Here is a 72,089-nt window from a genome sequence, read left to right as displayed (position 1 = left end):
ATTTATTTATTACATATTAAAAGAAATTGAATTGAAACTATTTAAAATATGAAAACCGAATTGAAATTTTAGTACAAAATCCAAAAGTAAGTCGTGAGACATATTATTTTCATCAACTCAAGGGTAAGATATCTCTCTCCATTTTTCTAATTCATTCTTCATTTCAAAGAATTTGAAATTTGAATTAAAGAAACAAAATTTAAAGAAAGGTTTGAAATTTTTGTGACACAATCTTCTATTCTTACTTTCTTTCCGTATCGATTTGGCCTTTTTCTTGTAGATATCCATGAAATAATATTAGAGTGAATAATGCATTGGTAGCGTCAATAGATGCAGATTGGAGGAAGAACTTGTTCTTCTTCCTAAACACCAAAATGTCATTCAACGTGCAAAATGTGAGTTAACATATATTAATTTTAGAATTAAATATATTTTTTATTTTTGAACTTTTAATTTCATAATTTTCCACCATCGTCTAGGCTGAATTATATCAACTCTAACTTCATCGTCATTTTTCAACGCATTATTAATCCTTCTATTTTTCACACAACCACTTCATCCTCTTCAGCACTATGATGGTCTAATTCCAACTCTAAAGGTGGAAGTTTATAATCTAAAACATAGCCTTTAATTTTATATACAATGATTTGTGTATCATGGCTGTGTTGTTCTCACCTTGTTTGAAATATGCTTTGCGACCAATTATCCTTTCCCAATCTTTGTCATTTGTAACTTAATTCAGTCAGAAACATAATTATAATTTGTTCTCAATCTCTGTCCTTTGTGGCTAATTTATAATTTTTATTTAAATATTTGTTTCAAAAATTTAGTTTGACATATATGTTCATATGAGGAAGGTTGGGTTTGCAGTTAAGGTTGATTTAAATGCAATTATCCTTATTCAACTTGTGTTGTAGTCGTTTGTATCTTAAATCCAACATGAAAAATGTGATGTCCAAAGTTTCATAAATTACAAAATATAGTGGTTTTAAAGTTTTGTTTTTTGTAATTAACTTAAAATGATATTGTCTGGAAAAAAACACATGTATAGTAATAGTACAGGTCAATAATATATTGAATACTTTAAATCATTTGTACTAGGATGAAAAGCGAACTTGTTATCCTTTTGTATTATTTTATTTGTACTATCATAATTATCACATCTTCATAAAATAAAATGTGAAAATGATACATTTTATTTTGCATGAGAACAACCTTCATGAAATATATTTCAGTGATTGATAATTTTATTGCGTTTGAACAATTTTCTTTATGTTTTGATAATACTTATCTTAATTAATTATCACCCTTGTTACTTTGTTAAAATTAAATGTCTTGAAAATTTGTAAAATTTGAAGTTGTGAATTACCTATTAATTTATTTGTACATATTACTTACAAATATTACTTACGAACTAATTATACACAAATTTATCTATATGTAATCACTAATTTGTATATAATTATTTATAAATTTGTAAATCCATATGTAATGATTATCTATAATGAATTTACATATAGGTTTTTTTTGTCTTTGAAGATTACCTATGAATTTTGTGTTACTTGACATTTTTTAGTATAGTAGGTAAAATTGATTTTTCTTGTAGTGCTTTTGTTGTGCCGTGATGATTGATAAAGACTCTACCTTCATCCATTTAATAAAATAATTGATTGCTCAACTGTGTGAATATGTACACTGAAGAGTCAAAAAGTAACAATTTTATGTAATTCTTTGTTGAATAGATCACACTTCTAATATTCGTCGCATTTTTTAATAAATGTATAAGCATCTTTCTTATTTATGTTATTTATCTGACCGATGTGTTATTGTTTATTGGTAAAGAATCCCAAGTTTCAAAGGGAAATAGAAGGAAGATTTACTTGGATCAATATTAGAGTAATAATAGATGAGAAATATATCTATGATTAAATGTTGACCAAATATTTCCTTTAGTCAGATATTATATTTATACGTTCCATATATCATGAATAAATAAATATATTATACAAATTTTGTTATTTTAAAGATAATGAGATATTATATTATATCATAATATTTTAAAGATATTAGATAATTAATTATTATATCATAATATCTTTGAAATATATAATAAAATCTGATAATAAATTATTATTTTATAAGATATTATCTTTAAATATTTTAGAGATATTTTATAATATATTAAAATATGTAATATTATCATTTTTAAATAATTGCTAATTAAATTTTTACATAAAGATTGTAATTATATAAATACTATAAACAAATAAAATAATATCTGCTTATGTTTTCTGAAAAAGTATATTTATAAAAAAACTTTAGATCACTAATAATTAAAAGAAAGAAAATATTGCTATAAATTTAATTTCAAAATTACCTTATATACTACTAACGCACGGCTGAAATTGTCTATACACCCACGGAAACATGACAAGTACTCCAACCTTTGAAAGTCTCAAAACTGGTTCCTCCATAAAATAAAAACACAACTCCACTGTGTAATTATATAATAATTGTGTATGGTTGTTATTGTACGTAAAAAGTTATTCTTTTTGTAGGGATATTGGTACGGTTGAGATACGTATCTTTCTGACGTGATTTTGCTTTTCAATCTTTGTATCGTCTGTTTCGCTTACTTGTATTCTTGATTAGGAGAGGTACCTGCAAAAAGTATTCTGACATTTATATTAGGCGTAGTTTAGTTAATTGTTTATTACAATTGAGTATTTTGGGGTCTAGTAGAACGTATCTGGCTTTTGACCTTGATCTTATATTTATAAGTCATCCCATGGATTCTAAACTAACACAGATCCAATAAAATAAAAACAAACTTACCTTTAGATTCGGTTATTTACTCATAAACAACTTATCTTTAATTAATATCTTTTAATCATTCTATTATTATTTTACCATCTACTGGATTATTTGCCCAATAATAACTTAAACGTTGGCCCCATTATGGCCCAACATCAATAAAATCATTTAACCTGGTCGACCATTGTTGATGTAGCGGATAGACCGAACTGTCTTGAGACTTAACCGTTCGGTCTATACTATATACCATACATATGCCCCCCAAGTCCGAGTTAACCGTTTAGCTTTAGTCAAGGTTAACTATATGACTTATATGAGCTTGAGAGAGGTCGTAATGTGCTTTCAGTCATTGCTCTTCTTTGGTCCGAACGATGGACTCTAGGCCGAGTGGCTACTAATGCGAGTTCTTTTTAGAACTTTTCCCCATGTTGAGCAGTAGATGCTAAGATCCTGTTATCTAACTGAACCTTCCTGTGCGAGATATTTTTACTCACAAAAATATGCGTTAAATAAAGTAAACACTTTAATATTTTATAATTTATATTTTATAATTTATTTCTATAACGAAAAGTTATTGGAACCTAGCAAGGCTGAATCGAGCGGGGAGTGATAAAAGTTCTCTTGGAACTTATTCCTATGTTGAGCGGAGGCACTAGAAGTTCTCTTTGAAACTTTTTACTAGGCCGAGCGGTAAACCCTAGGATTCTGCTATCTGCACAAGCTAGTTTAAGCTATAAACTTGGATGACCAATCAAGCGAAACCGCTTGTTATTTGATTGGACGTTTGAAGCCCAAAATGAGATATTTATATTAAGAGGTGTCCCTGGTGAGCTATAACTGCTCTACTATCTTGTGAACTGCAAAATACTACATAAGAAGGTGATCGTAATAACATTCTAAGAAGGTTCCTCATTGGTCGGTTTTAGACTAGGAATTCATTGAAAATGATCCTTACGTTTCTTGGTCGAGAGCGAGAGTTCATTGAGAACGTTCCCCACTGCTCGGTTTAGGACTTGGAGTTTGTTGGACAAAATTCCCTGGGTTTTGTCGATGAGACGTTGCCACTCGATTTTAGACTAGGATTTTTTCAGATAACGTTCCTTAGGTTTGTATACGAGAGTGACAGTTCCCTAAGAACTTTTATCACCTCAGTTTGGACCAGGAGTTTTTCGGTAACGTTCCCTGGGTTTTCTGAATGAGACATTGTTGGTTTTAGACCAGGAGTTTTTCGGATAACGATCCCTGAGTTTTGTATACGAGAGTGATAGTTCGCTGAGAACTTTTATCACCTCGGTTTGGAACATGAGTTTTTCGGATAACATTCCCTGGGTTTTCTAGACGAGAGTGACAGTTCACTGAGAACTTTTATCACCTTGGTTTGGACCAGGAGTTTTTTTGGATAACATTCCCTAGGTTTTCTAGACGAGAGTGACAGTTCGCCAAGAACTTTTATCACCTCGGTTTGGACCAGGAGTTTTCCAGATAACATTCCCTGGGTTTTCTAAACGAGAGTGACAGTTCACTGAGAACTTTTATAACCTTGGTTTGGACTAGGATTTTTCGGATAACATTCCTTGGGTTTTGTGAGGTGGCCCGAACGATAAGCTCTCGATTGGCCAAGTGAGTTGTGTGCATGATCCTGTCATCTACACTGTGAGGCCAAATGGCTGAATGGTTGAATGGTTGAAGACTTAATGCCAGATTTGGCTAAAGTATCTAAGGTCATGGAAGGCCGAGTAATTGAGGCCGAATGGCCGAATACCTATGAGGCCGAGTGGCTAAATACCTATGAGGCCAAGTGGGCGAACACCTGTGAGGCCGAATGGCTGAATACTCTTAAGGCCGAATGGACGAATACCAGTGCTTGCATGTCTCTGATCACTTCTCTTGTGCTTTGTTGCTCCTCTATGTTTCTCGTGGTCACCATTGGGTTTCTTATGTTTCTCTCGATCGGCGCCAAAATGTTTCGGGAGGGATATTTTTACGGTTGAGAGACTACCTTTCTGATGTGACTTTCCTGCTTTCAAATACTTGAGTCACCTGCTCCGCTCGCTTGCACTCTTGACCAGGGGAAGATACCTGCAAAAGGTCTCAAGTTAGGCGTAGTTTAGTTAATTGTTTATCACAATTGAGTATTTGGGGTCTAGTAGAACGTACTTGACTTTTGACCTTGACCTTATATTTATAAGTCATCCCATAGATCCTAAACTAGTACAGATCCAATAAAATAAAAACAAACTTACCTTATATTCTGTTAGTTACTCATAAACAGCCTATCAATATTTTAATCAGATATCTTTAATTAATATCTTTTAATCATTATACTATTATTTTATTATCTGTTGGATTATTGGTCCAATAATATTTTTAACGTTGACCTCATTATGGTCCAACATCAATAAAATCATTTAACCTAGTCGACCATTTTTAATGTAGCAGATAAACTCAACAGTCTTAAATATTAATCATTTGGTCTATACTATATATCATACAATTATTATAATAACATTTTTAAGCTTAACAATTTATTAATAAGCTAACAAGATAAACAAATAATAAGTATATCTTATAAATAATATAAAAGTGTATAATTTTAATTATCATAATTTATTTGTTTTAACTGATAATCTGATTATATAATAAGTTAAAAATGAATTTTACCTTTTTTTTTGACAAAAACCAAGTAAAAAAAAACTTCTTTAATTCGACGTATTTCTAATCCGTGTTCTTCGTGACAAACTCTACCTATCTTCCGTGGTCAACAAATTTTTTGTGATGGGTATAGTCACTTAGTTGTAAAATTTTGAAAATTAGGTAGGTAACATCCATGTATGACTAGTACATAGATGCGTAAAATTATTTTTAAAATTAATTGAACAGGTTAAATATGATTTAATTAATAAATTCACAACTTTCTGTTGTTTTCGGATTTTTATTCACACAATATGTTTTTGAAAAATAACCATAAATAAATAAATATATAAGGAAAAACATAAGAATATTTTAGCGATTATAATTTTTAGTTAAGAATTATTTTAATTATGTAATATGTATTTGTTTTTATGTGATAAGATAAAATAATGAAATTATAATTTTTAAAATAAATATAATTGTTTTTACAATTTAATAATAGATAGTTTTTATTTATTTTGTAAATGACTTTTATTTATTTAGTAGATGATTTTTATTTGTTTAATTTATAAAAATAGTTAAATTTTAAAAAATCAATTAAATTTAAATATGTAACTTGAAAGATAAAAATGAAGAAAACAAAAGTGAACACCAAGAAGGAAATAATTTTATATATAGGTATAGATAAATAGAAAATATAGTACTATATATGTTCAATCCTTCAATTGAATAAAAATAAAATTGTTTTATTGAAAAATAACAGAAAGTAGATATAATTTGATATGAAAAAAGATATAAATGATTAAATTAGATTTTGATATGATATAATTTGCTATAACCATATTTGATTAGATAAAATACACTTATACTTGTTTTAAAATTGATTGAGACTTTGGGTTTTCATTCTCTATATATAAGAAGTTTCACTTCACATATGACACACTAGAAAATTGACAGAAGTAGTTTCCGAGTTTTTTTCCTCATCTCTTTACTATTTGCATAAACCCTTTCTGCTTTCTGTGTTCCTGAGGATTGAGAGTAATCGACACAGTTGATCATCCAAGATTCTCGTAATGGAAAACAATGATGAAGGTAATCCATCGATTCATATGTTTCGCAAAGTTTTTCTTCTTTTTGGTTCAAAAACATTCTAAATTATACCTTTAAATCAAAACAATACCACAGTATCTCTTTCTGATAACTGAAACAAATATGTTGTATTGTGTGAAGGTGTGTTGTGTGAAGATATGTTGCGGGAAATTCTGTCAAGGCTTCCAGTAAAATCTCTAATGCGATTCATGTGCGTGAGCAAGAGCTTTCAATCTCTCATATTGGATCCACGATTCGAGAGAATGCATCTTCAAAACTCGCGCAAAAGCACCAATTTCTTGTTAGGTTACGGAAATGGAGGTGAAACTTCCTATGTCGTTCCCGCACCGATCAGTTATTTGATTGAAGATTCAACATCCTTCTTTGATGGTGATATTATCAATGGATCTAAAGCTCATTGGAAAAAGGATCGGGTTCTTGGTTCATGCAATGGCTTGGTCTGTTTGGCTAAATGGAACGAAAATGGAATCATGTTTAACTTATGGAACCCCGCAACAAAAAAAGAATTTGGAAACCTAACACTTGCTGAGATAGACGAGCTTGTCATGTTAGGGTTCGGCTACGATAACTCAAGGCATAGCTACAAAGTGGTAGCAATAGTTGGCAATCTGAATACCGTAGATAATCTTCCTTATAGAACCTTAATTGGCAGCCCGAATGACGAACGTGGTTGGAGAGAAATTCAAGATTTTCCAACTGTATCTACTTCAGTGGAAGGTGATGCAGTATACCTAAACAACACTCTTAACTGGTTAGGGATACCAACTTATAATGACTCTGATGATGATATGGACGATTTTCTCACATTGAACGACGTGGTGATTGTTTCGCTTGATCTTGAGACAGAGACATACAGAGAGATGTTGCTTCCTCGAGAACTTAATAATGGTGTGTTCATAGGATATTTATGCTGTTTCTTTGAGCAGGTCCATTGCAATGAAGGTCCATTATTTGGGGTTTTGGGTGGTTGTTTAAGTGTTTTTGTTCATAACCGCGAGACAAAAGATTTCAGCATATGGCAGATGAAGGAGTTTGGGAATCGAAGATCTTGGACTCTTTTGCTGAACACATCTCTTGAAGATCTTGGAGTTAACATGGACGAACCATATAGCATCTTGCTGCCTCTGTGCATGGTTGAGAATGATCGTGACATCGTCATCATTCACAGTTCATTTCAAGAGTGCGTGAAGCAAACAATAGTTTATAATATGAGAGACAACACAGTACTGACTTCCAGAAATGTGACTCGCAACTTACTTTGGATCTATCCTTTTGATTATGTTGAAAGCTTGATTTCCCCTATTGCATAAATTACGCGTTCTTTAACAGTTTCTTAAGAACAATTGTTTTTTTTTTCTTACATTGTATCATTACTTTAATGCTATTTACGTGGTTGCTTTTCTGTTCAAATTCCAAAGACTGTTCATCTCATAACTTTCCTCCTAACTACGCCCACAATGTTAACATGTTACTTAAAATTTAAACTAATGATCTCATATATTATCAAACAAATACGTCACACACTCAAAAAAAATACACATATTAGGTGGTTTTTTAAATTTTTTAAATTTTTATTCTTTTGTAAAATTTGTTGTTCTTACGTATCTATATACATCTTTTTTATTCTTTTTTTCATTTGTATAAATGTTATAATGGTATTATTATATATTATTAGTTCATATTTTGTTACAATAATAAAACTAAGGCTTAATTCATTATTTGGCCCTAGTTTGGAGCTTTGTGTTCAAAGTCATCTACCTTTTAAAAAAAAGTCAATAGTGACTCATATTTCATAAAAAACGGTTCAAAATGATCTTTTTAGCTTACAAGGTTAAAAACATAACGATGAAATTGTCTCCGTGGCCTAAAGTGAATGATGTATACAATTTTTGCAATATGTGGCACATATTTGAAGGTGTAAATTAAAAAAAAAAAGTTGTATGACGTGAGCAAGGTTTAACTGGGGGTTAAATGAAATTACCCTTATCTTATAATCCATTCACGATTTCTAGGTTGAAGAATCTAGTAAAAGTGGTCTTCAATTGAAAGTGGTTTGGTGATTCCTTGAAAACGCAACATAGGTCAGGTCAGTGTTGTGAAAATCCAACTTGAATACGCAACATATGGTTTATCCTCCTTTTTCGTTCCAGTTCGAGAGTGTTTCGCAAGGAGGGAATTTCAGATTGCAGCGTTTCGGGGTTTCCAGATTGCAGCGTTTCGGGGTTTCCTTTTCTTGTGCTTCAAATCTTGCAAATTTTAAGGATTTCATTTTAGGATTTTGAACCAGGGGTTCTTTTCTTTGTTTGCGAATTGAGTTTCCTTTTCTTGGGTTGATTTCGCGTTTTAGGTTTTGGTGTTCATTATCTTGCAATTTTGAATTTCTCCTTACCTTGCTCCCGGCTTTTAATCGGTTTGTGATTGCAGCGTTCAATGTGTTGGATCGTGGTGGAATGGTGACTCCCTTTATTTTTTGTACTCTCTATGCGAGAATGGACAGAGGAGAAAGGGAAAGAGAATGGATATTTTGGATGATGACCGTGTGGCTTTCGAGAGTGTTATTGTGTATGAGTTGAACTTGAAAAATGATGGTGCTAGAATTATGTGTTGATTGTGGGTTCGGGATGAAAAAAGGAATAATGGGTTGTTGTTTTTCTATTTGTACAAGTGAGATGTAATAATGTCTGTGTTAAAAGAATGGAGGTTTATGGTGATGATGAAGGTGAAGAAAAGGTAGATGATGGGCACACATCATTAAGTCATGACACACAATAACAATTTCACTAGCAGCAAAACGGTACAATCACGATTTTATTTAACCATATGTCAAACTTTTTCCATGTCATTAATTTTCATTTTTAAAATTTACATCATAATTGACCTCAGCGTACCACGTATTACAAAACTGGACACCTTATCCACTCTTGGCAAGATGGGAAACTGCATCGTTATGTTTTTAACGTCGTAAGCCAAAAGGATTAACTTTGAACTATTTTTTACAAAATATGGGTCATTACTTATTTATGTTTAATATGGGTCCGAGGTCGCTGCTCCACGTATCTCCTCTCTACCAAAGTGCACGACGAATGGTTCTACTCTCTTTCTCTGATCCGTTCAGCGGGGGGTGACCTGTAAGAAAACACTTCGACGCTCTCAAGTCAGTGAGGTGTCTTTCATGGTCTTAAATTATCTCAGAAAAATCAAACTTTACCTGGTGTATCGGTTCGGTATTTATAGGCTTTGTAATTGTCCAGCCCATTGAATGTCATTAAATGTCATTTAATGCAACATATTTTGTGCCTAATCATTAGCTAACTTCCTTATATCCAGCATAATCTGCCTGATATCACTTGTTGATTAGCCATAAATGTCTTTCGCGTGATATAAGAATTACTCACCTTTATTACCCATTAATGTCGCTAACTTCCCGATTGACTCTTTCCTGTTGAGTGTGTTGGCAGCTTTCGGTTGATCGTCCACATCGTATAGTACCAATTGTTCACATCGTATAGTACCGATCGTCCACACCATATAGTACATTACTGAACCTTTTTGAAATGTATGACCACTTTGAACATAAAGCTCCAAACTAGAAACAAAGGATGAATTAAACCTAAAACTAATTAAATATAAATGTTTTTTTGTAAAAATAAATATTTAAAACTAATATATTATTAATCTATGTTTTTTTCACAAAAATAAATTAATGAATATCATTTGTACAAATAATAAATTTGGTTTTTCTTTAATTGGATCAAATTTATTATTGGTATAAATGTAAATTCAGTAGTTAAAGTTATGATTAACTGTATTAATAATACATAATAATTTAATATATTAAAAAGTCATTTTTAATAAAAATATTAATATAGCATTTACTTAAATAATTTACAGAAAGAAAATAGATTTAAGAATGGAATAAAATATATCGTATTTACAAATAAAATTATTTGATTATTAGAAAAAAATTAATATACTTTTGATTTTTTTTTGTGAAAGTAATAGCGGTGACAGTGATAAAAAATAATTTATTGGAGACATAAAATCATTATATGTAAACAATTATGAGACACATAATCAATCATTCTACATCGTGGCACATCAGGCTATTCACAAGTGAAAACAACAATTTTTACAATAAATTTAAAAAATCACATATTTTAACTTGTGATTTGCCGTTGGTATATCTTTTTTAAAAAGAACCTAATTAAAATAGTTTTTAAAATATTAGGACATAATTGAAATTTTTTTTAAACCAAAACTAACTTAAAGCAAACTCTCAGAAGTTGAATGATTCAAGTAATTAAATCATTATTTTAAACGCTAAAAACATTATTTGTAGCCGTTATAAAACGTGTGAATTTAAATAAAGAATAAAAATAATTTTATTGAAGAACATAGAAATTTTTAAAGAAATAATTTATTACTTTTGTATATAATATAGTTATATATAAAGCCACCAATATATATATATATATATATATATATATATATATATATATATATATATATATATATATATATATATATATATATATATAATAAGATAATATAAAAAGTATAATTTTAATTATCATAATTTATCTGTTTAAATTAATAATCTGATTACGTAATAAGTTTAAATTTAATTTTACCCTTTTTAACAAATACAGAGTAAGAAAAATGTTTAAGTCGACCTATTTCTAACCGTTATGGCAGTGTTCTTTGTGATCAACTCTACCTATCTTCCCTGGTTAACAATTTATAAAATTAATTCAACAGGTTAAATAAGATTTAATTAATAAATTCATACTTCTCTACTGTCTTCGCATTTTTATTCACACAATATGCTTTTGAAAAACTGCCATAAATAAGTAAATTTGAAGAAAATCATGAGAAAATTTTGCGATTATATTTTAGTCAACAATTATGTTTATAAATAGAACGTTATATTTAATTCTATAACAACAATGATTTCAATTGAATAAAAATAGAATTGTTTTATTGAAAAATAACAACCAAGTAGTTACAAAAAGTTATACAAAAAATATATAAATTATTAAATTAGATTTGATATGTCATAATTTGTTATAACCTGATTAAATATTGTATATTTAAATTTGTTTTTAAAGTGATTGAAAGTTTGGTTTTCATTCTCTATATATAAGTTTAACCTAACATATAGACAATTGAGAACAGTAGTTTTCTGAGGTTTTTTTTCCTTATCTGTTTACTATTTGCTTAAGCCCTTTATGTGTTCGTGAGGATTGAGTAATCATCGTACTTGGTCATCCAAGATTCTCAGTGGATAAAAAAGATAAAGGTAATATCTTGATTCATATGTTGGATAAAGTTTTCTTCTTTTTGGTTCAAAAACTTTTTGTATTATACCTTTAAATCCAAACTGTAAAGGAGAAGTAAAAGGCTAGAATATTCTGTATACCTTCTATTTTTTTTTTAAAATTATTTGATTTCTACAATTATTATGTGATTAGATATATATGATCGTTGTTTGAAGGATGAGAATCATTTATGAATTAGATTAGATTGATTTTGTGGAGAAAAGTTAGTTCATAGAAGAAAAGTTAATCAGATTATAAATTTTCAAGGAATAAGACTAAGATACTTAGTTTTTTTTTTTCAAAAGTTGTAATTTTGATAAAAGAAATTTGTTAAATCAATTCATATTTTATTAAAATATTAACATGGAATAAAAAATATTCAAAATTTTCTTTAAAACAAAGATTTGTACTTTATAAATTATATGTGTGATGTAATTATTTTTGACCTTTCAGATGGAGGGAAAGATGTTGTGTGAAGATATGTTGCTGGAAATTCTGTCATGGCTTCCAGTGAAATCTCTAATGCGATTCATGTGCGTGAGCAAGTACTTTCGATGTCTCATATCGAATCCTCGTTTTGTGGCAAAGCATCTTGAAAATTCACGAAAAAGGACAAGTTTCTTGTCAAGTTACTCAAACGAAGATAAAACTAATAGTTATGTGTTTCCCTCAACAATCAGTTCTTTGATTGAAGAAGATTCAGAACCCGTCAATGCTTGTGATACTGACCATGGATCTGATTCTGAGAGGAAAAAGTATCGAGTTCTTGGTTCATGCAATGGCCTGGTCTGTTTGACTAATGAGGAAGAACAGTTAATCACGTTTGACTTTTGGAACCCCGCCACAATTTCAGAAATATATGATAACCCGCATCCTCCGTTAAATCTTGACAAGAAAGAGTACCCTTCTATGTTAGGGTTTGGCTATGATAATTCAACGCATACCTACAAAGTGGTTGTAATAGTTGCCCCTCAGAATTTCGAAGAAGATGTAGCTTTTAGAACTTTAATTTTAAGCATGAAAGAAGAGATTCCATGGAGAGAAATTGAAGAATTTCCTGCTGATACTACTACGGTGGAAGGTGATGGAATATATATAAACAACAGTCTTAACTGGTTAGGGATATATTATATGGACTATGACGAAGATGGCAGTGATATTTCGTTTGATGAAGTGGCGATCGTTTCGCTTGATCTTGAGACTGAGACGTATACAGAGATGTTGCTTCCTCGCGAACTTAATGGGGTGTTGGTTGGAGATTTCTGCTTTCCTGGTGAACAGCTTCATTCCAATGAAGCTCCACTTATTGGAGTTTTGAATGGTTGTTTGAGTCTTTTTCTTCATAACCGCAACTCAAAACATCTAAGCATATGGCAGATGAAGGAGTTTGGGAATGAAAGATCTTGGACAATCTTGTTGAACACATCTTTTCATGAGCTTGGATTTTACACCAGACGAGTACCTACGACTTTCAATTACGATTATCACATATGGAGGGTTTCAGTAGTAAGAAATCAACATTTCTCTAGTAGTTATAGCATTTTTATACCTCTTTGCCTGATTGAGAATGATCGTGACATCGTCATCATTCACAATTCATTTCAAGGTTGTGTTGTGCAAACAATTATTTATAATCAGAAAGAAAAGACAGTGTCTTACAGAAAGCCGGCTGACAACTTACGTTGGATCTATCCTATGGATTATGTTGAAAGCTTGGTTTCCCCTGAAATGCTTCCTGAGGAACTTAATGGAACAGCTTCATTGCAATGAAGCTCCACTTTTTCATTTCCCTTTTTTACTAGATTACGCGTTCTATAACACTTTGTCAAGAACCGTCATGTTTTATTGTTTGCATGCTAGTAGTATAATTCGTAGATCATTGCTTTAATTTTATCTATGTTGGTTGGTTTTTCAATTCAAATTTCAGAGCTAATAAAACATATTATTTATCCCAGCTTATCACGCCTTAGTCACTTTACTACTTACCTTACTTTACTGAGTTAATGAGCTAAAAAAATTTAAATTTAGATGTTTAGATGGATTAAACAGGATCGCTCGTTTAATTACAATATTTTTTTTTAATTTAAAACAATTATAAAATTTTTTTAATTAAAATTTAAATAAAGTTCAATTCAAACAAATGTATTTTATCCCTGGATATATGGTATTCATATTAAACATGTGATTGTGGTTATCTTTATCAAGTCAAGAATATATGAATTACTTTTAAAGTTTATTTGATAATAATAAAAAAAAAATAGATGCCGTAAACAAAAGAATAGATGTATAATTAGTAAACAGTAATTAGTAAAAAATTATTTATTTTCTATAATTTTAATAATATATAAATAGCCGTTGTACAATGATGCTAAAATACTAGTTGTAGATATACTTAAAATTAATTTTCCAGAAAATTACTCTAAATCATATTTGATATGTGATTGTGGTTATCTTTATCAAGTCAAGAATATATGAATTACTTTTAAAGTTTATTTGATAATAATAAAAAAAAAATAGATGCCGTAAACAAAAGAATAGATGTATAATTAGTAAACAGTAATTAGTAAAAAATTATTTATTTTCTATAATTTTAATAATATATAAATAGCCGTTGTACAATGATGCTAAAATACTAGTTGTAGATATACTTAAAATTAATTTTCCAGAAAATTACTCTAAATCATATTTGATTAAAATATTCAAAATTTATTAAAACCTTTCAAAACAGATCAAAGTTAAGACTTATTAAATAGTGTGATAAAAAAGGAGAATTTAAGGGTAATTTACGTTGTAAGTGTGCAACCTTGGAAAATAGAAAGTCATTTTTGTCTTTTTAAGTGTAGGGCGTGTTTGGAATAAACATAGCTTAAAAGCTATAGGGTTAGGGTTTTGTAAAAAAAAAAGACTTTGTTGCTAAAGCTTAATTTGATTTGTGTGGGAGATTGACTATAACATGTTTTTAAGAGTCCATTTGTAATGTGATGTTGTGTGTGTGTATGTATGTATATATATATATATATATATATATATATATATATATATATATATATATATATATATATATATATATATCATATACTTGAGTTGAAGCACAAGTATTTTGTTTGTAATTATATAATTACTTGCTCATAAAAGAAAAGGTCACGCTCCATTATCAATAACCAGAACATAGATTCTTTCTTTTATAATATTATGATAAGTTTCAAAAGTTTACCAAATATATTCATATTTGATTAAAATTCCTATATTACGGGAGAAGCATGGTAGTTTCCAATATTTCATATTATCAATTAAAATTAAAGAATTCATTTTATAACTTGTTTTAGAACCAAAGTAGGATAAGATAGTATTCAATAAATTATTATTTTAATTTATAATTTTATGGGTATTCTAATTTAATCCTAGATGTCATTCTTTATTTTATACTTTTTGAAAGAGTTATTGGAAGAGAAAAATGTGTCTTCATGGTGGGAACTTCTTTCTTTTTGTGAACAAGAAGTAGTACATTACCGCATATATATCAATCGGTAAACATCGTAATATTAATAATTTTTGTAGTTAAATAAAAAAATATGGTAGCTCAAATGGTAGACAATTGTGGTGATTTCAAGGGTATTGGTTCAAACTCTTTTATACCTTTTTGTTAAAAACAATGAACAAAGAGACTTTCAGTGATTGAAGTAGCAAAACACCAAAACATTTTTCGGTGATTAAAATGATGATTAAAAAAAAAGGATGAGACCAAAATTTTGGTCTATAAATAGCCAAAAGGGGAAGAGAATTCTACACAAGAAGGAGAGAAAATTCAAGTTAGAAAGGAGTGGGGAAAGAATTAGAAAGAAAGAAGAGTAGGAAGAAATTTTAGAGTGAAGATTCTAGAAGGTTTCTCGGAACAAACTTCAATCAAGAAAAGAATTCTGGAAAAGAAGTAGGGGGAGCTAACTCTCTTCTTGATGCATGATAATTGTATATTTCTGGTTTATGAATTTTCTATGAGTATGTTGGATTTTTGTACCGTTAGCCTACATGTTTACCTGCATAGGTTTTGATTGTCATTGACTATGTTTTTCGTATTTTTCATTTTTGGAGTTACCACAGTAAATACTTAATCCATAATTCGTTTACTGTTAGATTAAGTTCAAATTTTGATATATGATCCTTGAGATATATTATTCTACTTTGACCGTTCAAAATTTTAATTTAAGGTGTATAATTAAAGAAATGAATTTCACAATCTTGATTAAATTAACCACCACTTTATTTCTATCACAAAGTTACTTTAGTAAAATTTTAATTCTCACTTAATTTACCGTTAGATTAAAATGAAATTTTCATATATGATTGCTGAAGGATCTTACTCCCTTTTGACCGTTCAGATTTTTAATTAGAGAACTGTACTAGAAGGAATAAATTTTGCATCTTTGAGTAACTTGATTAACACTGTAATTTTGTCCTTAAGTTACCTCAGTAAAAACAAACTTTAATCCCCACTTTGTTTACCATTAGATTGACCTGATAATTTGATATATGGTCCATAAGATGTATTGAATAATCTTGACCGCTCAGATATTTAATTGGATGACTGTGGTTAGAGTAATTAATTTCGCATTTTGGGATAGATCTGAAAATCACTCATATTATGTTTTTAAGTTACTTCGGTAAAACTTCATTTTCAACCTAGTTAATTGTTAGATTAACCTAAAATTTTAATATGTAGTTCCTAAAACATAGTTAATCACCTTGACCGCTTGGATTTGTAATTGGATGTATATATATCTAGAGAAAATAATTTTGGATTTATTAGATAATTTAGTCTCACCTTAAATTATATTTTTGAGCAGCTGAGTAAAATTAAGATTCCTACTTCATTAATCGTTGAATCGAACTAAAATTTGTACAGTAGGTTCTAAACGTGTTATTATTTATTTTGATTGGTCAGATCTTTCATTAGAGGCTGTAATGAGAATATTCATCCTACGAAATACTATAACTGGTTAAATTGCTAATAATATTTGATTATATTGAGTACACTTTTGAGCAATTTTATTTACTGATCTGTATGTCTGATTATATCGTTGACTTGAACATTATTATATGTTAAGCTATGAACATAATTCTGAATCAAATATGTATTGTATGATGAATGGATTGATGAATATAAATATGATGTGAGATTGGTCAAGGGTCTCGTGGATAGACTCTATGGTTGTAATTAATTAGTGTACACGTTGATACTGAGGGTCTTGTTGTTGGAGGTTATCTTGATACTCTAATAATCATCTAGTCTCAAGTAGAGAAGGAGGAGTTATGTGGTGAAAGGGGCAGGAGCTCCTAGTCTATGTGTCGGTTTTGGGCATAGGTATTCACGGACTAACCTTGTGAATGGTATGGAGTATTGTATTGGAAGTGTATTTGTAAAGAGAAGTAGAGGTCATCACAAGTGCATACCCTCTCATGACCGCTCATCAACGTATCATCCGGATGAGTGTCTCTAGTGTGATTGTTGTATGATGGGATGAGTGTGTTTGGTATAATTATTGTATGATGGGATGAGTGTGTATGGTATGATTATTGTACGATGAGATGAGTGTCTCTGGTATGATTATCGTACGACGAGATGAGTGTCTCTGGTATGATTATTGTATGACGAGATTAGTGTCTCTGACATGAATATTGTATGATGTTATATTTGTCTAGTATGATTATTGTGTATGGTGTGGTTAGTAACTCTAGTATAATTCTTGCATGATAATATGATTATTGTTATGTGTAGTACTATATTTATGCATGTTGGATGAAAATTATTTGTTACATGTTAGCTCACGCTACTTGTTTGTGTTTGTATTTGTGCGATGACCGTATAACTCGTGTTGTTGTACTGGAGCTCAGATAGGAATGTCGATGATTCTGGAGCTGATGATTGACAAGAGAGGGGATTGATGATGGGAGTTTTATTTAACTTTTTATCTACTGAAAATTTATAATGATGATTTTATAAATTCATGACATTAATGTATAAATGGAAAACAAGAATTTCTTAATAAATAAAATGAAACAAAAAATACCCGTAATACTCCGAGAAGGGGTGTTACAAAAGTATAAATAAATATAACTTCAAGAGGAAAGTGAATGGAACGAAAATTATATAATTATTTCAGGTTCCAAGAATTGGTGGTTCTGAGAATGAATATTTACTTTGATAAATCCATTTGTTCTTGTTTAGTATGTTTGTCACATGTTGTTTAGTGATAAAATTTTGAATTTGTATACATGTTCTTCTAATTGAGGAATATATTGGGTTTATGTAAATCCAAGAATTTTATAAGATGTATTATTGGCTTGAGTTAGAACTATTTTAGTGTTGTTTTTATATTTGGTATTTGAAAGTTTTATTATTTAATAGGTTGATTGTACTTAAGTGTCTAAGAAAATAATAAAAGAAAGTATCTACAAAAGAAGAAGGGATTTACCCACGGCCAAAATCCCTTGGTAATTACAAAAAGTCGTCAGTAAAGTGTGTTTATTGACGGTCTGGCGACGGCCAAAAAGTCGTCGGTAATATGTGTGTCAGAAACATTACTGACGACTTTTTGGCATTCGGTATTACAAAGGACTTTTGGCCTTCGGTATTACTGATGGGCAAAAGCCCTCGGTAATACCGAGGGGCAAAGACCCTCGGTATTTGAAGGTGAAACTCGATCCTTTTCTTAATTTGAGCTTCATGTTCAGTTGCCCACTGCACCTTTTGTTGTTACAATAGGTAATGTTAAAATAAAGCAAATGAAATTCCTATTTGAATATGGTGATGCAAGATGATTAAGTAACACGATGTTTTACCTTAAATCTCTACTTAGTGGGCTTAAAATTTCCAACATATTTTCTCTCTAATTATATTGAAACTACATAATCATTTTCTCTCTAATTATATTTTCTCTCTTAGAAAAGACAACGCGATTGGTGTGAAGAGTGTTTCAAAATTTCTCTCTTTTCCTGGCATTAATAATATTTTGTTCAAAAGGTTTGATCTCAGGAACTGCACCTAACCCTTTCAACTTCAATCACTCCTTGCACTATTCAAAAACAAAAAACAAAAAATCACGCAAATTTTATTCGCAACAGATCCAACGGTGGATAAAATTTTATCCATCATTAAAGATACATTCTACTAGTTGATCCAATAGCATGCTACTTTAATTATATCTCCCATCAAAGTCCAAAGGTGGCTTTTCAATTACAGAATATGCAAATAAAAAACATAGCTTAACTTCTTAAACCATAAGTTTGAAAAATCATTGAAACAGAATCAATGCTAATCAGCGCTAGCATATGCATGGAGCTTAAAAATTAATGATATAAGAAATAATAAGTTTGTGAGAAAGATGTTGATTTGATATGATATCATGCAATAGTTTATTTGAAGTATGAGGTACTTTAATATGATTAGCTAGCACAATCTTTTTTTGGTGTCCTTTTGTGCCTATGATGAACTGAAATGCTGCATCTAGATGCACCTTTTACACAAATTTTGTGGTCCTTCTTTTTGACTTCCTCATATAGATTTTTCTACTTTATGAACCTAACTTTTCAACATTGCTCTATCTCCTACAATATTGTCCTTCTTCAAAGAATTATTGAGACATTAGATACCCTTTTTTTGTCTAAACTTTTACAATCCATTTCATCATTCTCTTTCCTATACCACCCACACACCAATATTCACTTTCTCCTCACTTTTACAACATGGATCATCATAATATATTATCAAATTATTCATGTATACTGGTCTATTAGACAAACTATACCACATATAATAAGAATATGCATAAGATACTCTCCCCAAAGTTTAGTTTGTGTTATTTGAATTTACACAAAAGAGAAAACCGACAAAATTATACCACACCGAATCTGCATGCTCAAACACATGTCACTTTTTACTTAAGGTGTTAAGAAGATATGCAGTAACACAATTAACACGAAATATATATAATTTCATTTTGGTAAAAGATAATTCACTAAGTGATGATGATGGTGAAGGATTTGATGTTCATGCAATTAAGGAATTGTTTTCCTATTGTCCTTATTTTTCCATGTGGCTTAATAATGCAAAATTTATCACGAAACATCCTTCTCATTCATTCAACACCAATAAAGGCAAAAACTCCTTATTCTTATAACTGTCACCATGATGCCCTTCCCTTTGTCTTTTCTCTTTTGGATTTTTCTTCAATTTCAAACAATTCAACAATTACTTTAGAAACAAATTGGCTTATAGCTTCCTTGCCAAAAAAGGATCTTTAATCTCAAACATACATATATAATTCTACTGTCATTACAGAACAACTCTGTATATCATTACCAGAAATATACTCAAATGAATGATTGCCTTCCTTTTTTATATATTAAGGAATGTACTCAATGAATGATTCGAGTATTTTTCTTCATTTTTCTGCAATATCTATTAAACTCGAGTGAGCTATTGAGTTTTTGTTTTTCTTTTATTTTTGAAGATTTTTTTAATTACTCTCTCATCCACCAAAACATGACATGTTTTATAGTAGTATATTTGCAATAATCACACAAAAGAAGTTGTCTTCACTCTCAAACACTGGGTTAAAATAGGAGTTCATTTTATTACTCTGTTTTGTCCTATCCTCATCAACAATTCATATTTTATCTACAAGGAGAGTTTATCAAAGAAAAAGTAAGATAGAATATATATTTTTTCATCCTCATCCCACATCACACTTAATTAGCTTTCATAATTATTATCAATTTAATCTTATGATGGAATGAATCCTAGCAATCTAAATTGTATTACTTTATTAAAATATAAAACATAATTATGAAGCATGTGAGTAGTATAGTTTGAAAGGAAGGGGTTGCTTAGAATGTAGAGGAGTGAGGGTTCCGTCCCATATTTGAAGTAAGGATTCTAGTATGGACTATCGGGTTCAATGCTCTTCAACTACAATAGGTAGATTTTGTGGTATGATTCACCAAAGGTTCTTATTAATTAGTACAAGAGCGTTGAAAATGTTTTTCAACATCAAACAAGCTAAATAGGTATTGCACTAGTCACCAGGGTAGTCAAAGGGAAAGTGCATAACAAACCAATATGGTCATAATGGAGTGGGATGGGATGTTAGAACCCAGTTGGTATAGGACTTGAGTCCCACAATCGATGTAAAGGATTTTAAAGTTGGGTTAGCTAGACCTTGTCGAGCTTTCCAACTACAAGAACTAACTTTTTATGGTGTGGTTCTCCCACGATTATTATCACACCAATGTAGACTATACAGGTTCACTAGTGGATAGAAGATCAATGTTCACATATTGTACTTTCCTACAAGGAAATTCAGTTAAATGAAAAGGTAAGAACACAACACAGTAGCTAGATCATCTACAGAATAAAAATTCAAATATATTATTCAAGGAGTTTTTTTGCATCTATGGATAAGAGTTATCCCAGATGACTTGGAACTTGGAAGCCAAGTAAGTATGTCATTAAGCTCCATTATAACCATAAGTCAAAGGAATTTGTAAAGGAGTCTGTCAAGGAAGCTAGACCTGATTATTAGGATATAACTTCTGATTATTGGGGTGATTTATTTCCATACATATAGCCTTGCACTATGCTAGAAATACCTGTGATATTATTTTGAAATATCAATGAAATATCAATACTAACATTATACACATATACACATCGGATGTATCTGTGTCCGACGTCGATAGATCTGGAACGTTTTGTCCACCATAACTCATTGGACGTCTGTTTGTGCACTGATAGATGTCTATAGACGTCGGACATGGCATTAACAGACGTCTATTGGTTTTTTTTTTTTTTAAAAAAATTTATTTTTACAATAAAATCACACCTGAAAAACATAAAATTGTCCCAAAACAGTATACTATAACATATATATATATATATATATATATATATATATATATATATATATATATATATATATATATATATGCGTTTCAACTAAAGAAAGTTCTAATTAATCTAAAAAGCAATCCAATACCAATACTATCAAAATATAAACTTAAACTAAATCTAAGTAATGTTCTACAGCAAATATAAGTGTTTCTAGCTCCATCTTTGCAGAAGATAAGCTGTCCACTCCTGCCTTATCTGCCTAATTGTGTCCTCTGGTATAGGAGATGTGCTCTTGAAGCACTGCAAAATGAGGAAAGATTCAATATGGTTTCATATATGTTCAAAGATGAATTTGATTTGTAATGTATTGAAGGTATGCATCATTACCTCATTCCAGTCATCTGTAATGGCAGCTCGAATGATGGTCTTAATCCAAGACATGACATAGAAGTCACATTCCCATGAATCTAGTTGCTTGTTACACTAAAATGACAAACCAAATTGTCAAGAATTTTGGATCATTCAATAACATAGAAAATGAATTAGAACTATAAATGACTTACAACCTTTGGATACAAAACTTGAACTAGTTGACCTCGGGATTTACCCATAACTCTATTTAGATTGAAAACACAAAGTAAAATTAATATAACTATATTTATGATAAAAATTTAAGGTCAACATAAAATTCAAAGTCATTTTTGGAGAAACAATTACCCTTGAAGCATGCTTCTCAAGTCATTTTTCATCTTCCTATGCAGCGAACAAAACCATATAATTTTACCTTGTTTGGGAATGATGATCATCAGTTACCAGTGAGACCTATCATGAATCATAAATAGTTAGTAAACTAATTAAGTAAACTTTAATGAACTCTTACATAAAACAAAACATACCCATCAATGTATGGCACAAAGTATATGTCTTTATTTGACTCAGCCATCCATGATTGCAAATAATATTGTTTGCTTTCAAGTGTGTTACCAAAAGCTTGAATGGTCTGAGGTTCAACAAATCCATACATCAAAGACCGACCTTGGTCTACAACGATTGTGTCCATGTACCTAAAACAAAAAAGTTAAGTTGTTAGAAACTAGGAATCTAAATAAAACTAATATGGAAGAGAAAATTAACTATCTTACATGCACCATAGTTGAAGGATGGAAATATTCAACATCCTGTCTCCCCAATGATCTCCAATGCATCATTGAATGTGATATATAATGGCACATGGGGGCGAGACCAAATACTCTCAAATCCCAATATATTTCTAATGGTCCTCTCTTCAACCTGGGTAATCTTGTCATTAGCTTTGATAGAGGATCATCCTCCGCTTCATCCATCTCATCATCTTCATCTATGACTGGTTCATGCATCGACTGCTTCTGAGGACGTGTGAACTGAAGATAAGAATTTAAAAGTTATCAATAAATATTTTGAAATTTAACATACAAATACTAATAATAAAAATATTATACCTGTGGAGTAGCAATATGTGACATGATTAATGCTCTAGGCCAGGCTATAAATGATCCTATGGCCTCCCCCACAAAATGAATTTCTGGAGTGGGTACAGGCACCTGAGCCTGGGGATCCCGAACCTCGTCAATCATCACACACACATGCTAGGGTAATATGGGAACACCATGAATAGTATGTCCTCCCTCAAGTACTCGTCTGACAACCATAATGCGTGAGGGATCCCCATCAACCAACAGCTCATACTGACCACTATACTCAGTAGGTTCTACAATACAGCATGATCCTCTAATGCTGACACGAGGTGCTGTGGGAGCTTCACTAGGCAACCCCATGGTGTCTTGCATCATGGAATGCAACTTCTATTCAAGCGCTCTTTGTATTTCTTTTTCTTCTTGTAGCTGCTCCATGAATCGTTGCTCCATTGATCTCATGCTTTGGTTGAGTCTTTCCTCCCATTGAAGATCCATCTGCCTCAGTATGTCCTGACTCATTGAGTGTTTTTTTGTGTAGGGCCAAAGTAGTCACGAAGACCAATCGCCCTAGGAACTCCACGTACACGTCCTGGGTGCTCGGGCTTTGCAATGGTCGTTGTTAGAATGTCGTCCCTACCCTTGGCCAGCAAATGTTTCCTAAGTCTGCTACTTAACCAACTCATCCTGCACATAAAAAAAATTGTTCCTTAAGAGACATGTTATGATAAATACACAATCAAACAATGTTTAGAATTTGAACTTACAATTCTGTGAGATCAAGGTAGCTGAGGAAGATGTCATGTTCCCATCAGATTTAGTCCGAGCAGCCTTCCATAGCTCGTACCTAGCAGGTGCAGGTGCTAGGTCGGGGGACTCAAGCCCCAAGGCTTCCGCTCGACTCTTTCTAATTTTCTTCTCAAGTTTTGGATAACCACCTCGTGATAACAAGTGTGGTGCATCATTTAGCCTTTGCCTTTCTTGGGCGGCTAACCTTTTACCCTATGAAACCATGTATATTCGTAAGTGTAAAATAATAATAAACTTCATGAAAGACTTTGTAGATGTTAAGAAACATACCTTCCATTCCTCAGACTCTGTAGATGCACGAAACTGCATCCACTCCTCCTTTGTGAAGGTATAATGTTGACATGGATTCTCAGGTTGTTTGTCTCCAAAGATATATAGATGTATCAACCTTGTCTTGAAATCCCTTCATCTGATCGCTATATGCGATAACACTTTCTTTCTAATATGTCCAGTGTTTGGAATATCATAATGTTGTTGTTTAAAACAAAGAACATGTTAAATGACATAATAAGATAAGAGAAATAAGTATATCAAATTTCTTTTAAGTAAAAATACATGAATATCTTACCATAAGAGGTTTTTCTCGACCTTTGAGACGTCATCCTAAGATGCATGAACAATAGAAACATGGCTTTTTGCTAACTTAGCCAGATAACTCCTAAACCTATCAGCATTTGGCCCTGATGGCACACCTGATCTAGGGTCAATGTCAACATGTCTCCTCTGCCCATCAACTCGTCCGGATGTCACATTTGTCAATCGTATGACGCCTCGACCATGTTTGGTCTGTCCTGATCCGGAGTCTGAGGTTGATATACCTGAAAAATATATACAAGGTTAGTACTAAATTCAAATATGATGAATAAAAATACATTTAAAGTCATTACAAGAAATATCACAAAACCTATTCAGATATTGTTTTATCCCAGAGCCCTTCGGTGTGATCACTACGAATTGCATGGATGTCATCGGCAACATCATCAACTGAGTCTTCAATGGGTCTTGATGCAACAAATGTTGTCTCAAGTATATCAAGAGAATCTTCATCATCATATCCGTGCATGTTTTTTCCTTCCAAAACCACTGATCATTTTTTATTCGCTGAATAATTTACGTAGAATCTTTGTCTTGCTTGACTAGCCATAATAAATGGTTCATCAGTGTAATTCATCTTGTTAAAGTCTACCAATGTGAAACCAAAGTCATCTGTCATAACACCAGAATTTATATCAACCCATTTACACTTGAAAACTGGGACTCTAAAACTGACATAATCAACTTCCCATATTTCTTGTATTATTCCAAAATAACTCATGGATGCTGTGATTGGATTTTTGCTTTAGAACTAGCAAAGTGCACAGCCTCAGCTTGTAGTGTAACCTCACTATTTTGAACTCTACTTTTGTCATCTTCTACCTTTATCTAGAAAAAAATATTGTTTCTATAGTACCCACCATATGTAATGACATCTGTGTTTGGCCCACGAGATAACCTCAACAGACTTTCAAAAACATGTGGAGTCGCATAAATCTTTTTCTTAAACCATTGTAAGAAGGTTTTGACATGTTCATTAAGATGCCATTTTCACTCATTCTTGGGTGTGATGCCTTTATTTCATTAACGTGTTCAGAAATGTAAGGAATCACATCAACAATGTTGTTTAAGATGTACAAAAGAGCTTGATCAACTTCTTTTCTACTAACACTTTGAATTCTAACACCTCGAACACCCTTACCTTCACATTTTCCTTCATGTATGCTCTTTGGAAGACCTACTGGTCCACAACTTGGTATATAACTTGTACAAATTTCAATGGCTTCTTCTGCAACATATCGCTCTATGATTGAAGCTTCTGGTCGATATTGATTCTTGACATATCCCTTTAAGATCTTCATGTATCTTTCAACAGGGTACATCCACCTTAAGAAAATCGGTCCACATATTCGAATTTTTCTGACTAGATGAACAATCAAATGAACCATGATATCAAAAAATGAAAGGTGGAAAATACATCTCCAATTCACATAATAGTCTTATTCCTTCATTTTCCAATTGATCTAAACCTCGAGGGTCAACAACTTTCTTATAAATGGCATTAAAGAACAAACTCAGACGTGTCAGAATAGCCCTAACAAAAGGAGGTAATATGCCTCGAATAACAATTGGTAACAACTGTTGCATCAATACATGACAATCGTGAGACTTTAAACCAACTAACTTTAACTCTTGCATAAAAACAAGGTTACTAATATTTGAAGAATAACCTTGTGGAACCTTCACACTTCTTAAAGAGTTACAAAAACTTTGTTTTTCTATTTTAGAAAGAGTGTGACAGGCTGGGGGCAGATAGGTGCGTCTTCCTATTGTTTGTGGATGTAACTCAGATCGGATTCCCATGTCAGCCAAATCATGTCGTGCTTTTATTCCGTCTTTGATCTTCCCTTTCACGTTTAATAAAGTTTCGATGACACTATCACAAACATTTTTTTCAACAGGCATCACATTAATACAATGTTAAACATCAAGTTTACACCAGTGTGGAAGATTAAAAAATATTGAACGTTTCTTCCAAATGTTTCTTGCAAAGGTACTTTTATGATGTTTTCCGAACACAATGTCAATGTTTTTTACTTCGTTGTACACTGCTTCTCCATTCTGGGATCTGGACACAACCTCATTCTCAACACTTCCATTAAATGCTTTTTTTAATCTACGATAAGGGTGATTACGAGGAAGGAATTTCCGATGTCTTGTATTTACCGTCTTCTTACCATGCTTCAATTGAAGGTAACTAGTGTTTTCTTCACAAATGAGACATGCAAAATGACCTTTAACACTATAAGCGCTTAAGTTTCCATAGGCTAGGAAATCATTTATAGTGCAAAACAAAATTGCACGCAAACGAAAATTTTCTTCAACATGTGAATCGAACACTTCGATCCCTTCTTCTCACAACAATTTCAAATCATCAATTAAAGGTTTCAAGTAAACATCATGTCATTTCCAGGTTGTCTAGGACCCGATATCATCATGGACAACATCACATATTTTCTCTTCTTGCACAACAAAGGAGAAAGATTGTATATCATTAACATAATTGGCCATGAACTGTGTTTGCTACTTAAGTTTCCATAAGGATTCATACCATCAGTTGAAAGTGGAAGTCTTAAGTTTCTTGGATCTACACCAAATTCTGGAAATGCTTCATCGATCTTCTTCCATTGTAGTGAATCAGTTGGGTGTCAAAGAAGATTATCGCACTTTCTTCCAGCATCATGCCATTTAAGGTTCTTTGCATCTTCTTTAACAAAGAACATACGTTTGAACCTAGGTATTATAAGAAAATACCACATCACCTTAGCAGGTGCACCGTCATTACCTTCATCACTAGTGTTTCTATTAGATTTCTTTTTAAAACAGATAAAACACATGTTGGACAATACTTTAGCGAAGCAAACTCCTTTATGTACAAAACATAATCATTAGGACAAACATGTATCTTTTGATATTCAAGACCCATTGGACATAAAATTTTTGCCTCGTAATTACGAATAGGTAGAGAATTATTTTCTAGAAGCATCTCCTTCAACAACTCCAACAACTCTGTGAAAGTTTTATCGGTCCATCCATTCCTTGCTTTTTTAAACAACTTCAAAGTTGCAGACAGACGTGTAAAGTTAGAGCATCTTGGGAACAACGATTGCTCTAAATCATTTATAAGAGAATCATACAAATTAGCTCTTCGAAAATTATCTTCACCAACATCACGTATCATGTCCTCTAAATGATCACTCATCCATTCTTCCACATAATTCGTTCCTCGTGACGTGGTAGGTTGGTCTAGTATTTCTCAATGCCAAGTCCAAACAGTATAAGTTCTCATTATGCCGAACATGAATAGATGGTCACACACATTGCCTAAGTCTTGTCGTATTTGATTAAGACAACGAACACAAGGACAAAAATATGTCCCGTTCACAGACTTTGCACTTTGTTGAATATATTGCAAGAACACCGACACACTCTTCTCATATTCTTCACTGATGCGACGTTCCTTCATCCCACTTCGATCCATACTATGTTCGTACATACTTCATCTGTTTCAATTTTTTAAATCTCACAAGGTTAGATCCTACCAATTCAGAAAAATTATTTTTCGTAATTTTCTAAGTCACGTGCAAAGAAGTCTAACATGATAAATTTGATAAAATTTCGACAACATTTCGCATTGGTCTCCGAAATACACGAAATGAGAGTGGTCACGGATGACCACAATCAAATATGCATCCGGAGAACAACACAAATAATCTGAACCGAAATTTTATCAATCTTATCCATAAACTCCAACATACATGTTATAGCAAATTATGAAAAATAATTTTCCCAAGCTGTCCAACCGGACAATTCAAAATTTAATACAAACGATTAAAAGATTAATCGTTTGTGTTAAATTTCAAAAAGGAACTAAGTTTCACTCAATGATTTGATACTTATAATCTAACATAACAATCTAACACAACAAAACTCAATCACATGCATGTTCAAAAGCTAATAACACATGCATACCTAAAAGCCAATAACATGCATACCTAAAAGCCAATAACATGCATACATAAAAGCCAATAAAATGCATACAAAAGCCAATAATACCATACACAAAAAGTTTTCAACAAGTAAGCTAACCTTCTTAGTAGATTAAAAACTCAATGAAGGGAAATGGAGGAGTGCATGCCCAAAACCGCAGGCCAAAAAGGGTAAAAAATGCCGCCCAAGAACACGCCAGAAACTGCACCAAAACGCAACAAAAACACATTTTAATCGGTTCAAATGGAAGATATTTCATCAAAGAGTAATTTAATCAGAGTAAAAGTAAATTTAAACGGTCCAAAAGAGAGAAAACGCACCTGGAAATGCAATGTCAGACAGAAAACGCGAGAGGAAGACGATGAACAGTGAGCATAATTCCCCGCGGGTTTGCGTTTTCCTGTATAAAAGGCTATAGACGTCGGGCGCTGGAAGGGACCGACGTCTATAATAGCCTAGACGTCGGGGCCCTCACTAATATGATGTCTTTCGGATTTAAAAATTAATATTCATGGTGCATATAGACGTCTGTTAGGAGGGTGCCCGACGTCTTGGCTAACCTTTCACCTACCCTGTTAGCCATATAGATGTCCGTTACAGGGGGACCGACGTCTATAGTCGTGTATAGACATCGGGATGGCGGGATCCAACGTCTATATGGCAGAAAAAATGACTTTTCACCTACCTCTCAGACATATAGACCTCTGTTACGGGAGGGACCGACGTCTATAATAGCCTAGACGTCGGGCACCCTCATATCAGACATCTACATGTCCAACTTATTTACAAAAATACCACCGGTCAATAATTTACGTTGGTTAGGAGGGTGTCCGACGTCTATGGGGTGACGTTAAAGCCCAATTTTGCACTAGTGAACTAAGCTCATAATGAAAATATTAGTAATAACCAACACTTATAATAGTTAATTACTCATACTAGTGGTGTCTAAAGATGGAAGCAGTTGAATTTAATCCACTACAAGAAATGTTGAAATTTCCGGCGGATATTTACCGAAGGATTTAGTGCCGTCGGTTTTGTTGTTTTATCGAAGGATATTTTGATAGACTGTTGGCTGTGACATTAGCGAAGGACTTGGCCCGCCGGTAAAGGCAATGATATGATTAACAATCATTAGCAAAGGATTGGGGTCGCTGGTAAGGGGTCAGGAAATTAAATTAAACATTTGGGACGTTAATTTTCCCTCTTCGACAGAACCCATAGTTAGAAGGCTTTAGAAGCGTTCAGAACCTTAGAACCCTTCTTCTCCGCAACCCTAGTGTGAGTGCACTTCTCATCCTTCACAAAGGCTCCACTAGGGTCATTCACAGCGCAGGTGAGGGTGTTGGTTGAGGGACTAAGGTGGAGGGTCCGTGGTAGGGTTTTGTTGGTTGTCGTGGTCTACTATTCTTGCCATCGAGGCAGGTTATCCAGAGGCAGTCTAGGAGGTAAGTTTTATGTTTTGCAATTAAATTTTGCATTTTATTTCCCTGATGAGGAATAAAAATTCTTCTATTGACACTATAATCCTTGTGAAACCTTCAAATGTCAGGGCAGAGGAGTTCCTAATATCGTTAATGTTAGTAAGCAAGGAGTAATAAATTAGCCTAGTAATCGTTGAGGTGTACCTTATTTTTGTGATTGAAACTCAATAATTGAGACTATAAGGGAAGGAATGCATATATTGACATGGGGTGGGGATAAGAAGACTAATGCATAGGTGGTTAGGATGAGTGACATGGAGATATGTTCTGAGGAATGGAATGAGGGACATAAAAGGTGGTCAAAAGGAAAGAGATGATGAGCAATGAGTGTTTGTTTTATGAAGAGGGGTACTGGTGAGGTCTATTTGAGTGACTTGGCTAGGAAAAAAAGAACAAAACTGAGAGACGAGGTTGGACTTAGGGATTGTGGGTTTAGGATTGATTAAAGTGAGTTTGCAACCATCACGGTAGTGTTAATTCCTCACAGGAAAATACTTGTACAAAAATTATTTTAGGAGTTTGCATTATTAGCAAAGATTTTTTTTTAACAAGTAAACTAATGACAAACAAACTTAAAAAGACTCAAAATAGAAAAGAACTTTTTTGTTTATTCATTATGTATGGTTGAGTTCATGGAACTCAACATGAGAATAATGTTGTATGAAAAGTGCAGGTAGTGCCTTACACATTGCTCATTAACATTTGGAAATTCAATATTTAGTATTAAACCTTCTGGAACTAAACCTTATATGGCTTATAAGTTAGAGGCAAACGGTTACCATATTGAGTTGTGGTTGAGAGAGGAAGGCCACCTGCATCAAAGGATGTTGAAACAATGTAGTAATTCTCACCAGGTCTCACCTACTTCCCTGATGTGTCCACAATTTGCTCTGGTGCAGCACCTGCTTCCCCAAGTAATGCCTTTGGGCTGAAGGCAACCACTAGGACCAATGTTATGAATGTCATGTTCATTTTTCCCTGTTTAATATTTTGTTCTTGTAACTCCTGTGAGATGGATATGAAAGAAGGGTGAGATTTACATTTATAAGCCGGGAAGGAATCTAAATCTATGTACCCATTTGCACCAAATTCCTAGATTTCTTCTTATACAATTGGGCTATAAAGATTCATTTTTTGTCAAAAGAATTGTGTTGTTTAGAATGTTGTAATTGGCTAGATTTATATGTACCCGTTGAAGTTATAATTTGTTTTATACTTTCAAAGCCTAAGAGTGAAAGTGCTTCGTCTATTTAGGATGTAAAGCAAAAAGAAGCACATAAATTATAGCATTCCCATTTGTTAGGCTATGTTTTGTGAGATAAATGAATATCGTGTTTTTCTCTTTTTGTTCTTTATGTTCATTGTTCTTTTCTTCAAATTTAGGCAGGTGGAGGCAGAGTATTGAGAGTGATCATTGAGTTGTACCTTATGTTCATTTGTTCTTTTTTGTGTCAAATAATTATTATGCACCACTACTTACTCTTATTGAGTCTGTATACTCCAGAGTCTTGCTTTTAAGGTAATGGATAGAGCCAAAGAAAACATGGAAACCTAGTAGTGTCAGATATCTGGAGAATCACGAGTTTACCATATCTACATTCTACTATAAGTCTTTTATATTGGATTGAGTACTCAAACCCTCAATTATAATTATAGGGCACATTACAGTAGACAGACACTTGCTTCTGTTTTGTCCACATAAGTATGATTTCAAGTAAGGTTCAGTGGGAGCTAATGGCAATTGATTCTTTATTCCTTCTTTTGCCACCAAGGAATACAGCTTAATCAACTCTTTATGTCTTGTGTTTTGATCACATGCTTCAAACTCTTTATTCTCTTCACTACCATCACCATCACCATCATCAAATTCATTGTTGTTGTTGCCGTCATTGTCAGCATCACTATTAGATCTTCATTTGTTATATCTTCCTCGTTATCACAGTCTTCTATGTAATTGTAACATCTATAATTAGAAGATATGTCATTGTCAAAGCTGGAGACCCTTCTGCTTCACTATAAGTGTTGCCACTTTTTCTCTCGCATTATCTAAAATTTAATATTCAGTGAGGTTTAGCTGATACATCTTTAAATTCAAATTAAACCTTACTTTCTTCATATTTTTGCCACTAGTATGATTATTACATTTTTCCCCACTTCTGTCAAAACTAAAAAACAATTAATTTACTGCCATACACACATTAAATATGTGAGAAAGAGAGGAAGATAAGGCCATGTTCGCTTTAAGGGAATTTCCTGTTCAAAGGAATTGGCGAGGATGGATTTACCGTTTAAATGGTGTTCGTTTCGGAGAATTTGCAGAGAATAGAAGACGACGATTTATAAGGATTTGCGAGTTTTAAATCATCGATGATAAGAGGAGATTTGAGCTGATTTAAATTAAATGTCATTTTTACCCTTTTATAATATTAATAATTTCAATTTTCATATAATACATAAAATATTATAATCATTTTGTATTTGAATTCAATTTTGGTTTTGTTATTGGAATAAAAATAAACATAAATAATAAAATAAATTAATAATATTAACATTAAAAAATTATATTTCAAACAAAAATATTACACTTTACTTAAATAAAATATTATTTCAATTTTTTTATTAGTTTTTATTTTTTTTACTACTTCAAATATTTTTTACCAATAAATAACTTTTTACTTTCTTTACTACAATTTCTACCCATTATAATTTTAATTTACTAAATTATAATTCTTTTACATTTTTGAAATTAATTTTAATAATTAATTTTAATTTTTTACTCTTTATAAACATTTTTACAATTAAATATAACATTAATCGTTATCATTTTATATTACTTTAATAACTAGGAGCATTTTGGTAATTTTCATTTTTTTATCAATTTAACAATTTTTTTTATCTGTCACATCAATCAAATCCTACATTAATTCTCATCAATTTTATTTCCAAATTCACTCTCATTTACTTTCAAATCCACTCAAACAAACAACAATTAATTCACTCTTAAATCCTCTCAAATTCATCCACTCACTCTCTTCGAATTGCTCTCTGCAAAATGAACACAACCTTAGTACTAACTAGCCTGAAATCAGAAAATGTCAGAATGGAATTCTGTGACAGCATAATTCATAGTGATAAGAGTTTAGAGTTAGAGCTTCATAATTTCCATATTTCTGCAATACGAGAGAGAATCCCAATTGCTTAAATTCATAAACAAACTGGAATATAGAGAAAACATATGTCTCAATTTTAAATGTTTTTATCTATTAATTCTAATTGTTTAATTTAGATTTCAGGTATCTTAAATGTGTTTAGGTCTTGGTTTTTTTTTGCCAATTAAATCTTTCAGGACTTATAGTAGTTTTAATCCTTTAGATACATCATAAGTCTATATTAGGACTGTAGCAAATTTTAATTAATGAAAAAAATCTAAAATTACACAATTACAGCTTAATTGTTACACTTAGACCTGAGGACTAAAATGTCAATTAACTATATGCAAGAAATCCAATTGCAATTATTACACTTGAAATATTAAAGTCACACGTTAGCAACAAAAGTACAATTAAAGGGCTTATTTATTGTACTTGAATATTGTATCTCACCTTTATTATGTCTAAATAAAAATGGCTAACTATTTTTTTGAAGTGTGAAATTATTTTATTTATAGTGTAATATGTAAAATTGCATTATACTTTTTATATGTGTAATATATTATATTAAAATTCTTCAATCGTTATCAAATAATTTGTGTTGTTTGCCTCGGTTATTGAACAGTATTTTATATTACAATGATTTTAGTCATTTTGGATTGGACATACATAATGTACAGATGTATCCATTTGACATTTGAAAAAAAAAGGAATTATTATACTTATATTTCGTTTATGAAATGGAAAGATATTTTAATTAATAAATGATTTTTAAATTGATATGATGATTTTGTAGCCATTATATTATTTATGTCTATTTCTAATTAATAATTGATATTTATTTAATAAATAAATTTTGAAAATTTTAAAGAGTGAGCAACACGTGAACAATTTTTGTCTCATTCCATATTATATTGAAGAAATTGTGAGTCTTGTGTTATGTTGTTAAGATAATGAGTTGCTTGAAGTTGTTGGTGTAAAGAAAAGAAGCTCATCCATTGTTTTCACCATGGATGAATCGCTTCCTATGTATTTTTTTATGTATTTCTTATGTCACACTTTGGGTACTATGGTTTTATTAATTATGGTCTAAGTAATTTGTTTTGCTTTTGTTGTCTCTTTGCAGATATTTGGTATTACACCTAAGTGAAGCAGTTATTGCTCTGCTGTCTAGCCAGTAAATTTGGTATTGTTTTGGAATCATTGGTTAATTTTGTACCAACTTAGGCATGTTAGATGATACTCTGAAACTGTTTCAGGTTCAAATGAATATATGCAACTATAAATGTTTTGTTTAATGCTAAATTCATCTACAAACTCCTACTTAATTTGATATTGGTTGCTTTATATTTCATAGTCTACTAATGTTGTTGCTTTATATAACATGTTTATTATTTAAATTACCTCTGTGAACATGTTGTTGCTTAAATCATCTAAGAGCATACTCATTTATGTTTGAAGGCAAACATAAATGACTCAAGCATGAGTTTTATATACCCTACCCGTTATAGTTGTTTGACACTTGGTTATAAGTATAACAAATCCATGTTATAAGAATCTGAAATGTAGAAAATGTTTCCTCTATTCAATGGGTAACAGATTTTGCACTCTATTATTAATAGAGAATTATTTAGTCAGTCATTGTTGAATAGGATTGACCAATTTGATTGGAAAGTACACTTTGTATAGTCATAACCATAAGGGTACATCTCATTTTGAGTTGTAGAACTTATTTTGTAAATGAATGTGAACTCACTTTTGTGTGGCTAAACATCATTTTGTTTTGGCTTTTCACAGAACATGGCCGATGATCCCAACCACCATGTGTGGATGTATGACCGTTGTTATAGCGGTAGAAGGGGTTTGAAGGAAACTTTTGTAATAGGAGTTGAAGCGTTTGTTCACAAGGCTCAACAGTATAAATATTATGTTGTTGATGGAGGGATTCGATGTCCATGCTTGAAGTGCGAATGTACATGAATTTTGAAAGATGACTTCGTCAAAGTTCACCTATACCAGAAAGGTTTCTTTCCAAAGTACAAGATTTGGACATTTCATGGAGAAGAAATACCTTCTACCTCGACTGCTGACAATAATTGGCTGGCTTCAGGTTCGAACACTTTTGTACATACATATGAGATAGATGACATTAATAATATGCAAGAGATGATCAATCATGCTCTTGGTTGACATGGTCAAGAAGAAGCGTACGATTGTCTTGTTGAGGAGTCTCCAAATGAAACCACTCAACGGTTTTATAATTTATTGACAGAGGTAAATCAACCTGTATTTGAAGGGTCAATTGAGTCAAAATTGTTAGTGTGCATTCAACTTATGGCTTGTAAATCTAATTGGAATGTTCCCAATCAAGCCTTGGACTTCATGACAAAGTTCGTTTTAAGGTTATCACCACCAAACAATTCTTTGCCAAAGAATATTTATGAAGCAAAAAGGTGTGTTTCAAAGTTGGGATTGGAAACAAAGAAGATCGATTGTTGTTTGAATGAATGTATGCTTTTCTATGACAACGAGAATGGGAAAAATGATGCATCGTTGGTTGAGTGCAAGTTTTGTGGGCATCCTCGATTTCAGACATTGCATCTAGGACGGAGGCAAAGAAAACCAATTGCATTCAAGTCCATGTTCTACTCGTCGATCATTCCAAGATTACAAAGAATGTTCGCTTCAATGCAAACAACACAAACCATGACATGGCATGATGGTAACAAAATTGAAGGAGTGTTGCGTCATCCTTCTGATGGTGAAGCTTGGAAGCAGTTCAATCGTAAACATCCATCCTTTGCTAGTGATGCTCGTAACGTGCGACTTGGTCTATGTTCAAATGGGTTTACTCCTTACATTCAGGCGTCCGCATCACCATATTCATGTTGGCTGCTGATTGTCACCCCTACAATCTTCCGCCTGAGATGTGTATGACAAAACCTTACATGTTTTTAATGTGTATAATTCCAGGTCCATCTAATCCCAAGGCATCCATTGATGTTTATTTGGAGCCATTGATTGATGATTTGAAGAAGTTGTGGAGTGGTATTTGGACATATGATGTTTCTAGGAAGCAAAATTTCTTGATAAGAGCAGCTTTGATGTGGACTATTAATGACTTCCCCGCATATGGCATGTTATCCAGTTGGAGCACGCATGGTCGATTAGGTTGTTCGCATTGCATGGAGCACACAAAGTCATTCTTTTTAAGTTATGGTCGCAAAAGTTCTTGGTTCGACTGCCATCGAAGGTTCTTATGCAGTGATCACCCATTTAGACGAAACAAAAATGCTTTTCGCAAAGGACAAGTTGAAACAGATATGGCCCCCCTAAGCTCACTCCATCACAAGTCTGGAGAAGAGTCGAACATCTTCCAAAAGTGACTGAAAGTGGTGTGATTAGGATTGAAGGGTATGGGAGTGGCATAATTGGACTGAGAGGAGCATTTTTTGGAATCTTCCCTATTGGAAAGATAATTTGCTAAGACATAACCTAGATGTCATGCATATAGAAAAAAATTTCTTTGACAACATCTTCAATACAGTCATGAATGTTAGTGGGAAGACCAAAGATAATGAAAACACACGAAAAGATTTATCTTTATATTGTTCACAAAGAGACTTGGAGTTGACAGCACTAGATAATGAGAGGTCGTTGAAACCAAAAGAAAATTACACGTTAACAAAAGACGAGGTTAGAATAGTATGTCGGTGGATGAAGGACCTTACAATGCCAGATGGTTATTCTTCAAACCTGGCTAGATGTGCGAATATTGAAAAGGGAAACATTCAAGGTATGAAGAGTCATGATTGCCATGTATTTATGGAGACTTTAATCCCTCTAGCATTCGGTTGTTTGCCAATGCATGTCTTAAATCCACTCATAGAAATCAGTCACTTCTTTAAAGATTTGTGTTCCACGACGCTCAAGACAGATTCACTAACAAAGTTGGAGGAAAATATTCCAATCATTCTTTGAAAATTAGAAAGAGTACTCCCTCCTGCATTTTTTGATTCAATGGAACATCTTCCGATTCATCTTGCTTATGAAGCATGGCTTGGTGGACCTGTGCAATATAGGTGGATGTATCCATTTGAAAGATTTATGGGAGAATCAAAATGCTCAGTGAAGAATAAAGCTAGAGTAGAAGGATCAATTTGTGCAGCTTACTTGCATCGTGAGACAACATACTTTTGTTCACATTATTTCAAGAATTTCATGTTGTCATTCAACAATATTAGGAATGAAACATAGTGGGAAAACAAAACATATAAGTCAACATTGTTAGTGTTTCTACAAGTTGGTCGTCACGCAAGCAAGGAGCTGACTCATTGGTTGACTAATGCTGAGTTCAACTCTGTGCATGTCCATGTCTTGATCAATTGTATTGAAGTTAAACCCTACCTTGAGTATGTCCCAATTCCTTTTCTTTACTTTCTAATGATGACATTTTTGTACTCACTTATTGTGTTCATCATATTCAACAGCTCATTTGTTGTGGCTCAGCATATTCTAGAAGGAAGTGCTTCTGGCCGAATTCACTCCGAGTTTTTGAATTAGTTCAGATATAGGGTATGTACATGTTTCCTGGAGAAGTTTAGATGTAATACTACACTTCATGTACAGGTTTATAATCAGCCTTTAACTCCAACAATTCAAGATTTAAGGTATTTAGCAAATTGCCCCATGAGATGTGTCAAAGAGTGACATACCTACTTTGTCAATGGGCACAAATTCCATACACATGCATGGTCCCAAGGAAAAAAATAACTAATTTTGGTGTGTACGTCAAGGGCATCACAGATGGTGGTTACGATGACTTTTATGGGATAATAAAGAAAATATATGAGTTAGAGTACAACACTTCTACTTCTCCAAAGATAGTGGTTTTTTATTGTGAATGGTTTGATCCTTCTAGAAGTGCTACGAGAATGGATCCCAGGTATAACATTGTCGAATTGCAAATGAGTTCATGGTACCGACCCTTTGATCCATTCATTTTAGCAAGTAATGTTAGACAAGTTTATTATGTCTCATATCCACCATTTCACAGCATCAGCAAACGTGGTTGGTCTGTTGCAATACAAACCAAGCCTAGGGGTCGTATTGGCTCAAATGATGTTGAAGAAGACATTGCCTACCAAGTTGATGAAATGTCACATGATATTGAACATATTGAAGTTGAACGTGTATCCGATTTGCATGACCCTAATGGTGATTTTGAAGAATTACAAGGACAAATACAAGAAGAAGAAGGAGAAGGAGGAGAAGAATAAGAAGAAGAAGAAGGAGAAGGAGAAGGAGAAGTCGAAGAAGGAGAAGAGGAGGAGGAAGACGAAGATGATGATTGAAAGTGCACATATATTGTGCTTTCTAGAAACTTATAAGTTCCAATAGTGCACATATATTGTGCTTTCTCCAAACTTTAATTTTAAAACACAATTTATTCCTCATCATATTAATATTGAAAAGTAATGGATATTTTTTTCTTGTGCCATGAGTAAATTATTTAACTTCATTTCAATCATAACAATTTTATTACAGTAATGACAGGAGAACGACCATCACATCCTGATAAAGGAAAGGCCGTAGGAAAACCTAAGAGGAAACGACAACCAAAATATATCATAAGGATTCCTAAATTTGTTGCCCGAACTAGATCGGATGTTGAGCCCTCACATGCTCCAGACCGTCGTGTTCTTTCCACACCACACCCTCCTATTCATCCCTCATCAGAACCTGCTATTTTATCCACACCAGACCTTGTTGTACAACCAACACAAGATCCTACTAGTCTTCCCCCACCTGCATTTCTTGGAACACCTATAGATTCTTCTTCTATACCCTCCTCATCCTCCATATCGTTGCCTAATGATCGTCCCCCACCATCTACTGATGACGATTCAGTTGGTGATGATGATGATGACTCTGCTCCTACTGATCGACCGATGATTGAACCTTATGGGAAAGGGTAACACCGAACCAAGTTTGTTACTAATTTGTTTTACATTAATTGTTTAACCTATCATTAATTGAAATGACTTTGATGTTTTACATGCAGGTTTGTGCCATCTAGAGTTGCTTCTCAGGCCATAACAAGGTCTATTAAGCAACAATTTCTAAAGCCTTGGCCAACATGAGGAGCAATATCACCTGATGACAAAGAACCATTTTGGGAGTGATTTAAGGTTAAAGGAAATCAACTTGCTTTTATTTTCTATTCATCATCTATGTTAATTGTAATGCAAGACATATAGTAATTTACATAATTTTTATATAAGTTGTTGTCATAGGTGAAGGTTTAGTGGTTACCTGAACATGAAGTTCAAATTCAGCGCAATTTCCACATGAAGGCATCTTATAGGCTCTCTAAGATGTTTCGAGATGCAAGGATAGGAGGAGAACACCCCTACTGGATTGGGGAACAAATATGGACCTCCTTACTGGTGCATTGGAATTCGCCACAGTACCGAGCCAAGTATGCAATCACCCAGAAGAATCGGGCTTCAAAAAAGGGCGGTGTTCTCCATACAGGTGGATCAATCACCGTACATGAACATGTCATTCGTATGGTAGCTATTTTCATTCAACAATTATCCATTTAGTCATATAACTTATGTAACTTTAATTTTAATGTACATATCAAACTTTATATTTTGTTATAGGCAGCTGAGTTGGGACGAGCTGTGCATGTTGATGAAGTTTTCCACCAAACTCATCTTCACAAGGGAACTGACCAGTTCGTTGATGAAAGGTCTCGAAAGACCCATGTAAGAAAATACTTATAATTGTAGTCTTGATTCATAAATTTGTGCCTTCTATTGTATATTTTACTGATACTTTATGATCATTTTTAACAAGAAGAATTCTCCACAAAACTTTCACGGGTCAGATCCTCACATTCATCATGTCCTCAGTCAACCCAACAACCAGATGATGACGATGACCTTATTAGGTAACAGTGTTGGATTGATGTTGTTGGTGACAAGAAAAAAGGACGAATTTATGGGGCAGGGCAATTGGTTGCAAATTACAGTGCAGGACGTGGTGGTCTAAAGAACCAACCTTCTTCCTCCCAGCGTCCTCATGAGACCGTTGTTGTCCTAACGCAGCGGCTTGAAACACGTGACCGAGAATATAATGAATTGAGACAAGAGTTTACCACTTTCAAAGAACTGGTCATGAGATTGCTTCCTGAGTCTGCAATGCCTCAGGCCTCTCATTCGCAGCCCACACCAGTCCAGCCTAGAGAAGTTCAACCCACACATGTCCAGCCCACACCAGTCTAGACCCCATCAGTCCAACCCCCATCTGTCCAGCCAACTTCAGAGCCTCAAAACAATGAACAGGAAGACAATCATGAAGATGATCATTATATGGATTATTAGATTTTATGACTATGAACATTACTTATATTATTATTACTTTTGCACCTTCCCAGAACAATTCTATATCTAGTCTATATAACTTAGGTTCGCTTAGTCAATTACAAGTTCTATTTTGTTTATCAATTACAAGTTTTAGACATTATATATATATATATATATATATATATATATATACATATATATATATATATATATATATATATATATATATATATATATATGCTTGGAGTTTGTTTATATTGTTTTGAGTTGCATTGATTGGAGTTGACCCTGTTGGATGAATGTTGGATTGTATTTTGAGTTGTTTGTAAATGTTTGGTTGTTGTTGGAATATGCAGGTTACTGTTTTGAGTTGTTTAATAAAAAACATGTATACTGCAAGATGCTACGAATATACCAATGGCCCTACCGAAGGATATATCTTTGGGTAATTACCAAAGGATATATCCTTCGGTAATTCCGAAGGATTGTCCTTCAGTACTTACTAAAGGACTCAATCTGTCGCTAATTTTTACCGACACGTGTATTACCGACGGTAGATGGATCGTCAGTAATCCGTCGCTAAATTCTGATTATCGACAAAATATATAACTTACCGACGAAATTTGACCGTCGGTAATACCAACTCTTGTTGTAGTCGCAGTTTCCAGTTAAGCATCCAAGAATCTATTCATTCAAATATCCTCAACGACCAATATCCAACGAATGTTGGCACCTTCAGAAACTCTAAGGCCACACAAAAAGAACACAATTTCTACCACACACAGAATGACAGAGACAAAACAACATGAAAACGAAAAAAATGAAAGAAAGCAAGCATCATTCAAGCACAATTCTTCTCGACAAAAATTCAATTTTGAAAATAAACTTACCTCGAAAGCAAAATGGACGAAGATGCCAGCCTTTGCAGACCATGACCACAAACTTAACAACCCACATCACCCCAACGTTGCCGTCAAGCCAACCTCGATGACCCAACACCACTGTCGCAAAACGCCAACTAGCACGACCCATCACTCTGCCGGAAACACCACGCCACCAACGACCACAGCTTCGCGGGAGAACACCTTAGGGTGACCAAAAACGGACTAGGGCTTTGGTATCGTTAGAGGAATTTCTTAAATTTGGGCAGAGGAGAGGAAGATTAGGGCTTTGGTATTGTTGAAGGAGCAAAGGGGAAGGGTTTTGGGCGACGAAGAATAGGACGAAGACTAGGGCTAGTGGGAAAATGAATTGCAGAGAAGGAACAACTTAAAATTCTTCGAAGACATTACCGAAGGCCTCTAAGCCATCGGTAATTGAATTCATCACTACATTACCGAGAGCTCCTTGGCCGTGGGTAAAAATCCGTCGAAAACGCGCATTTCCTGTAGACGCACAAATGATATTTCACCATTTCTAACAATCAAATTTTTTAAAATAAATAAAAATATTAATAAAAAAAATCAAAAGATAATCTCTCATATTTACAAACTTCTATTTATCTTAAATTTATCGAAGTTATATATATTTTGGAACATGTTTGTTTGGAAGCAGGGTTTTCAAAAACTTTTGTTGAAAAGTCATTATTTTCTAATTTGGTTTTTTTTTAAACAAGTAGTTTTTTTAAGGAAGATGATTTGGACTTTGCATTTCTATATACATATTCACTTTAAAGTTTCTCATAATTATCGTGGAGGAAATAATCGTGTTAATAAATTAGTTAATTTAGTTTTCATTTATAGAATACAATATAAGTAGTTTAATATTTTACCTCCATGTATCTATTTACATTTTTTCATAATAAGTATAATTTGTTTATATTTTTTGAAGTATGAATTTTATCACGAGTGTGGTGTGATTTGCATGTTTTTTATTCTTTTATTTTATTTTTCCTTTTTAATAAATTTTGATGACAAATAATTGATAAACTTTTGGGTGTTAGATGTCAAAGTTAACAGTGATGTCTAACATCACCTTTTTGGGTATCTCTCTTTAGCTATTAGAAAAATTGAGGCTTCTCCTTACACCTCTAAAATTTCTTCCTTGGCTTCCAAACTTTCTCTTACGCTGCGTTCGCATGAACGGATTTCACTATTCATGCGAATTGCGAGCGATGATTTGAAAACGGTGTGTTGTTCGTATGAGAGGATTACGATGGATAAGCGAAGATGGATTTGCAGGATTGATACACTTTTGTCACCCGCATATAGGAGGAGATTTACGCAGATCGTAAGCGAAATGTCCTGTATGCCCTCGTCCTATTTGTTAAATTCCAGAAGAGTATCAGTATTTACCATTTAAAACCGATTCTCTAGCACAGTGCAACACAGAACCGATTCGAAGGGGTGTATATTAAAAAATTTGACAATGGTGAAGCTTTTGCTTTACTACTGGGCATACACGAGAGTGCTTAGGTTGGCGTGGTGGCGTGGTTACTAAAATATTCCCGAGCTTTTTCTTAGCTGATGATACGGTGCTTGATACAGCCATTGAACAGCAAAAGATTCTTGCATCCACACATAGTGAAAGTGCAGTAAGGATATTAAAGCGCCATTGACCGAAAACGGACTTCATATGTGGTTGGTAGTGGGTAGGTCATGTTATTTATTGAGTGATTAGAAGCTAAATAAAAGGGTTGGTAGTGTTGAAAGGTGTGTGCGAAGGGAGAGTTGTCCGATGTTTTGCTGAGACGAAGAAGACAAAGTGGTTAGGTTAGTAACATAGTGTGATGTATATCCAAGCACATGTTGTTGGTTTTCATTTGCAAGGTTGTAGAGGAGGAGGAAGAAGGACATTGTGCGTGTTGATGGAATGAAGAAGCTGTGGGTTGAAGATGAAGAAGCTGTGGGTTGAAGATGAAGAAGCATCTGTGGGTTTGACAGGCGAAGAAGATGATCAACAGTGCCAAAGTGGGTATGCGGTTACAGTGGTCTGAATTATTGTGTGCAAATGTGTATTCGGTTCCCTCAAAGGGGTAACCGGTTATAGACGTATGAAAACCATTATTTTTTGGTTACGGGGAGGGGTATTGGGTTGAAACGTGAGCAGCCGGTGGAAGCAAAAAAAGCATCGATCCAGTGAAAGATGATAAAATGGTGAATCCATTGCACCCGAGCTGCTGCAAGCCACTGTAGATTATGGAGTTTTCATAGTTTGAAAAATGGTGAATACAGATTCAGAGAAATGAAAGGCAATATGGAGGAAGGTAAGAGATGGAGAGAAGTTGTGACGGAAGTGGCCAATCTCTGTGGTTGGGATATTGGAAATAAGTGAGTTCTCCTCTCTCGTTTCAAGATCGATGACATATATAATTATACAGTGAGTTATATAGCTTTGAATTTATTTAATACTTTGTAGTTCCTGCTGTTTTTTGAAATTCAGTATCCCTTTCTAAACTAGAGTTGAGAGATGTTAAGAATTTAGGAAATTTTGACAGAGTGGTTGATGTGTTGTTATTGGTATGACTTTCGAAGAGAGGTTTAACAATGTCAGTATGACTTATACAAGGTAATGTATGTTTGAGAAATATTATTAAGCTACAAAAGTTTTGGATGATAGAAAATAAGTCCAAATGTATACTTGTTTGATGAAAATAGTTTGAAATTTAAAAAAGTATTACGTTTATTTTGTGCTGTATATACTCTATTTTGTTGTGTTGTGTGATGTTTTGCCTTCATTTCATTTAAATTTTCACGCCACAATATGCGTAGATAGAAGAAATTGTTCAAAACATAACAAATTAATTGGGTCCAAACTAGAATAAATTGTTGAGCTGGTTGGAAGCCTTCGGCCAGGGTTGCAATTGCAATTTCAGTTCTTCTGAGTTTGGTTTATTTTCATTTTGATAGCTCATTTTTTTTATTGCATTTTTAAATTCTTAAAGGTATGTTATTCTTTCTATTGGGTGGGGGTAGTGTCGTAGGAATAAATCTTATTATAGATTCAGTAGTATCAATTATAATAATTAGTTTTAAATTATAATAATTAGTCTTTATTAGCAAATAAGTATATCTATTTTTCCTTTATTTAGGTTAATTGTTAGAGCTAAATTGGTAGAGTTTGTCCCACTTACTCTTTCAATTAGGTTATCAATTTTGTAATTTATACCACAATAATCAAATGATGAAATCAATTCATTCAAATACTTTTCTATATAATTAAAACTAATTATTATAATTGATAAGCAGTTCCAAAATTTGATGTTCTAATAGATGTTGTTTGTAAATTACTTTTGAGCATTATAATTTTTTTACTAAATTCATTTTACTTCTCAAAATTATAATTTTGTTAATAAATTCATTTTACTAAATTATAATTTTTTTACTTTTAAAAAATTAATTTTAATTATTATTTTTAATTTTTACTCCTTATAAACATTTTTACAATTAAATATAACATTAACAAATAACATTTTATATTACTAGGGACATTTTGGTAATCTTTAATTTCTACATGAAACAAATTTTTTAAATCTATCATATCAATCAAATCGTACACTAATTTTTACAAACTTTACTACCAAATCCACGAATCACTCTCAATTACCCACAAATCCACTCAAAAAAACAACAAAAAAAAATTACCCTCAAATTCATTCAAATCATCTCTCTCAAATCATCTCTCTCAAATCACTCTAAAAGAACAAAACCTTAATGCCTAAACTATCTTTCTATCAAGGATAATTTTTTTCTCTCTCCTATAATTATTCTACCAATCTACCACCCACTTTTACTCACATTTTTTTCTTAACCTAAACCTCAACTCACACATCTCTTTCGTTAATTAAATTTTGAAATACAGTGAGTCCCTTATCCTTCTGGATTTCAAAATCAGGTTTAGAAACTCATTAGCTTTCAAAATCAAAGTTAAAAACTAAAATTATTTTGAAATCCGATAAAGGAATCTTCTAGATTTTGAAATTAAAAAAATATTTTTTTCGGATTTTAAAATTTGATAAACACTTTTTTCGGATTTCAAGATTCAATATTCATTTCTTCCGAATTTTAAAATCTAATATTTACTTTTCCAAATTTCAAATTTCAGTGAATCCTTCCTCCATATTTTAAAATTAGTATTAATTTTATTATTGTTTTTTTAAAAAAATTCTATGTGTTTTACTTATTTTATCAAATTACATTTAAGAATATTAAAATACTAACATATCTTAAATTATATTAAAACATTAGACTAAATTAGTTAAAATATATAGTAAACTTTATTTAAATTTTTATTAAATTAAAATTGATCCAAATAAAATAAAATTTATTTTTATGTTAATTCAAATGAATATATAAAAGAAAATTATATTAATTAAAATATTTATTAAATTCTAATTTAAAATAAAATTCAAAAAAATATGTTAAGAGGATTTTGAAATTTTAAAATTTTGGAATCAATTTTAATAAAAAAAATTAATATTTTAAATTTAGTTAACCAAATTTCATATTTATAGTTAATCAGATTTTAAAATAAATACCAGATTTTATAATTCGAAAGAAATAAATAGCAAATTTTGAAATCTAGAAAAACTAAATATCAAAATTTTACATCAATAAATACTAGATTTCAAAATTCTGACAAAATAAATACCGAATTTAAAAGTTTCGAGAGAAATAATTATAAAATATGGGACAATAAATACTAAATTTTGAAATTGGGAAGAAATAATTATAAAAATTTGAAATTCGAGAAAAATAAATACTAAAATCTAGGAGTAATAATTATTGCAAAATTTTGAAAAAATAAATATTGGTTTCAAAATCTGAGAAAAATAAATACTAAAATCTAAGAGCAAAAAGTACCACATTTTAAAATCAAAAAACAATAAAAATTGAATTTTTTAATGTTATAAATTTTTTAATTAGATTTCAAAATTTAGTTAGCTTTTATATTAAATTTTTAAATTCGTTGAATTTTTAAACTGAATTTTGAAACTTAATAAGTTTGTAAATCGAATTTTGAAAATTTGAGAACTAGATTTTGAAAAATTTAGAAAGATATTTAAATCAAATTTTAAAATCAAAACTAGAAAAGAAAACAACGTACGAAAAACTTCAGGGTGCATTTTTCAGTAATTTGTAATTTAGTGAAAATGAATAGGGACAATTTCCAACTTACTTATAACATCCTAAAATTCATTAGTGAAAATGAGTTCTAATAACAATACCTTTGTAGTTCTTTAATATGTTTGGAGAATTATTGGCAATGCTTATCATCAACTTATTATTATAATACAACTTCGTAAAATAGCAACCTTTATTTTAAGGTTATGAGCTACATCAATATAAATTTTTACGATCGAAAAGTGTTTTTGTTCTTAAACTATAGTCTCTTTCCTTGACTGAACAATAATTTAATTGACTACTTTAATGTATCTTTATCTTGGAACAAACATAAATTAACTCATCACACCAATTGCATAAGCAATGTTTAATTTCATGTGTGATAGATGCATAACTTTTCCTACCTGTCTTTAATAATGTTGACTTTTGTCTATCCACTTTCATTTTTATGATTTTTTCATTATAGATGCGTAACTTCTTTTGTAGATGCATTTTTCAGAACCTGTAAAATATTTAACAATTCATATTTTTTACTTTTTTAAATCCAATGAGTAAACTATCAATAATACCTACTTTTTAATCGTTAGAGATATTTAACTCTATTGTTCTAGTCAAAATGACTTGTTTTTTAACATCCCAATTATATAGAAATTATATAATATAAGACGTCATCAAGTATAATACGATAAAGCAGTTAGGACAAGTGATTAGGTAATAAGATTACATTTATCCTTCCAAAAGAGCTAGGAAATTAAAACTTGAATTACAAAAGAGTAGAGTATTTCAAAAGAATAGAAGTAGGTAAATCTATAAGCTCCTAGGCTACTCAACAGCATTGGCACCCTCCAGCTCCTACTCCACAGATGCCTCATCTCCCTCTGCTCACATCCAAGTGGATGATCATCGCAAAAGAAAACACTGACAAAGAAGATACAAACACAAACAAGCAAGGGTGAGCTAGTTATATAAAAATCATACAACCCATATCAATTTAACATTTATATAAGCATGTAACAATCAAGTATTTCAAGCATGCAAGGATCATAACACAATACAAACTAGGACCGAATGCATTATCCTGATACCAATGACTGACCACGTGATTTGACCATCCGGACTAGTATGAAATGTCAAGTTCCAGGGGTTTGTGCACCCGAGTGATGTAGTAACTGGAAAACCATCAGCTGCCACCCGAGGTTAGTCCGTTATAACTCACCCAAGAACCTATGGGCTAGGACCTCCTACTATTCTCACCACATGACTCATCACTCTCTACTTGAGCATGCATGATCATTAGAATGTCAGGATAAACCCCATAAGGACACTCCGCCCATTCATATGGTCAATCACAACAACCACAGGGCACCACCATGTAACCTCGCTTGAGGATCATGGAATTACGTCCATCAACCATACTTATAACCAACCGTGACCCATATGAAACCATATACATATAACCTTTCACTTTTACATTGCATACAAACATATACATAATCTCAACAATGTACATTAACTCAATCATCACAAGTTATAAAAGTAATAGCTCCATAAATTTAATCTAAATTTCTCAATACCAGAATCTTTATAATTTATTTCCAATGCATAAAATATTATACAATATATGTTATAATAATATTAAGTGACGTAATACCCTTCGAACATTATAAAACACCAAAAATTAATTTAATATTACGTATATATAATATGAATATATATAGCCACTGCATGCACCAATTTACATATATAATATAATATATAATATATAATATGTTACGTATATAATATATATATATATATATATATATATATATATATATATATTAATATGTTACGTATATAATATATATATGTATATATATTAATAATATAATATATTATGATACGTATTACCTCCTAATAACTTATAATGCTCCCTTAATTATGAAAGGGCCTGTTAAATTATTCATTACCACAGAATGTTTGCTCCCAACCTCCCCTCACTACCCAATTGGTCACTGGAGAGGGCTCAGATGTCTGAACACATCAGACTCACCTTCAGCGCTGACACATATAACTAGTCACAACTGACTGGACCAGGCCAGGGCTGCTCTATGATCAGGGATGTGTCAACTCAGGTTTTTAAGTCCCCTCTATCCTACCAACAAGGAAAGACTCTCAACTAGTTTTAATTAATTTAGTTTGTTGTGCTTTAAACCTCAAACGCCCAATTTTTATATTTTACCCCCCTCTCACAGTACTCTGAAATAATACTCATGCATCCAAGTACTACCCAAACAATGTTAATTAAAGCTCACCCAAAGCCTTTCCAAAACATCATCAATCATAGTCAATAACTCATTCAGAAACAATTAGATTCATCAAACAATGCACAGGAAATAAATCACAGGTTCCCCTTTACGCAATCAAGATCATACCAAGATCAATTACATAAGACAACAACAAACAGTCCCGACAGTGCATCCATTTATCAATTAACATGCATATATTTTATAAAATAAATTTACACAAAATAATTAGCTCCCCTTACATCAAACAGTTCTGATTATAGCAATCAGTTCATCAAACATTCCACAAGCCATCAATCACAGTTTCATAATTTCAACACATAACACCCAATATTTCTTAATCGTAACAGGAAATTCCAAACAACAATATTTCTTAATCGTAACAGAAAATTCCAAACAACATGCCAATCAAATTATCATACATACAAAGCATATAATATTAAATCAAATAAACATAACCAGCTCCCCTTACCTTAAAGTTGAGCAGTCTAGCACACAACACAACTTTCAACAGTATCCTTCCCAGGGAAGAACTTAAGTAGTGCCCTACAACCATCACATTGGTGATGAGAACAACCCTTAGAGCTCAAACTTGACAGGAATTGGAAAAAGGACAGTTCTAATTGCACAAAAGCAGTAGAACCATAAGCCCTAGATTTCGAAAATAGCAGAGAAAGGAGGAAGCCACTTACCGACTGAAGAACGTAAAACCAATCGGATGGTTTTGAAGCTCTCTACGAGACGGTCGCTAGGGTACCACCTAACAGAACATGCAATGGCTAAATCAGTGTGGAGGCTAGAGAGAAGGCAGAAAAGAATTTGGGAAAAGGGGTTTTAGAGAGAGAAAGGAAAATTGGCAAATGAACTTCAGCTTTTTCTTTTTAGGAGAGCCCCCTTACCAAGGTCATGAGCCCAAATTGCTAAAGGTCTGGCTGTCACAATTAAGGCCCAATAACCCTCGGTCCAAATTTTTAGGTCCTTACAGTTTTCTTCTTTTTTATATTATTTTTTAAAAATATTATTTTTCTTTTCTTTTTTTGGTTGAAGTCCCATGACCAATTAAAAATAAGATAATTTGATAATATAAATAAATATAAATTTTATTTTATAAACTAGTTTTATAAATTTAAATTAAACTTAAAATTTACTTTTTTTTTATCATTAAGTACGATTTCAATTCTATTTACAATCATTTTATCATATACATACATACACACACATATATATATATATATATATATATATATATATATATATATATATATATATATATATATATATATATATATATATATATAGGTTTAAACCCTTGGATCGTCTTCATATTTGTTGGAAACCTCAAGTGGGTCCTCGTTTTTTCAACTATCTCAATTGGATCCATATATTTATAAAATGTCTCAATTTAGTCCAAATATTTGAAAAATCAACCTCTCTTTGGCATCCAGCACCATACAAACCCCAAAATGGCGAACCTAAATCGTTCCTGTTCTATTCACCATCGCTCCTCTATTTATCACCGTAAAAGCCCTAAAATGCAGATATTTCGGGGATCAATAGTAATCAGAGACAAGATGACATATAACAGGGCAGGATAGTTTCAAAACAGTGTATCCCATCCAACTCCGGCGCAAATTTGGGACTCAAACGGGCTGAGTTTTGTTTGGTTATAGCGACCGGTGATGGATTCGAATATTTTCTGGTGGTTTCCTGCTTAACGGTTGAAGAAGTGCCTTTTGTGTTGGGCTTGGAAGACAATTCCTTCTTGGGGGTCGTGCCCGTGCCCAAAGAAAACCACGCTTATGGTCTTGTACGATCTTGAAGTGGATGAACATAGACATCATGGTGATGTTGTTAAGGTTTGCAAGGGAGATTGTGACGGAGGCGTTTTTGGATCTTTTGGCTTGCGAGACGAGTTGCGCGCCTTTGACGAAATGGCTTTTTGCTTGGACGACGCGTGGGTTTGGGGGACGATGGCGGAGCTTGACATATAGGCGCTGGGGAATGTCGTGCATCCAGAGGAAGGAGACGATGGCGATCAAGATGACGAAGACTTGTAGCGCGATATCGCAAATCATTGTTTTTTTTCTCATCAAGCTCCATTTTTGGATTCTTGTGGTAGTGACTAATCTGTAGAGGGAGTGAGAGTATATAGATAGATTGATGGAAGAGAAGAGTATAGGAATTTGAGAAGTTTCTCTGGTCTTCAATCAGAGATTCTATGTGTAGACCACAACAATGTAGCCGCCATGTCCTTTGACTATTCATCTACCTTCAATACAGGTAAAGCAATTAATGCTCATTTTTTTTCCATTATTTTCAACTATTCCCTCTATTTTTCCTTCAATCCAGGTAAAGCAATCAACAACGACGTAGAAACGATCCAATGTCCCCATCATCTCGCGCAAATCATGTTTTCTCCTTGGCGGTTCTTAATCTGTAAACCCAGAAAATCAACACAGTTCACCCCAAAATCAGAAACAAAAACCCTAGAATCGCACAGCCCCAATTTGCGCCTTCACCTTCCCTAAATTGTGAACTCCAACGCTGCATCAAAAAACAGAAACCACGAAGAACCCTAAACACAAAACCCTATTCGTAAAAATCTCAAATTGCATAAACCCAGAACAATGCACCTTCTCCTTGCACCTCTTCGAACCATCTTCATTTGTCGTCATCACAAAGCTCGCCTAGGCAGTAGCCGTGAAGGAGAAGGAGCAAACCTTATTCTCATAATAAATTTTGTCACATCAAAAACTCTTAATTTAAAAAAGGCTTAATACCCTCTTTGGTCCCCAGTTTCAGTGGTTAATGTCAATTAAGTCCCCATTTATGAAAGTGTTTTTAATATGTCCAAAGTTATTCAAATTAGCGTTAATTTTGTCCCTTCCGTTAACTATTAGGAAACGGAGTTAATGCGTTGATGATGTGGCAGTAATTATTTGCAACGTGGGAATAGCTTGTTGTGTGTGTGGTGACGTGTATGTTACTGATAGAAGTAACTCTGCTGTAATAAAGATTGGGTAGGGCAGTGATTTAGGGCACTGAAAAAACCAATAAGGGTCTTCTTCTCCATTAGGCCAGAGGTCTTCTTCCTGAAATTTGTCTTCTTCTCCTCTGTGTTGTTATTGTTTACGGTTTGGATGTTTATGTTGAGTTGGCAGTAAGGTCGTGGTTCGTCTTTCACCGGTTCGTCTTGGCCGAGTTCGTGTTTGGTCGTTCATTGTTGGTTGGCGAAGTGTTTCATGGTTGGTGGTTGTCTCGCTTTGAGCTTTGCGACGTACTGGCAATGTCTTTCAATCAAGGTTGTTCGTCTTGCTCATGGGGGAGCTCTCATGGTGCTTCATCGAGGGGATTCGTTGCAAACCAAATATGCCATTGTGGGGAGGTTGTTGTGTTATGAGTGGCAAGAACAGTTAAGAACCAGGGGAAGCAATTCTGGGGTTGCCCTAATTACAAGGTTTGTAGTTTAATTTTTGTTATAAATTGTTTTGGTGATTAACTAAATGTTTATGGTTGGATACTTTGAACAGCGGACAAGAAATGAAGAATTTCAAGGATGCAACTTTTTTAAATGGCATAATGATGATAATTTAGATGATGGTGGTAGTATTATTGCTTGGCAAAGGAGAAAGATTAATACTCTGGAGAAATCTCTTATGGGTTGTCAAAAAAGGGAGAAGATGTGGTTAGGGATGGTATGTTTGATGGGGTTGATGAATATCATCGTTGTATGTATTTTGTTTAGTAGTCCATGATGTGTTCTACTATGATGAACATCATCATTGTTTATTGTAATATGATGTTTTGTAATGAATGAGAAGAACAGTTTGGCCTTATTGTCAAGAGCATATTAATTTGTGATCTAAATTTAAATGTTGTCTGCTATATACAACATAAGCACTCTGAAGTTTAATTTGAAATAAAAATAAAATGAAGAAGTGGTTTAAGCACAATCATGGTATAAGCACATCATGAAGAAGTGGTTTAAGTACCTCCTCATAAGTGTAGATGAGGTGACCTAGACTGAAAAATATAAGTACAATATAAGTGTGACCTGGACTGAAAAATATGAGTACTTGTAAATTGAGTATACATCACAACAAATAACCACAAGTAATTCATATTGTAATTCACATTATAATCAGAAATTGGAAATGAAATTGACATCGAAAAGATAAATTGTCATTGACATTGAGATTTTAAGCATCCAAATACATATTATAGTTAACAAAATACCCACATCACAACTAACAAAATATCCACTTCAAAATGGAGTTCAAAGTACAACTGAATGTTTACAAAGAAGCCAATAATGGCTGTAATACTTAAGCTAAAGTTGATCATACTGTGATGTCAATGTTCAAAATACCAGTGAAGTTGTATATAACTTCTAAAGTCCTGTTGTAGATGGTTGGGTTTGAGGTTCCTGACTTGGTCCTGTACTTTTCTGGGTTTGTGGTGCCTCACTTGGTCCTGAAGTTGGCTGGGTTTCAGGTTGCTGAAAGGTTTGTTGGATGACGTTGTGGGCATGTATTTCTTTTGTGACCAAGTTGTCTGCATATGGAACATCTCTTACGAGTCCCATTTTTCTTTAGCTGTGTCTCATCCTTCTTCAGTTCCCAAGCCTCTAGCCTTCTCTTCTTTTTTTGGTCTACCAGGTAAAGTCCTTTTAGGTGGGGGCAAAACATCAGGCTGAGAAGTCATTTCCCACAGTTGATGACCGTTGACAGGGTATATGATTGGGATGTATGTTTCTTGGTATGTTGACCTTCTAAACCAATTTGGCACGTAGTCTTCCCCATTGATGTTTAAGAAATTCATTGCAGCTAATGCATGACAGCATGGCATGCCTGTTAAAGTCCACTTTCTGCAAGTACAATCCAATTGGTCTATGTCAACCACATACTTCTCACCAATCATTGAAGTGTGTCTGACCTCAAATATTTTATCTCCTGCCCAACTGCAATGACAACCAATTTAAATAAGTATATATAGAAACAAAAATTATAACATCAACATTAAATTCAAATTCTTATGTGCAGATGTTCACATACCTAGGTAGCCAAAATTGAGTCATGTGCAATTCCTTTTGAAATCTTTTTTTTATCTTTGGGCAAAGATGACCTTCAAATGTAGTGATTTTCTGTCTATTTGTTGACCATCTCTTCATGAGATGCAAACGAATGTCTTCCATCATTGTAATGATGAGCTTACCTCTTGCATGTAATATGACACTGTTAAAAGCTTCAGACATATTATTGACTAATGTGTCACATACAGCTCTACCCGTAAACCTTGAACGTGACCAAAATCTAACATAAGAAAAAAACAGTTACATATAATCAGCTAGGCAAACAAACAAGAAGAATGGATTTCAATATATGTTACCTTGGTGGAATTGCTAGCAAGTGTTTAAATGCATCTGGATTTACATCTTTAATATCTCTCATCACTGCCTCCCATGCTGCAGGGTGTGTAGATGAGGCTGCCTTCCATAATAGACGTCTTAGAATTTGGCAGGAAATTTCTTCCTAAAATTTGCATAAATATGGCAAACACAAAATCTTTGCTCCACACTAGGGAGAAGTTCTTGTAATGCTGGCAGAAGTCCCTATCACAGTTCCAAACATGAAGTTATACACGGTATAATACAAAACAAGAAGGTTTGAAAGATATATAATAGCATTGGGCTACGTTACTTACTTTTTGTTGATCTGAAATATATGTGTTAGTTGAACACAGCTCTACACCACCAAGATCATCAATGAGCAATTGTAAAAACCAATGCCAATTGTCCTTATTCTCCACTTCAACAACAGCATATGCCAAAGGAAACATGTGGTCATTCCCATCTCTTGCAACTGCAGTTAACAACTCACCTTCATATTTTCCTTTTAAGAAACAACCATCTAAACCTATAATAGGCCTACAAGACACAAAGCTGTCTTTATAGGCCTTCAAACACACATACATTCTCTTGAATATTGGATTGTCCTCATTAGGTTCAACCTTGACTTTCACAGTTGAACCAGGATTAGACCGAAGCAACTCATTTGCATAATCATAAACTCTTTTATATTGTTCTTTAAAATCACCCTCAATTCTTTTAAAAGCCATTGCTTTTGCCCTACAGGTAGTAGACCGAGAAACACCAATGTTCCACTTCTTAGAAACTTTGTTTTGGAGGTTATATAGATTAATATTCGGATTCTCTTTGATGGTCTTTTCTAACCTCCCACTCAACCATTTTGAAGTCATTAAACGGATGTTAAATTCTCTACTGCATGTGTGCTTGTCTATAATCTTCCTCAGCTGCCATGTATCTTCAACTGCCTTATATGCACAATATGCATACCATGAACATTTACCTTTTGCCCCACAACATCTGACACACACTCTTCTTTTGTCATTTTTGTAAACTTTTAACTTCCTTCCATTCTCTACTCCATACGTTCTTATAGCTTCTGTAAAATCTTTTTTCTCAGCAAAATAGGTGCCCACTTCCCATTGATATTGCTCCATACTTTTGGGCATTGAAAAAGTACTGAAATCACCATACCCATCTCTATCATCATATTTGTGTTATCACTTTCAACAACACTGTTCAAACTCTCAGATTCCCAATCACTTTCTGATAAACCCCGAGGTCCCCCAAGTTCTATTTGGTTACTAGCTTCAAATACATCACATTCCACTTCATCTCCATCGTCAGTGAAGACATCCTCTTCAAACCCAATCCAACTTCTAACATCATACTCATCAGCATGTACATCACCCTCACCCTGTCCATCCACACCATTACCATCTACCTTAGTCACTCCCTCTACCTCAACTTGTACATGAGGCTCTACATAAGCCACTCCCTCAGCCTCAACTTGTACCTCACCTTCTATCACACCATCTAGATCAGCCACTACCTGAACTTCAACTTCTACATAATCTTCTACAGCACCATCTACTTCAGTCACTGCCTGAACTTCAACTTCTACATAATCTTCAACAGCACCATCTACATCAACCACTACCTGAACTTCAACTTCTACCTCACCTTGTACCACAACATCTACATCAGCCACTGCCTATACTTCAACTTCTACCTCACCTTCTACCAGAACATCTACATCACCCACTGCCTCTACTTCAACTTCTACCACACCTTCTACTTGTACTTCAGCCTCTACCCCAGGCTCTACATTACCCACTGCTTGAACCTCTGGTTGACCAACCTCCATCTCAACACCCAATTCAACACTCTCTTTGTCAACTTCTGTTTCACCACTAGGTGCCATAATATCTGGTTGGGAAGAGTATTCCAACTCCAGAATATACTCAGGCTCACACACCTTGTGTATAACATAAACGTGACCTTGACCATTCAACATAGCAATATTCATTACATGACATGCACCTTTGTAATCTAATAAAGGTTCCATACAATCTTCTAACACAGGACCACGACCCAATGAATACCACAAAGCCTTTACATTCCTATAACCCATCTCCTTAAGAATGCTTAATATTTCAAAATAACTCCATCGATCTGGATCAATTTTTAAAGTTGTGGTTTGACCATAGTGGTATCTGAATGTTCCATTATTCTCAAATTTCCCCGTATGGTGAAACACAATTTCAACGTCTGAGTTGGCCATCTAAACTAATATAAAAATTGTTTAAAGTTAATGATTGCTTAACCCAAATGTTATCTACTCAAAAAACAAGTAAAACAAAGCAAAAGCACTATTACAAAAGCACTATTACAAAAGCACAATTACAAAACCAGAATTACAAAAATAATCAAATATTGTCCACAAACCATCAGGGGGGACCACAACCACAATGGCGCAAGAAAAAACAAAGGACATGCACAGATAATGGGGGACAATAAACAGACAGACCATAAACAAACTTTTGGGGGCGGGAGGGGGGGGGGGGGGAACCATGGTGAAAGCAACCAAACACAGATAAAAGGCTACCGTAAACGTACCTTGGAATCACGAATTTCGTAATACCCACAAACGTCTCAACGCACCTTCCAAATCCAACAAAGATAGATGTATCCACGATTTCTGTGCTCGCAATCTTCGTCAACGACAATGACTCTATCTACTCTCCCACACTTCCAATTGCCCTAATCTCGCGTATCAGTGCACTAAATCATATTTTCCCCAAATTAAAAATCTCATTCTTTATTACAGTAGAGTTACTTCTATCAGTAACATACACGTCACCACACACACAACAATCTATTCCCACGTTGCAAATAATTATTGTCACATCATCAACGCATTAACTCCGTTTCCTAATAGTTAACGGAAGGGACAAAATTCACGCTAATTTAAATAACTTTGGACATATTAAAAACACTTTCATAAATGGGGACATAATTGACATTAACCACTGAAACTGGGGACCAAAGAGGGTATTAAGCCTTTAAAAAAATCACATAATAAAACACTTTTACATCAACGTGGATCACATCATCGCATTTTAATGTCATATGTAAAAACTTAACGGACATGATTTAATTGGCTTAATTTTTCAAATATTTGGACCAAATTGAGACAATTTGCAAATATATAGACCCAGTTGAAACAGTTGAAAAAACGAGAATCCACTTAAAATTTCCCAACAAATACGAAGATGATTTGAAAGTTTAAAAATATATATATATATATATATATATATATATATATATATATATATATATATATATATATATATATATATATATATATAAAGACAAATGATAATAACACGAAAGAGAACTCGTCCCTTACAAATTATAGAAACCGACAAAAACTAGAATTTATTGATACAGGTAAAGGCAAAATAACATTTATACTCTAAAAAGAACAACTAATCAATAATATTTTTAAACTTTAGAATATAATTTATAGCAAAAGAGTGAAAAAATAACAAGATAGACATGAAACTGTGAAAGAAAAAGGAAAAAGAATTTTTTTTTCAAAAATAATATGATTAGCCTCATTTAAGACATATATAAATGATTAGTTTGTTGATAAGGTACATCAGATTTAACAATACTTATCTTCAATCGATTTGGAAACATTATATGTAAAAGATATTTCATAAGGTTGTGTGAATTGATTTATATACTAGTTTAGCCTTTTTACTTACCCACCTATATTGTAACTATTATCTACGTAGCCCAAAAAAACTATATTTTTTAAAATTGAGTTATTATCAAATATTATAGGTAACATTTTTTATAAATTAAAAATAATTTTTTTAAATATTTTTATTTATTTATTTATTTATTTATGTTTGACATAGGAAAGATAAAACTCAATGAAACGAATTTTCACCTCATGCGAAGAAAATAATTATATTTAAAAGATAAAAGAATCCATCATATATTATTATTCACTTGTGCTTAGAGTATTAGCCATTAAAAATACTTATCTAACTAGTGATTAATACTATAATAAATAACTCTTATACATATTCATCACAATAATATATCTCTATTCTTTTCATATATTCAAATATGTTTTAAATTTTTTAAATATTCAATAAATGTTTGAAATTGAATTAAATACATGATTCAATAGCTAAAAAACATTTAATATTAAAATTATTATTTTATACTCAAGCTTCTTTCCAATCTAAATCTATAATTTATTTGAAAGTTCTGTTAGATAAATGCAGGATTGAAAAAAGCTATCAGCAAAAAAGTTTATTAATAATATTATAACTTACTGCGAAAAGTAGAACTATGAAGATGAAAAGTATACTTTGACACCCTCATTTTCTTCGACTTCCATTTTACACCATCTTTTAATAATAAAATATTATATTTCATAAATAAAAAGAAATATGAACAAAATTTTAAACGGATGTACTTTATACGAATATATTTTAGAAAAAATAAAATACGATAAAATTAAGAAATATTACTATAATAACAAAACAAAAAATAAGCATAGAAAATAAAGAGGCTGAGAGATATGGATAAGTGAAGAGTTGCAGGAAGTAAGACCAAATAGAAAAAGAGCCCTTCGCAATGAAGAAAGCTTCTATGGAATTGCCACCATGAAACCATTCCCGCCACGTGTCACAACCCCAGATGCTCATCAGCCTCTCCAACACCATGTGAGAGAGTGGCACGTCATCATGCCTATCTAAACCTACCAATCCTCGTTTCACTCTTCCAAACGTAAATTGAATTCTTCAACTTTTTCTTAGACAACAAGTCAAGCATGACGTTTGTACTCACAAAACATACAAACATCCAAATCAAACAGCCGCAACATAGGAAAATCCAAAACCTCTCTAAAACCCTCCAACACAATTTGCTACCAACTATTTCATATCCCAACACCAACTACTACAAGGAATCATATTGCATGCTACATGCTTCTTCCATAGCCGAAGCGCATGAAGACCAATACTAACATTTCTGGGTCAGTAGCTCACTTCTTCATTCATCTCAATTTGCTGTTTTTCATCTAAACTTCATCTGGGTTTTATTCTGTTTCGTTCATTTCATCCTTTTATTTTCTCTGTGCTGCTTTTTTTAGTCAAGACAAAATTTGTTTACTTTCTGTCACCCAATCAGATTTCGTGCATAAAAAATCATGTTGTTGCTATAGTTTCTGAGAAAATGAATTGAGAAGTCTGTAAGTTTATCATATATCTCGATATGTGATTAGACGACAGCATAAAATCTTTTACGCTATCATGTCATACGCGGATTACTGTAATCAGTTTTTGATTACTGCATAAGCTTTGTTTTTGTATGTTTCTATATAAAAATTTCTTTGTTTGAGTGCAAAGTTAAGGTTTTTATTTGTTGGTTGGAATGGGTGCAGGGAGAGGAAATCGCGTAAGAGGCGCAGTAGTGGAAGTGATTCTTTGGAGAACACTCTTGAAAAGTGGAAGGAGTATAACAGGCAGCAACAACTTGGGTCAAGAGAGAATGGGGTGGAAGTGATTCAGAAAGCTCCAGCAAAAGGGTCGAGAAAAGGGTGCATGAGAGGTAAGGGAGGGCCTCAGAACTCCGATTGCAAGTTCAGAGGTGTGAGGCAGAGAATTTGGGGAAAATGGGTTGCTGAGATTCGTGAACCAATCAATGGCAAGCTTGTGGGTGAAAAAGCAAATAGACTTTGGCTTGGTACTTTCTCCACCGCACTTGAAGCTGCTCTTGCTTATGATGAAGCTGCTAAGGCCATGTATGGCCCTTCTGCGCGTTTGAATTTTCCAGACCCTTCTGTGGAGCCAATACACTCTAACGGATCATCATCATCTAGTGGATGTGATAAAAAATCACCTAGTGGTTCTTCAGAGAATGACGGTGATGTCGAAAGAGCTGAGTCGGAAAGGAACCTTCATCAGCCTAATGAAGAGAAACCAAGATTTTCTGAGGTTGGTGTTTTTGAGGTAACACAAGAGAAACTGGTTCTTTGTGGAGGTTGTGTAGCTGATGACTCGATAGAGGAGTTGAAGGAAATGACAAGTGGCTTTGAACAATGTCAAACAAGTGAGGAATGTAAGGCAATAACTTCGGAGAATATTAAGTCTGAAATACCTGAAGAAAGTGAAGGGATAGAGAGAGAATTGGAGAGGGTTCTGAAAAATTCTGGCATAGGTGAAGAGGATAATCTCTTGCATAATGAGCCTTTGGACATAGCAATGAATACAGGAGCTAACTACTGTAGCTCTTCTGATGCTGCTGAACATGACATTGTGGAGAAGAGTGAAGAAACAAGAGGAGAATCAGTTGAAACTTTGAAACAATGTGAGTTAAGCTGCAGCAACCATTGCCTTGGATGTATGCATAACATGCTGCCAGATAGCAATTCAAAACCACATTCTGAGCACTTTAATAACGACCGATCTGAGGCATCCATAGCAAGAAAACATACCGAGGAAGTAATTTCTGAAATCCTGGGGCTGTGTCACAGCAAGTGCTTGAAGATTAATCATGATCAGTCACCACATGAGCATTATAGAACTGAACATTTTGATGACACGAGAACTAAGCTTAAGTGTTTGGAATGCAAGCTGAGAGCACATTCTATTCATTACAAAACTCAGGCACCCATAGTTGGGGATTCCAATTATCCTTCAATGCAAGGAATTCATATGTTTGGTAGTGGCACTGTTGGACCAATTGAAAGCATGTCCCAAATTGATGCTATGAACAACATCAACACAAGCAGAAATTCCCTACCTGGATTTAGTTCTGGGCACAGTAGGAAGTTGTGTGATCTTTCTCAGCAGCTACACAAACTTGGTGGTTGCCTTCCAGAGCATTGGAATAATATGCAGTTTGCAGACTTGGAAGTGGGTTATGATTATAGTTTCTTAAATCCTGATTATGATTTTGGCTTATTGGAGGAGAAGAAGTTACTTGATGTATGCTTTCCCCAAATAGGATCCTAGTATTCCTGAAGACTTGCAGAGTTTGTTTTTCGCTTTGGTGGGGTTACTTATAGCATGTTTTTCCCCCACCTTGCGATTCAATAAGTTATGTTTCTGTTCTCATTCACTATAGAGACTTTGTAGTAAGAATTTTGTATCATGTTAATAATGTTGAACTACGATGCTAGCTTATAATCTTAAACTGAATTCCCACGTACATTATGGTTGCCACTTCCCATAAAGTTATATTTGATATCTTAAAGTGCATGCTTCATGACCTTTTAGTACAGAAGGCATACTTTTATTTTATTATTACAAGCACTAGCTTTTGGTCTAGACAATAGTGGGACTAATTCTTTCAAGGTTTTATTTTTCCTAACTTGAACTTAAGCCAAGAAAAATTAGAGATGTGCTATCTAAACTGACCACTCGTTACTAAACAAACTTAATAAATATAATTTATTTACTGCTAAAGAAGATCTCCAAAATTTCAATTCAACTTTAATATTATTTGAACATGTTTGAAAATTAATAAATCGACTGGTAAGAATTAACATTTGATCTTAAAAGAAAAAGGTTAAACTCTTTCGACAAGAATAATTTAATTTTTAGTTTTAACCAAAGAGAAAAATCATTTAACTTTTCATACGATTGTTAAGATTATCTTTGATGAAAACCTTAATGACTATATTGACCACTTAAAGTTAATAACAACTATTTACTTAATAACCACTCACTGACGTTGATTAATAAAAATAAGTAATAATGAAAGAAAAATTAACCAGATGTATATGAAATCGTTAACAGCTACTACAACTGAATGAACAATCTTAATAGCTTGAAGAGTAATGATAACCATTAACAAAGTTGTACATACTACATATAATACCGACCTAACTTGAATAGCAGCAAAGGACAATTCAGAGTACCTATTTTCACTTTACATTGCAGCCTTTACCAATGAAAATATACAAAATTCTGCACAACTTCGTAATGAATACAAATTTTGAACAAAAAGTAAGCTTGTCATTAACCATTTTCTCCTTCCGTGTTCTGTTGGTCATTCAGTATGTACCTGTTATGCAGCAATTACTGAGACATTTTTATAATTTATTATTGGGCTGCTATCATGCTGGATTCTCTTTGATTGCAAGGATTTAGAGTCCGCATATTAGAGCTCTTTGAAAATCGACAAGTCATGTCCTCATCATCCAAAAAACGGCTCTTTAACCTGGTTATGGTTGGAACTTATGAGTACTGAATACATGACTTTGAATGCATTTAGTCAATCTTCCGCTCCGTCTTTGTACCAGATTGTATCCCAAGGCCCACTTTTGCTGCTCAACCTTAAGAAAAGAAAAATATTAATTCAAAAAAAAAATCTCAAGAAAATTTTGTTCGAGTATGCATACCCTACACCTCCCTAGTAAAAAAAATTAAGATAGGAGAGAAGAAAAGGTAAAAATGCAACTTGATGACAATTCAGATTCATCCAACATGTCCTGTATGTTTTTTTCCTTTGCTCTTTGAGCTACGATTTGAATGAGTAGGACTAAGGGGTCCTAATACACGAACATGAAGTTTCCCAACTATCACCTACAAAATGAATTAAATACTATACCTCCAAACTCCAGCTACAACACGCAAAGCCATGAAGATAAACAATCCAGTCCAGACTCCAGGAAGGCCTACTGGGGCAGCCACCAGAAGGAAAGTTGAAGAAACTAGTCCAATCAGCACCTACCCAAAACAAAATCCAAAAGAAAAAAATAGGACACGAGGAAATGAGTTCATAGGAAACAATCACATGGAATGAGTAACTATCTCTCAATCACTGAACTAGGCAAATACCATTGAGTAAGCAGCGTATCCATAGTCTGATACCCCATAATAAAGCCCGTCAATAACAAATGCCAAAGCATTCACTGGTTGAGATCCAGCAATAAACTGCATGTGTAACTAAATGTCAGGAATGCCATATGACTTGTGTATACATGCTTCCACAGAAAGAATGGAGAATTGCACAGCATATAATGAATATTTATTAGTTATATTATACTTAAAGGCTACCGTGTTTTAAATACCCATCAATCACAATAATTTTGATACTGTCCAAAAACATTAGCTTTCAAGGTATATCCACACTAGAGGAAGAACAATCAGGCAAAAAAAACAAACAATAGAAACAGACATCCAAATGAAATGCATTCTTCTACTTTTCTGAACAAACTTCTTTCCTAGAAAATGCCCTATAGTGCTTTCAAACATAAGTATTTCAACTTGGAGTTGGCACTCACGACTAGGCCAGTCAGACCCATTTCTGTCAGGCTGAGTGGCTGATTATTAAAGTCAATCCAAGTCAGCAAGGGAGTAGCATATAAAGCCTACAAAATGACAATAAAGGTCACTTTCTGCAAAACTGGTTTCTTACCCATATACCAGAGCGAGCAACATCCACAACTTCTGAATCTGTGCTAAATAAAGTAGAAAATGATCCAAACCAAAAGAATAAGATCATGGACAAACTGAATCCTGCTCCTAAACCAATCTGTTTAACATGTACAATAGAGTAGGAGAAAAGAATTCTGGGTCAGTATAAGTTCCAATCTAACTAAAAGAAGGTATGTAAGAAAGAAGAAAGTTATTTCTGGTGACAACCTGTATCACTCTGTATATAACAAGGCGTGCTTGTTTATAATTTCCCACGGAGTAACTACTGGCAAGAAGTGCCTGTAAAGAAATGTCATTTTAAGATGACAGGTAAGTTTCAGCCAAATAAATTTCATAGGCCTAGTAATTTTGACGTAGTTAGTTTGGATCCCATCTTCAAATAATATGAATTCTACTAATAATAGATCACATCATCTGTATCATTTGAAACTGCATATGCAGAGTCAATTCTTCCAATCCTGCCAACTGCTTTCTTTTTTGGTAATGTATTGTATTTCTTATTTCTGTTAATACCATTTCAGTATCTTGGCAAATGGAAAAGTATCAAGCTCATCATGTAAAATGGAATGCCCCCCAGTTTTCCTGATATGGTAAGGGAAAGCCCTCAAATGTTCACCATAATGGATTTCCTATTATAAATTTTATTCTTCTACATTCATGCAATTTTGAAACTGGGTGAGATGAAATGCCGTTGAGATATTTATTGATAATTAAAACTAGTATAACCTTGGTGTATCCAAAAAAAATGCAATTTATAGTCCAATGCAATATAATTATCTAACCTGACCAGCAAGTGCCAAAGCATCAGTGAGCAAAGACACAGACAACCAAACTTGCATGCAAATTTGATGACCAGCCATAGGTATAGGGCCCTGCTGAGCTGCCACAGATGTTGACAGTGTCACAGTTATAAACACAGCCAAAGTCCTAGCAGTAAGAAGACCACCTACAAAATGCAACAGTCAAAAAGTAAACATGATGCATCCCTCCTTATAGAAGTTGTTAACCAAACAAAACATTTTGAAGCTAATGAAACCGTACTCCATTCCGATAATAAAACTCTATTAACTAATTTGCAGGAATTAAGAACATTAGTCAATTCAGTCTGTGATGAGACCCAGAGGATGAGTGGGCTTCATGAATCACTAGCCCATGAGGGTAGTAAGACAAGATGGGGAAAAGTGTATGTGAGAAAGAAGAATTGTATGGCTAAGGTGGCATGTGAGTTACGGGTAGAGCAGTTAGAGGAGAGAGAAGAATATATGGGTGAGAGAAATAATTCAATCATGGAGGGAAGAATGGGAATCCTATTTGTTTTCGTTTTTGCTATTAGTTAAGGGAGGACGTTTTATGGTAAAAAGAGAGGAACGGGTGAGACAACTAAGGAACAATAAATTAAACAGAGACCCAGGGACATAATGGACAATGTCAATGGAGAGAAAAGAAAGAAATGAATATAATCAACACCTCGAAAGGGGGCTGGAGATCCATTAGCCATAATGATAAAGGATAAAAAACCATAAGAGGTAAGAGACAAGAAAGGACACTAATTACCAAATATATGATTGGTGACAGCAAGATCGAAGATCCAAAAGCTAAGATAGGTGGAGTGAGTGATACTTGTGAATGAAGTGTCTATGTGCACAACAGAAGTAGTGGAATTGGAGGCTTGCCATTCCTCGTACCATTTGAGGAAGTCATGAAAAAGTGTCGGAAGTCTGAAACTATCAAAGGGAGTGGCACCAAAATTAGAAGGCATAGGGGTGGCAGCCTGAGAAGTATGAACTGACAAGGGCAATCTGACAATTTATAAGATTGATTAATTGTATGACTGAATTTGTGATAATGATAACATTTGGAACGACATTTGTCTAATTTGCAAGGGCGATTGTTATCATTATACTAAGATACCAATGCTAAGGAATCACAAAGAAGACAAAAGAAGGTATGTTAGGTGATAACTTGCACGACACACGTGACACGGTGGGGAACAAACAATGTTTAGTGTGAGAAAAATTTAAAACGCGTAATCTGATCACAATTTGACGAATACTCATCACGAAGCCCATAAAACGCCATCAACATAAACGGTTTGACTTTGCTCTAGTTCTTAGGCGGGAATGGCAGTAGGAGACAATAGTTCATAGAAATCATGTAGAAGATCGTGAACTTTTCCTAAGTTTTCAGCCATGAGGCTATCGAGGCTCTTAGGGGTGATGAGACACTCATGAGATTTTGGCAAACACCATAGAGGCAAAGAGCATCGTTCATGTGCAACAATCAGATTTCTTCCTAAACCCCAATTCATGTGTCGTGAACACGAAAGATCAATTTCAGAAATGGGACAATAGTTGACTTAAGAGCACAACATACTTGTGCATCAACTTTCAACTATCAAGGGTGATCTTTCTAATCAATGGAGGACATTGTCTTGGTGAGTTGATCAACACAGTCTTGCCCCTTAAGCCAAAACTTGATGCAAATATATAAAATGAGTCCCGACCATGAAGCCAAGACTAGATTGGAGGAGATGCCATTGAGGCAAGTTTGAGGCCAATGATAATGGTTGGAATGATGGTTGAACACACTACCATGCCTAGTTGCCAATGACGGACAAAAAGAGAAGTACCCCTATTTCTAGACACACATGAGGGTGTGTGGATGCTTCGATGGTCATGAGTTTAACGGCACACACTGATCACCTAGGCAAGGCAACTCTAATGTTGGGATCTCTAGTTAATGTGGACTACAATAGCATAAATGGCATAGAGCAGGTGACAAAGGAGGGCATGACACTAAAAGGATGCCAAAAATCGGAACAAAACATGATTTCTCAAAAAAACAAATTAGCAATGATGGACAGCCAATCCAACAATAGGGCAAGTATTCAACTAGGCTCTCAATACTGTGCAGAAATAAATGCTAGATATTAATATGATGGAATCTTTGTGTTTCACAAGCACAACAAAGGAGCACAATATATATAGAATGTACATTGCTTTGCATAGAGATGAGCCTAGGCCCATATAGTAAAATATATCTAACATAACTCATATCTCTAGTCAATGTGAGACTAAACTATCACCTTTATAGTTACAAATAGAGCAACACCAAAAGATGCTATGACTAAGGCAAGCTAGGAGTGACCACAATTTAGGCCGCTTTCCAATATCATCACATTTGATCATTTCATTATCATTACCAACTTTCATTGAAGGGCAAGGACAGAAAAAGCAACAATTGAACTTAATTGTGAAAGACATACCAGATTTCAGATAGCTAAAAAATTTTCTCCCATCAAATTCAAAAGGGATTAGCAACACTTTGCCGCTCAATTTCCATAGCAGTATGAAAGCTATTAAGTATCTGGTGAACACAGAAATTCTGTTAAAATAAGATCACATGAATTAAGGGATGTGTGCAAGTGCACTGACAATACTAAGTTTACCACATCATTGACGTACTCAGAGATCACAGTAGCAACTGCAGCTCCACTAACACCAAGGCCAAAATGAAATATTAAAATTGGATCCAGTATGGCATTAAGAAAGTTTCCCACGCCTGACATTCCAAGACAAGCCTTCATTATTTACACATCAAGCAACACAATTTGTTGTTTCTCATTCTGATGGTAATTTGTACGTGTATGAGAAGGTAAGTATCAATTATCAGTAGAGAGTCTTATTTTATGGTTCAATTAGAATGTGATATTTCATATTGTAATTTACGAAGATATGTAGCTTTTCTTTCCCATTAGAAGGGTTGCATGGAGCGTTTCGCAATGTAAAAACATGAAGCTGCCAGCCAAATTGTACTGTCAATTTATATAAAACCATCATATAATCACGTATTCCCCATTACATTGTAACTTTTAAAAAAATGTAAACTTTGTCTTTTTTCCTGATTCGAAAACGCACAAGTGTTATTTCTTGTCAAAATTGAACTATTTGTTAACAAAAAAAAATTGTCAGTTAAAATTATTGAGAAAGTACTGTTGGTAAATGAATACTTTGTCACTAGTTTTATTTGTATGTAACATGAGTAGAGAAAGAGAGTAAGCTGATGAAATACTTGCCAACAGCATATAGAGGTGTCTTTGTATCCAAAAATCCACGAAAGGTGCCTTGTGCAGCTAATGCAAGCACGATTGCAGGAGAACCAAAGGCCCTCAATGAAAGAAACTGCTCAGCAGGTCCACGCATTGGAGAATCCTGTACAGCATATAAAAATGGAAAAACATTATGCAAACAAGATTATAAAAGTAAAACCCAACTATATAAAACTAAGTGCTCATGAAGAGAAGCCAAAAAAATGTTCTTCTTTTTAATTTCATGACACCCAAACCAACAAAAAATACATATGTGAATTTTCTTGCTGTGCATACCATAATACTGATAGCTAATGAATGCAAGGGAAGATTGTATATTTATATTGTTGAAACTGATTGTTAATATTATGTTTCTCAAAAGTCAAATCACGTAGAACTAACAGTTTGGTTACAAATACAGAACATAATTGGTGTTTAAAATTTTCCAAATTGTTACAGAACACAAAAGAGCTACCTCAAACACATTTCATATACCAATTAAAAGCTATCTTAAAACAAAACATAAGTCTACATCTGAAAACCCCTTGTTATTATGTTTTCCAACATTCAGATGATTCATTAAAATTACTACACAGCATAAAATAAGAGTAAGAAAAAATTGTTCGCAATTATACAACATAAAAGTAATAAAACAAGCTTAGGTGAAATTAATTACAAGTTCATAAGCAAACCTCATATGTAAGATCAAAATATTAGGTAAACCTGAAATATTGCTTTCGGTTAAGATAGATTGTTCATGATAGATTTATCTTGCCACACGGAGGTTGTCCAAAGACATTTAGATCTAAACCTGAATAAATACATGTGCTTCAGTTGTTTTGAGATAATAATTCTTCTTTCTTTTTTTATTTTTCCTTTTCTTGTGCTGAGTGGGTGCGTTTGTTTAGCCAGTAAAATGCAGAGTCAGAAGAAATTATAACATAAGGAAACGTAACATCACTTATATGAGAAAATATATGGATCAATGATTGGCCAAGTATGACATACAGCAGGTATACCCATGATATTCATAAGAATGCCAGAGCCCAGGGTAAGCGCCACAGTTTCCCCAATTCCAAGCGCTGCAGCAAGTGCTAAAGAGGTAGAAACTGAAGGAAGGAGCTTCTTGCTTTGGTACTTGCCTGAGAAATCACGATAACACCCACATGAGATCAAAACTATTAGTAGATACATCTGAACAAAATAAAATTACAACTAGGTCCAGGAAAATTAGACATTACTAAAACTTTGTGTTACCAACCATTTCCATCTTTTGGACTGGACTCTACATCCCTGTTAATCACTGCCTGCTCCTCCGCCACAAAGGATGTAGTAATATTAAGTAATGGAACATTGAATGCTTTTGACACAAGATTAAACACAGAAGCTGAAACCCCAACTGCAGCCAATTCAACTGCCCCTGCATAGAGGGATTTGATTAAGGGAGAATTCTCTCTTCAACAGTAATTATTTATCAATCCAAATCAGAAAAAACAGAACCAGAAAAAGCAAATACTTGCTACTACGACAAGTAGAAGGTAAACTTTGGTTTGAGAAAAAGCTGTGTATAATTATTGCAAAATCTGTTTCATAATTTTGAGAATTTGTATAAGAAATGACAAAAATGAGATTTAAATTGTTTTCACCATTTCTAGTATAGAGACTAAAAAGGGAAACAAATATGGCCTTTTGTAAATTTGTAATTAGTAGTAGTAAAAGTTGAAAACGACTACCGAATTGAGAATAAAAAGCTGCAGCCAGCTAACTCGTTAATCTTTTTTTTTCCGGAGTTAAAGTAAAGCTCAGATCATAAAATTCACTTCCACATAAGTACCTATATGGCCAACAAACGCAGTGTCAATCAATGAAGCAATAGGATCAGCCGCCAACGCCAAAGCAGCAGGCAGGGCAATGAGCACTATCTCCATCGCAAGTTCATCAAATTTAAACCATCCATTACTGTTCATGGCCCAATAAACAGACTTCAAAGTAAATATATGCTTCAATAAAAGCATAGACGATAAATTCATCAAATTTAATCCAGACAATCAAAGCCCAACCTTCAACTTCCCAAACCCCAAATGTATAAATGAACAAACAAACAAATAAAATCCCAAAACAAAGCATAAACAACCAATTCATCAAATTTAAAACCCAAAAGCCGAGAAACAAATATATAGAAATAAAACTTCATTTTTAATACGAAAATTTTTCACTGTCAATCAAATAGAAGTAACTCTACATGTAAATTTTTAAGTAGTTATTTTAAAAGTGAACATTTTTATGGCTACTTTGTTCCTTTAGTACAAGTGGGAATCACCGGTCACAATCTTTTATCTCTTTGTTAGTTTCTTTCTTTTTTTCATTACATATTATATATCATAAACTTAAAATATTATTAAAGATATAAAAGGAAAACAATGATCAATCAATTGAGAAATAGAAAGTATTTAAATTACATAGAAAGAAAAACATCATTAGACTACAAGTATTTAAGTTCAATAAAAAGTAGATAGAAAGAAAATATGAAAACAACTTCTTCAGGCTAAAGTGTTCATAAACATAAAATCTCTCTCGTATTACCTCCTCCGAAAACTTCTTTTCGTTTTTAAATTATGCACAATTTTAGTTCTCGGATAAATTTCTTTTATGTTTCCTTCCTATTTGGTTTTACTGAAAGTTCTCAGAGAGAAGTATATACAATCAGACCTGAATTCTAAGATTGAAAAACTTCAAACGTAAAACAAAGCAAATATCCCAAAAGGAAGAAAAAAAAAAGTTCTAAAAGGATAAAAAAAGTACCTGAAACGACGACGCGGGGAGGAAGATGAATCATGAGAGACGGAGGGAGCTTCAACGGAATCAGTGTTGGCATTGTCGTTCCGGGAAGAAGCTCTGGATGGAACTCGAACACGAGGACGCGCGAAGCAATGAGGCTCAGTGGTAGGTTTCAGTTTCAACTTTGGGGATTTGAAAGAGCGTGTGCAAAGAAAAGTAGTAGAGAGAGAAAACGCCATTTCTGAATTTGGAGCATGAGAATCAGAAATGAATCAACGAGAGTGGAAATGCCAAACAGAGCATAACCATATATTTATTGCATTTTCATTTTTATTTTTATTTTTTGTCTTTGAAGTTAACTGTTTGTATGAATTTATTTGGTCACAAATATCTGGGTTGGTGGGACATAACTGGGTTTCCTTAATTCCATAGTTTTGGAAAAATATAAATATTTATTTTTATATAATTAAATTTAGAATATAAATATTTATTTCTTTTAACATGTTAATTATATTCTAAATCTAGAATAAATATATTGAACCAAGTTTTTTCAATAACTTTTCAAGGAGAAGATTAGATGAAAATGATAGGTTAAAAGAATGTAAGAAGTTAAGAATGTATAACATCCTAAATTTTTAATAGTATTAACACTATTATAAAATAGATCACATCTCAGTAAAACTAGCATAATCATGAGAAAAATATATATAAACTTTTACAATCATACAAAAGTAACCATAATAATATATCATATATTAGAAGAGAAGATAAAATATTATTCAACACAACTCTAAACTTGTATTTTGAAAATATTAAAAATAATTTGAGTAATTATTAAATATTACAATTAAGAAAAAGAATTTGAATAATTTTGAATATTTTATCTGCGTGAAGCTGGTTTCACAGAGCAGCGAAAACCTCCCTCTCCCGACAGTGGAGGGATAACAGGCTGCTGTATCATGGCCTTGTATGCCCAGTGAGCCTAGTTTACTTAGACCACCCACTGTTTTACATTTTACCTTCCCTCAAAGTTGTTCTCCTCCAAGAAGAGTTTTATTTTCTACCTGAAAATTTCTCGACATTCATATGCAATTCTCAGATTTTTCAGCCCATCCAATGCATCGGGATATATAACGGATATAATTTCTTCATAACATAACGAAAAATCTTATTTAAGAGAGCATTTATGTCAACTCTTTCGAGGTGTAACAGTTTTTCATGTGAAACAGATTTTGGCACTATACCATTGGCCATTGGTCAGTATTTTCAACTTCTGATTATGTCAACAAGTTTTAACAATGTTTAAGGGAGTAGTTTATCATAGATTAAAAATAATCATTTATTAGATTCTTGAGCTTATTTTCCAAATTTTATTCAGTAAATCTAATTTAATTAGTTCATTCAAACTTTAATTGGATTTATAAAAATCATTTTA

At 33.2% G+C, this 72,089-nt stretch overlaps 5 protein-coding genes across 5 annotated transcripts; 4 read left to right on the top strand and 1 right to left on the bottom strand.

Moving 5' to 3' along the window:
- Positions 1 to 6,743: 6,743 nt before the first annotated feature.
- LOC148202189 (F-box/kelch-repeat protein At3g23880-like) lies at positions 6,744 to 7,865 on the top strand. Its single transcript, XM_088109549.1, has one exon. The coding sequence runs from the start codon at positions 6,744 to 6,746 to the stop codon at positions 7,863 to 7,865; it is 1,122 nt and encodes a 373-aa protein (XP_087965675.1).
- Positions 7,866 to 12,326: 4,461 nt separating this feature from the next.
- On the top strand, positions 12,327 to 13,643 carry LOC124831717 (F-box/kelch-repeat protein At3g23880-like). Its single transcript, XM_047305794.1, has one exon. It carries the CDS (start codon positions 12,327 to 12,329, stop codon positions 13,641 to 13,643), a length of 1,317 nt encoding a protein of 438 aa, XP_047161750.1.
- Positions 13,644 to 39,584: 25,941 nt separating this feature from the next.
- Positions 39,585 to 40,526, top strand: LOC148202188 (uncharacterized). Its single transcript, XM_088109548.1, has 3 exons — positions 39,585 to 39,809; positions 39,903 to 40,007; positions 40,200 to 40,526. The coding sequence occupies exons 1-3, from the start codon at positions 39,585 to 39,587 to the stop codon at positions 40,524 to 40,526; spliced, it is 657 nt and encodes a 218-aa protein (XP_087965674.1).
- An 18,545-nt stretch (positions 40,527 to 59,071) lies between these two features.
- LOC124846871 (uncharacterized) lies at positions 59,072 to 61,562 on the top strand. Its single transcript, XM_047324243.2, has 2 exons — positions 59,072 to 59,378; positions 59,787 to 61,562. Exons 1-2 carry the CDS (start codon positions 59,353 to 59,355, stop codon positions 61,357 to 61,359), a joined length of 1,599 nt encoding a protein of 532 aa, XP_047180199.1. The 5' UTR covers positions 59,072 to 59,352; the 3' UTR covers positions 61,360 to 61,562.
- Positions 61,563 to 62,172: 610 nt separating this feature from the next.
- Positions 62,173 to 70,952, bottom strand: LOC124846872 (MATE efflux family protein). The gene is made up of 13 exons (XM_047324245.2): positions 70,679 to 70,952; positions 69,711 to 69,835; positions 69,138 to 69,296; positions 68,885 to 69,018; positions 67,865 to 68,000; positions 67,254 to 67,350; positions 67,055 to 67,155; positions 64,572 to 64,735; positions 63,997 to 64,068; positions 63,770 to 63,886; positions 63,190 to 63,285; positions 62,960 to 63,078; positions 62,173 to 62,684 (listed from the first exon to the last, which is right to left on the bottom strand). The coding sequence occupies exons 1-13, from the start codon at positions 70,891 to 70,893 to the stop codon at positions 62,624 to 62,626; spliced, it is 1,596 nt and encodes a 531-aa protein (XP_047180201.2). The 5' UTR covers positions 70,894 to 70,952; the 3' UTR covers positions 62,173 to 62,623.
- Positions 70,953 to 72,089: the final 1,137 nt, after the last annotated feature.

The sequence above is a fragment of the Vigna umbellata genome, chromosome 3 (assembly GCF_029865625.1).
Source record: "Vigna umbellata cultivar VRB3 chromosome 3, Vumbellata_1.0, whole genome shotgun sequence".
NCBI classification, from domain to species: Eukaryota; Viridiplantae; Streptophyta; class Magnoliopsida; order Fabales; family Fabaceae; genus Vigna; species Vigna umbellata.
The sequence above is the reverse complement of the archived record's forward strand: the minus strand, read 5'-3'. Positions and strand labels throughout refer to the sequence as shown.

Bases quoted from the DNA above. Each gene is read 5' to 3' on its own strand.
- LOC148202189 (XM_088109549.1), top strand. From the start codon at position 6,744: ATGTGCGTGAGCAAGAGCTTTCAATCTCTCATATTGGATCCACGATTC.
- LOC124831717 (XM_047305794.1), top strand. From the start codon at position 12,327: ATGGAGGGAAAGATGTTGTGTGAAGATATGTTGCTGGAAATTCTGTCA.
- LOC124846871 (XM_047324243.2), top strand. From the start codon at position 59,353: ATGAAGACCAATACTAACATTTCTGG. The intron at 59,379-59,786 runs GTCAGTAGCTCA...GAATGGGTGCAG, and splicing joins ACCAATACTAACATTTCTGG to GGAGAGGAAATCGCGTAAGA.
- LOC148202188 (XM_088109548.1), top strand. From the start codon at position 39,585: ATGAAGGCATCTTATAGGCTCTCTAAGATGTTTCGAGATGCAAGGATA. The intron at 39,810-39,902 runs GTAGCTATTTTC...ATTTTGTTATAG, and splicing joins ATGAACATGTCATTCGTATG to GCAGCTGAGTTGGGACGAGC. The intron at 40,008-40,199 runs GTAAGAAAATAC...ATTAGGTAACAG, and splicing joins AAAGGTCTCGAAAGACCCAT to TGTTGGATTGATGTTGTTGG.
- LOC124846872 (XM_047324245.2), bottom strand. From the start codon at position 70,893: ATGGCGTTTTCTCTCTCTACTACTTTTCTTTGCACACGCTCTTTCAAA. The intron at 69,297-69,710 runs GTACTTATGTGG...CCCTCTATGCAG, and splicing joins TGCGTTTGTTGGCCATATAG to GGGCAGTTGAATTGGCTGCA. The intron at 63,079-63,189 runs GTATTTGCCTAG...TGTTTTGGGTAG, and splicing joins GATACGCTGCTTACTCAATG to GTGCTGATTGGACTAGTTTC.